At 42.3% G+C, this 65,679-nt stretch overlaps 6 protein-coding genes across 6 annotated transcripts; 5 read left to right on the forward strand and 1 right to left on the reverse strand.

Moving 5' to 3' along the window:
• Window positions 1–27,049: 27,049 nt before the first annotated feature.
• On the forward strand, window positions 27,050–28,679 carry LOC122042751 (NAC transcription factor NAM-B2-like). Its single transcript, XM_042603051.1, has 3 exons — window positions 27,050–27,414; window positions 27,511–27,833; window positions 27,911–28,679. Exons 1-3 carry the CDS (start codon window positions 27,186–27,188, stop codon window positions 28,469–28,471), a joined length of 1,113 nt encoding a protein of 370 aa, XP_042458985.1. The 5' UTR covers window positions 27,050–27,185; the 3' UTR covers window positions 28,472–28,679.
• Window positions 28,680–31,944: 3,265 nt separating this feature from the next.
• On the forward strand, window positions 31,945–37,335 carry LOC122042752 (4-hydroxy-3-methylbut-2-en-1-yl diphosphate synthase (ferredoxin), chloroplastic-like). Its single transcript, XM_042603052.1, has 20 exons — window positions 31,945–32,146; window positions 32,343–32,605; window positions 32,937–33,094; window positions 33,533–33,639; window positions 33,744–33,844; window positions 33,934–34,010; window positions 34,258–34,377; window positions 34,462–34,692; window positions 34,805–34,921; window positions 35,020–35,094; window positions 35,175–35,252; window positions 35,394–35,453; window positions 35,537–35,599; window positions 35,758–35,902; window positions 35,983–36,124; window positions 36,215–36,292; window positions 36,377–36,536; window positions 36,633–36,731; window positions 36,811–36,915; window positions 37,084–37,335. The coding sequence occupies exons 2-20, from the start codon at window positions 32,377–32,379 to the stop codon at window positions 37,183–37,185; spliced, it is 2,247 nt and encodes a 748-aa protein (XP_042458986.1). The 5' UTR covers window positions 31,945–32,146; window positions 32,343–32,376; the 3' UTR covers window positions 37,186–37,335.
• A 2,254-nt stretch (window positions 37,336–39,589) lies between these two features.
• LOC122042753 (protein TRIGALACTOSYLDIACYLGLYCEROL 3, chloroplastic-like) lies at window positions 39,590–44,253 on the forward strand. The gene is made up of 10 exons (XM_042603053.1): window positions 39,590–39,922; window positions 40,814–40,942; window positions 41,323–41,418; window positions 41,575–41,652; window positions 42,647–42,708; window positions 42,791–42,866; window positions 43,162–43,269; window positions 43,504–43,679; window positions 43,758–43,842; window positions 44,037–44,253. The coding sequence occupies exons 1-10, from the start codon at window positions 39,743–39,745 to the stop codon at window positions 44,073–44,075; spliced, it is 1,029 nt and encodes a 342-aa protein (XP_042458987.1). The 5' UTR covers window positions 39,590–39,742; the 3' UTR covers window positions 44,076–44,253.
• A 786-nt stretch (window positions 44,254–45,039) lies between these two features.
• Window positions 45,040–48,447, forward strand: LOC122042754. Its single transcript, XM_042603054.1, has 3 exons — window positions 45,040–45,269; window positions 46,864–47,251; window positions 47,844–48,447. The coding sequence occupies exons 1-3, from the start codon at window positions 45,146–45,148 to the stop codon at window positions 48,130–48,132; spliced, it is 801 nt and encodes a 266-aa protein (XP_042458988.1). The 5' UTR covers window positions 45,040–45,145; the 3' UTR covers window positions 48,133–48,447.
• A 3,646-nt stretch (window positions 48,448–52,093) lies between these two features.
• On the forward strand, window positions 52,094–53,339 carry LOC122040161 (GATA transcription factor 1-like). The gene is made up of 2 exons (XM_042599505.1): window positions 52,094–52,396; window positions 52,466–53,339. The coding sequence occupies exons 1-2, from the start codon at window positions 52,199–52,201 to the stop codon at window positions 53,180–53,182; spliced, it is 915 nt and encodes a 304-aa protein (XP_042455439.1). The 5' UTR covers window positions 52,094–52,198; the 3' UTR covers window positions 53,183–53,339.
• Window positions 53,340–53,648: 309 nt separating this feature from the next.
• LOC122042755 (dolichyl-diphosphooligosaccharide--protein glycosyltransferase subunit 1B-like) lies at window positions 53,649–59,339 on the reverse strand. The gene is made up of 8 exons (XM_042603055.1): window positions 59,173–59,339; window positions 58,966–59,010; window positions 58,186–58,817; window positions 57,172–57,313; window positions 56,514–56,693; window positions 55,142–55,210; window positions 54,146–54,235; window positions 53,649–54,013 (listed from the first exon to the last, which is right to left on the reverse strand). The coding sequence occupies exons 1-8, from the start codon at window positions 59,296–59,298 to the stop codon at window positions 53,873–53,875; spliced, it is 1,425 nt and encodes a 474-aa protein (XP_042458989.1). The 5' UTR covers window positions 59,299–59,339; the 3' UTR covers window positions 53,649–53,872.
• Window positions 59,340–65,679: the final 6,340 nt, after the last annotated feature.

Raw genomic sequence — 65,679 nt, forward strand, 5'->3', positions numbered from 1 at the left:
CTTTGGCCAAGCGTGCAGTCCGCTCGGCCCTGCGATCTTGCTCGCTGAGCACCGGAACCCTGACTTTCGACAGGGCGCCTTTAACCATCAACTGGACACCGGCCGGCCGCCCGGCCGGTCGAACCCACCCCTCTCTGGCCGGTCACCTGCCACTTTGACTTCCACGTGGCGTTGACTCCACCGGACGGGGGTCCCCTGTTCTTATAACCGGATCACTTGCCTCCCCATCAAGTCTAGTCGAAGGAGGATATTAGTCCGACTGACTGGACTGTTAGCCAAGCCGGGCGGCGCCTTCAGGCACACCTAATCCGCTCGGCTTTTCACAGGGATGGCCTTTAAGGTTAGTCAACAGCAACCTTCCTCGGATCTCCTCGTAACCCGTGCCAATCTTCGACATTAAGGCTGAGCATGCGCTCATTAAATGCATCGAATAACCTAACGCCACGTGGCGAACTGTCGTCATCGTACAATGGCGACGGTGTGGTGCTTTGATGGGATCGAGGCGGTTCGAAATGGACGGCGCGATGTGCACTTTGATTCCTGTGACCTGGATCCAACGGCGGAGGCCGCCCGACCCCCACTATATAAAATCTTCGCTCTCTCCTATTCCCCTCACTTGCTTTCGCGATTTCTACCTCTGTCTCTGGTGTTTCAGTGCTTCGGCGATTCCATTCCTACTTTCCGACGCTCTCCGGCGCCTCTTCCTTGATCCTTTTTCCTCGCAGTAAGGCTCTATACCTTTTCTTTCTTGCTTCCGGTGTTTACTCCGTATTTCTCTCCCCAGTTTCAATCCTTGAAACCTCTTTTCACTTGCTGTTGTTTTTCTCCTGCGTTTTTGCCTTTTTGATTCCTTCCGATCGGCCCATGGCTAGCTCTTCCCATCCCGAAGACCAGTCCCTTGGCCCTTGGTACACTACCATGCAGTCACGATTCGATCAGCGTGACATTGACACTCTAACCGATAATTTTGAAATCCCCGAAGATTTTGAACTTCTTTTAGCCGGTCCTTCCGCCCGGCCGCACAGGCCGCCGAGCGGAGCTTTCTGTATCTTCCGCGATCAGTTTACCGCCGGTCTGCGTTCCCCTGTACATCCCTTCATCATAAATGTTTGTAATTTTTTTGGTGTTCCGCTCGGCAGTCTGGTACCCAACACCTTTCGTCTCCTCTGTGGTGTTGTTGTTTTGTTCAAGATTCACAACATCCCCCTCCGACCGGAAGTCTTTTTTTTTATTTCTATTATCCCAAGCAAGCCGAGCTGGGCACCTTCATGTTCCAAGCTAGGCTCGGCTTAGTCTTCTTCAACAAACTACCTTCTTCCAATAAACATTGGAAGGATTATTTTTTCTACATCCGTATGCCCGATCAGGCCAACTTCCCGACCAAGTGGCAGGTCAACCTACCCCCTACTCCCGAGCTGAAGAAATTCAAGACCCGACCGGACTACCTCTATGCTACAAATATGCTAGCCGGTCTACGACTTGACATCAATAAGCTTCTTCACGAAGGAGTGATGTACATCTTCGGCCTGAGTCCCATACGGACCCCTCTTCCGACCGGCTTCGGTAAGAATTTTACTTGGGCATTTGCTTTGATTGCTAACTGATTTCTTTTCTTTCCTTTTCAGCGGACATCGTCATGGATTCGGTGATGGCCGGCGTTTTGAAGAGAAAGGCGGCAGCGCTAGAAGCCGCGGCGACCAAAGAAATGGAAGCGCTGGGTATCCAGCCGGTCGGATCCCATGAAGGAGAGAGCGGGACTCAAGCTGAGTCAACCGCTCAGGCTTCTCAACAGAACGTGGCCAGCGGAGCCACCCCCACCGGAGAACCAACTGCCCCCGAGGAAGGTTCCGCTCGGGAAGAGGAGCAACCTCTACAAAAGAGGCGCCGAGTGGAGACTCCCTTGCGGTCAGCTACCTCCGCGGTCCAACCATCCGAGCGGGTTATTGCGACTGCTCGGGGCAAGGCGCCAGAGGTCGAAACCGTTTCGTCCAGTCGGACTCCCTCGGAATGGGACGAGCCAGCGGCCCCTATTGAGGCTACTCCAGTCAGCACCCTTCCGCCCGCTCGTCACTCAGTCCAGCGCTCAACCATTCATTCTCAGTTTTCTGCGCTGGCTTCTGATCCCCTTCCGACCGCCGGTCAGACGACCCCCGGTCATGGCCGCACGATTCGGGTCACTCTTCATCTCCCGACTGAAGAGCTGCTGCCGGAGGCCGACCAACCGACTGCGCTCGAGCATACTATCACCCTGAAGGGGCCTCTCGCCGAGATGTGGGCCGACGCTCGGGCACGCGTCGCCATGATCCCCATCCGAAATTTGGCTAATAGCCATATGCAGCAGGCCACGGGGGTAAGTTTGTAATCTACCAAGTTTTGTATTCATTCCTTCCGATCGGCCACTAACAGCTTCTAATTTCTCTTATCAGAGATGGGTGAAAGAAATTGCAGTTTCCAACCGCTTGGCCTTGTTGGATGAAGAGCAGCGACAACTGAAGGCAGCAGTTGGTCTGTCCGGCCCTCAGGGCCCTTCATATTCCGAGCTGCAAAAGGAGCCGAAGAAAGCTCAAAATCTGCTGGCGGCCGAGCAGAAGAAGACGGTCGATCAGGCCCACGCCCTGGCCGAGTCCGAGCGACAAGTCAAGTCGCTCGACACAAAATTAACCCTGGCCACCACTCGAAAAAATACGGCCATCTCCGATCTGGAGAAAACGAACGTGGAGGCTCGGGGCCTGGAGCTGAAGGTAAAAGAGCTGATGGAGCAGCTCGACAGAGAGAAGGCGGGCCGCTCAGCCGACGCGGAAAAGCTTCAGAATCTGAATGAGGCCCTTACTGGCTCCCAGGCGGCTTTCAAAGAATATCAAGATGCCGAGCCGAGTCGAGTCACTGCCTTGAGACAGGGCTACATCCGCTCGCCCGAATTCTCGGAGAAAATTTACGAGCGGATGTACACAGCCTTCAACTTGGCTATAACCGCCACCATGACATATCTGAAGTCTAAGGGTCTTTTTCCAGAGTCCACTACTATTCCGGCCGGCGATCAAGTGGCGCTTCTGGATAACATCCCCAAGACCCTTTATGATTACATTGAGTAGACGTCGATAGATGTAGTTGGGCCGCTAGGCCAAAAAATGATCTTTTCTGTACTTAGGCCGCTCGGCCTAAAGTTTTAATTTTAATGCAATATTTTTCTTTTATGTACTCTGTCCTTTCGCTGGTGAATATGTGTGTTGCCCGCTCGCCTATTATCACCCCTCTGGTTACTAAGTATTTGGCATTGCCCTTCCGCTCGGCTTAATATGTAATATTTCGACTACTTAATATTCCGCTTGGATAACAGAGATCGTTCGCTAAATACCGATGTACTTTTGGGTGCTGGGCTGAGCGGAACGTAGAGACGATCTAACGATATTGAAGGCGAGTTTCTGGGGCAATTGCATCCTTTTTATTGGCCTCTTCCGCTCGGACGTTTATAGACGCCAGCTCGTCTCTCAATTTTTAACGTCGGAGCTCGACGGTCTTCCGCTCGGATGATTTATAGACGTCGACTCGTCTCTCGATATTTAACGTCGGAGCTCGACGGTCTTCCGCTCGGATGATTTATAGACGCCGGCTCGTCTCTCGATATTTAACGTCGGAGCTCGACGGTCTTCCGCTCGGACGTTTATAGACGCCGGCTCGTCTCTCGATATTAACGCCGAGCTCGACGGTCTTCCGCCGGATGATTTATAGACGCCGGCTCGTCTCGATATTTAACGCCGGAGCTCGACGGTCTTCCGCTCGGACGCTTATAGACGCCCGCTCGCCTCTCGATATTTAACGCCGGAGCTCGACACTCTTCCACTGGATGATTTATAGACGCCGCTCGCTCTCGATATTTAACGTCGAGCTCGACGGTCTTCCACTCGGACGCTTATAGACGCCGGCTCGCCTCGATATTTAACGCCGGAGCTCGGCGGTCTTCCGCCGGATGATTTATAGATGCCGCTCATCTCGATATTTAACGCCGAGTCGACGGTCTTCCGCCGGACGTTTATAGACGCCGCCTCGGCTCTCGATATTTAACGCCGGAGCTCGACGGTCTTCCGCTCGGATGATTTATAGACGCCCGCCCTCGATATTTAACGCCGGAGCTCGACGGTCTTCCGCCGACGCTTACGCCGGCTCGTCTCGATATTTAACGTCGGAGCTCGACGCCTTCCGCCGGATGATTTATAGACGCCGCTCCTCTCGATATTTAACGCCGAGCTTGACGGTCTTCCGCCGGACGTTTATAGACGCCCGCTCGCCTCGATATTTAACGCCGAGCTCGACGGTCTTCCGCCGGACGCTTATAGACGCCTGCCTCGATATTTAACGTCGGAGCTCGACGGCCTTCCGCTCGGATGATTTATAGACGCCGGCTCGTCTCTCGATATTTAACGTCGGAGCTCGACGACCTTAAAGGCTAATCTTTAATACCGCCGCTCGGCGGGCACACTAGTCATCCTTTTAATTCATTTCTGCTTCCTGCATTACAAGGACATGGGCGACTAGAATATACACAAAAATGAGTTACACCAGTGCACCTTTCACCCAGCTCGATAAGGCTGGAGATGATTTGCGCTCCAAGGTCGGTCCAGCTGCCGCCCGTCTTATCCTCCAAATAATAAGCGCCCGAGCGGAGCTTTTGGATGATTTTGAAGGGGCCCGCCCAAGGAGCTTCTAGCTTGCCGACGTCGCCGACCGGCTTCACTTTCTTCCAGACAAGATCGCCAACCTGGAATGATCTAGGAATTACGCGCCGGTTGTAGTTCTGCCTCATTCTTTGACGATACGCCATCAGCCGGACGGACGCCTTGGCTCTTTCTTCTTCAACCAAATCCAGCTCCATGTTCCTCCGCTCGGCGTTGTCCTCATCATAATTTTGGATCCAAGCGGACTCAACTCCAACTTCGACAGGGATAACCGCTTCGCCGCCATACACCAAATGGAAGGGCGTGACACCAATTCCTTCCTTAGGGGTCGTTCGGATGGCCCATAAGACGCCGGGCACCTCATCCACCCAGCTTCCTCCCATATGGTCGAGCCGAGCACGCAAAATACGAAGAATTCCCCGATTGGCTACTTCGGCTTGACCATTGCTTTGGGGATATGCCACAAACGTGAAATGTTGCTCGATGCCATAGCTTTTGCACCAATCTTCGAGCAACTTCCCTGTGAATTGCCGCCCATTATCGGAGATAAGTTGACGGGGAATGCCGAACCGACAGATGATGTTCTGCCAGATAAATTTCTTGACCATCTGCTCGGTGATCATGGCTAGCGGCTCGGCCTCCACCCACTTAGAAAAATAATCAACCGCCACCAGTAAAAATTTTCGCTGTCTGGTCGCCATAGGAAACGGACCCACAATATCCATTCCCCATTGGTCAAACGGACAAGACACAGTAGCGGCCTTCATTTCTTCTGCCGGTCGGTGGGAGAAATTATGATACCTTTGACAAGAAAGGCATGTCGCAACGGTCTGAGCGGCGTCTGCTTGTAAAGTTGGCCAGAAGTATCCGGCCAGCAGTATCTTTTTAGCTAGTGATTGCCCGCCCGGATGTCCCCCGCACGACCCCTGATGCACTTCTTGGAGGATGTATACTGCATCTTCTGAACTCATGCATTTCAGAAGCGGGCGGGAGAAAGCCTTCTTGTATAGTTGATCTCCAATAAGCGCGAACCGATCGGCTCTCCTTCTTAGTAGCTGGGCTTCATCCCGATCGGACGGTGTAGCACCCGAGCGGAGAAACTCCATGATGGGTGTCCTCCAGTCGCTCGGAAACGTGAGACCCTCCATACGGTCGACGTGCGCCACCAACAATACTTGTTCAATCGGCTGCTGAATGGCGACCGACGTTATTGAGCTCGCGAGTTTGGCTAACTCATCGACCGCTTGATTTTCCGCTCTGGGTATCTTCTGGACAATGACTTCTCTAAAATTGGCTTTAAGCTTCTCAAAGGCTTCATCGTAGAGCTTGAGCGGAGCGCTGTTGATTTCAAAGGTGCCAGAGAGCTGCTGAGCGGCCAACTGCGAATCCGAATGAAGCGTTACCCGACCGGCTCCCACATGCCGTGCTACCTGCAAGCCGGCTATGAGGGCCTCATACTCTGCTTCATTGTTTGTAGCTTTATAATCCAGCTGGACGGATAAGTGCATCTTTTCTTCTTGAGGGGAGAGCAACAGTATTCCAATCCCGCTTCCGAGCCGAGTGGATGACCCGTCCACAAATATTTTCCACATAGCTTCTGGCTCTGAATTCTGCACCTCAGTCACGAAATCTGCCAAGGATTGTGCTTTGATTGCCGAGCGGGGCTGGTATTGGATGTCGAATTCACTTAACTCCGTCGTCCATTTGATGAGTCGTCCGGATGCTTCTGGATTCAATAATACTCGTCCAAGCGGGCTATTTGTCTTGACAATGATGGTATGCGCCAGGAAGTAGGGACGAAGGCGCCGAGCGGCGAGGACCAGAGCGAAAGCCAGCTTCTCGAGCCCAGTGTAGCGAGATTTAGCATCTTTTAAAATATGACTAAGAAAATACACAGGCTCTTATCCGCTCGCCCTCACTAGTGCCGAGCCGATTGCTTGCTTGGTTGAAGACAAGTAGATACACAGTGACTCACCCGCAGCCGTGTTGGCTAATACCTGGAGAGAGTTCAGATATGCCTTCAAATCTTCGAACGCCCGATCGCATTCTTCGTCCCAGTGAAACTTAGTGGCCTTGCGCAAGATTTTGAAAAAAGGAAGGCTCCGGTCGGCGGTTTTGGAGATGAATCTGGACAGAGCAGTTATCCGACCGGTCAAACGCTGCACTTCCCTTGTATTTCTTGGAGGCGGCATGTCTTGTAGAGCTTTCACCTTGCTGGGATTTGCTTCGATGCCCCGCTCGGTCACTATGTATCCTAGGAAATGCCCTCCTTTTGCTCCGAATAGGCATTTCTGAGGATTTAGCTTGACTCCATATTTCTGTAACGTTCGGAAGGTTTCCTCTATGTCTTTGAAGAGATCGGCAGCTCGGACGGACTTGATAAGAATGTCGTCCACATAAACTTCCAGATTCCGCCCGATCTGCTCCTTGAACACTTTGTTCATCAAGCGTTGATAAGTGGCTCCCGCGTTCTTCAATCCGAACGGCATCACATTATAGCAGTAGGTGCCGTCGGCCGTCACGAAGCTAACTTTTTCTTGATCTTCCCGGGCGAGCGACACTTGATGATATCCCTGATAGACGTTGAGCATGCATATTAACTCGCAGCCGACCGTAGAATCCACCAGTTGATCGATTCGGGGCAAGGGGTAAAAATCCTTTGGGCACGCCTTGTTAAGATCCCTGAAATCGATGCACACTCTCCACTTGTTGCCGGGCTTGGAAACTAGCACCACATTCGCCAGCCAGCTCGGGAACTGGACCTCACGTATATGGCCGACCTCCAAGAGTTTCTCCACCTCCGCTCGGATTATGGCATTCTGCTCGGCGCTAAAGTCCCTTTTTCTTTGCTTTACTGGCCGAGCGTCCGGTCGGACGTGGAGCTCATGCTGCGCTATACTTGGTGAAATTCCGGGCAGCTCATGTGTCGACCAGACGAAGACATCATGGTTTCTCCGGAGGCATTGGATCACCTCCTCTTTCTGATTCGCCTCCAGATCGGACGCGATGAATGTCGTGGCCTCCGATTGGGTCGGGTATAACTGCACCACCTCTTTTTCTTCATAAACTAAAGAGGGAGGCTTTTCAGTTATAGCATTCACCTCGATCCGTGGCGACTTCCGAGCGGAATTTGCTTCTGCTCGGATCATTTCGACGTAACATCGCCGAGCTGCCAGTTGGTCTCCCCGTACTTCTCCCACTTTGTCGTCGACGGAGAACTTGATCTTCTGGTGGAAAGTGGAGACAGCCGCCCGGAACTCGCTGAGCGCCGGTCATCCCAATATGACGTTGTATGATGAGGGAGAGTCCACCACCACGAAGTTTGCTGTCCGTGTCCTCCTGAACGGCTCTTCTCCCAGTGAGATAGCCAGCCGTATTTGTCCGACCGGCAGGACTTCATTGCCCATGAACCCGTAGAGGGGGTTGTCATGGGCAGCAGCTCGGTTCGGTCAATTTGTAGTTGATCGAACGCCTTTTTAAATATGATGTTGACCGAGCTTCCTGTGTCAATAAAAACGCGGTGAATAGTGTAGTTGGCTATTACCGCTTTGATGAGCAGAACGTCGTCATGGGGCACTTCAACTCCTTCCAAGTCCCCGGGCCCGAAACTGATTTCAGGTCCACTCACCCGTTCTTGGTTGCAGCCGACTGCATGGATCTGGAGCTGCCGGACGCTCGCCTTTCTCGCTCGGTTGGAGTCTCCTCCGGTCGGCCCACCAGCTATGATGTTGATCTCGCCTCGGGAAGTATTGCTTCTATTTTCTTCTTCCCGAGTGGACGGTCGGGGATGTTCCCTAGACATCCGGAGATTCTCCCGCCTCGGAGAGCGATGCGCCGGAGTCTCTGTTGTCGTCACGTCGGCTATCATCCGACGGCCTCACGAGGCCTCGCCTATCGGCTGATGGTGACCGACGCCTCTGGGACGGGTGGGCGATTAGAGGGAGACTGCGGCAATCCCTGGTGTTATGTGTGTCCGTCCGGTGGAAGGAGTAGAATATTGGGGTCCATCTCTTCTTTGTCCTGGGCCGCTCGGCTGCTACTTCTTGGACATGAGGCCTTGGATGAGCTCGAATTGCTTCGGCTCGTGGTCCTTTGGGTGGCTGGTGAGCAGCGTGCGGCCTGCTCGTAAGGTGGAGCCCGCCGCTAGAGTTTTTTTCCGGCCGCTGCGCCTCCACGCTGATGTATTCGCTGGCCCGTGCGGATGTGGTCGTAGTCTCGGCGGCCCGAATGAGTGACCGGAAGAAATCCCCATCCATGAGGCCTTGTGTGAAGGCATTCATCATGGTCTCCGAGGTGGCCGTTGGAATGTCCATGGCCACTGCTGAACCACTGGATGTAAGCTCGAGCGATTCGGGCTTCGCTTGATGACAAAGACTAACACCGGTTTTTATAGCTACCGATCGCCATGAAGTGGTGGAGGAAGGCCGTTCGGAAGTCTTTGAAGCTGGTGATAGATCCGTCCGGCAACCTCCGAAACCACCGTTGAGCCGATCCGGAGAGGGTGGTGAGGAAAACTCGACACTTCACCCCATCTGTGTACTGATGCAGGGTTGCAGTGTTATCAAACTTACCCAAATGATCATCCAGGTCGGTGGTCCCATTATATTCGCTGATCGTCGGAGGCACATAGTGCTTGGGTAGAGGGTCTCTTAGAATAGCCTCCGAAAATTGGCGATTGATCCGCTCGGGCGATGCGTCCACTCGGGGAGCTTTCCCTTTCCTGCTATGTCGTCTTGGCATTTCATCCGAAGATGATCCCCGATCTCGATTAGCTGCCGCGGCTTCAGGAGTGCAGAATAGAGCTCGATGGAATGGAACCGTGGTCGGTGGTGCTTCCGCTCGGCCACCTGATGCCGATGTGGCTTGCTGCTCAGGCCGCTCAGCTGTTGCTTTCTGTTTTTGCTCCACTAGCTTGGCGGCCCTCAACTCGATCAGAGCATCGAGTTCCTCCGTGGAAAGCGTCACCGTGTGTTATCGTCCAGCCTCGTCTATTGTTTCCGTTTGGATGCAGGACCATTCCCACAGACGGCGCCAAATTGATCATGTCCGAACGCTGAATCAACGGACGCTGGGCACGTGGCGCTCTCCGATTGCCGACGTGGGTCTTCAACTGGTTGCACGAACCTCCGGCGAACCTGCACAGAAGTCAGGCTGGGAAGGGGTTCTCGGCGGCGACCCTCCGACGCTGAAGTCAGGCAAGCTAGCAGTGAAAAAGGTGGCTCCAAAAATAGCAGAATGCGTACCTCCGGCAAAGGATGAGGGCCTTTATATAGGGCAGCGGAGAAACGAGTGTACACATACTGAGGTGTACACGTGTCCGTGGCCCATACCCCAGTAAGGGCTTGTCAGTGAGCTTACCTGACCCATACTGCTACAGTCCAAGCATGTCCTCGATGGGACAGCGGAACCCTGTCATAAGATTTGGAGTATGGCCTACATGTGGAACATACACGCTGTCAGAAAAAGATGTCACTTGTCCTTTTGCCCTTACTCCCTGGAGGGCGTCCGGCCGGCCAGCTCTCCGTGATATCCGGCCGGACGTATACGGTGGTTTACTTAGGGAGATTCTCAACCACGTGTTTTGCGGAGACTATTAGCAGTATGCTACCTTATGGCTTTGGCCAAGCATGCAGTCCGCTCGGCCCTGCGATCTTGCCCGCTGAGCGCCGGAACCCTGACTTTCAACATGGCGCCTTTAACCATCAACTGGACACCGGCCGGTCGAACCCACCCCTCTCCGACCGGCCACCTACCACTTTGAATTCCACGTGGCGTTGACTCCACCGGACGGGGGTCCCCTGTTCTTATAACCGGATCACTCTCTATTAAAACATGTGGCCTAATTCAAATAAGGAAAGTTTTTAAAATTAAAATCTCTCTTTTAAAACTTATAGTTTTCTACAAAGAGAAGATTTTAAAAATTCAAAAACAACCCTCCTTTTTTGGATATTGTGGCCGGCCTCTTCATGCTTGGTCACCAAGCAAAGGGTCGTCCCCTATAGAAGAGGATGTGGTCGACCCTTGCTTGGTCACCAAGCATTGGACCGGCCCACTTCTTGGACATCAAGAAGAGTCTTTCTTTTGGATGAACTTGAAGCTATAATGAGGCTATGACAGGGACCTAGAGGAGAAATTGGTTTTGGCCTTCCGATGAGCTTGAGTATCTCGTGTTCGCCCCGAACACACAACTCAAGATCATCGATAATAACTCATTCCACTAGAGAGTTATTACCGCACTACCGCACCAATCCCAAATTACATTATGAACTCCTTCTTATCATGAGTGTGTTAGTCTCCCTGTGTTTAAGATTACGAATGTCCACTAACTAAGTAAGTTACTGACAACTTACTTAATTAATATCTAGCTCCAAGAGTAGTACCACTCAACTTCATTGTCATGTCGGACTAAGCCCACCTGCAGGGTATAACATGACAATCCTTATGAGCTCCTCTTGGGGGCATTCTTAACCTAGATAACTAGGACACAGATTCCTTCTATAATCAACAACACCCACTATAAGTAATATCATTTCCCAACTTATCAGGCATATTGATTTATCGAGCTAAATCTCACCCTTTGATAAGTCAAAGAAATAAACATTAAATATATGTGCTTGTTATTATATTAGGATTAAGAGCACACACTTCCATAATAACTAAGGTGTAGTTCTTTTATTAAGTCAGTACAAAAAGAACTTACCTAAAATGGTCTTACTCAATACACTTAGAGTGTACTAGTGTAATTTATTAGTCAAGATAAACTAATACTTAATTACACTACAACTATACTAATGGTTTGTTCCTTTCCATCTTAGTCGTGAGCAACTGTTTATAATTTATAAAGAATCAACAACATGATCTTCTGTGTGTGACACCACACACCATGTTGTCTACAATATAAATTAATTGAATAATTACATTTAACAACTAAATATAGATATTGACCAATGTGATTATTTTATTTCAAAATAAATGTTTACAAAAGCTAGATTTTTAGTATACACTCCAACAGACACCATATAAGATATGGACTGAGAGAGATGCCCAGGTGTCTTTTATGAGGATTTGGGATTGTGAGGCTTACGTTCGACATCAAGTCTCGGACAAACTGGGACTCAAATCCGATAAGTGCTATTTTATTGGATATCCCAAGGAAACTAAGGGATATTACTTCTACATTTCCAGTCAACACAAGGTAGTTGTGTCAAAAATTGGGGTATTTCTAGAAAGGGACTTTGTTTCTAGAAAAACTAGTGGGAGTACATTCGATCTTGAAGAAGTTCAAGATATGAACCATAGCACTGAAGCCTCGATGGAAGTTGAACTGGAACTACAAAGTGTTGTGGATGATGTTGTTGCACAAGGAGTTGAGGAACAACAACCAGTTCAAGTAGACCTACCTCTTCGCATGTCTGATAGGATACGTCGTCAGCCTGAGAGATATTCATTTCTCTTGTCTGACCATGATGGCGTTATGCTCATTGAGGATGAGCCTACCTCCTATCAGGAAATTGTGATGAGACCAGATTCTGAGTCATGGCTAGAAGCCATGAGATCCGAAATATAATCTATGTACACCAACCAAGTATGGACTTTGGTTGATCCACCTGAAGGCGTTAAACCCATTGGGTGTAAGTGGGTCTTTAAGAGAAAGACTGATGATCCGGCGGTAAAAATCCGGAACCCCATAAGGAGTCAACGCTGAGGGGAGGTCAAAGGGTCCAGTGGCTCGCCGGAAAAGGGTGAGCCGACCGGACTCAGAAGAAAGGGAAATCTGATAGTAAAAGGCACCCTGGTAGGGACCAGGGGTCCGACGCTCAAATAAAGCAGTGCGTAATGACCGAGCGGAAGGAGGTGCCGCCCGGACGGCGCAAAGAATCAAGGCCGTCCGGACGACGATCATCGCCCGCCCGGCGGGCCGGGCACCCCAGTCAAAAGACGGGACATCTTCTGACAGTCGTCAAGTCGTATGGCTGTGCCATACTTCTAGTCTGACAACGGGTGGTCCTGCCGTCCCATCAAAGAACATGCTCTGACTGTGGCAGCATGGCGTCGTAAGCTCTCGACAAGTGCATACTGTGGTATGGGTTGCTGACACGTACGCACCTCGGTGGGCGGCTATTACTTCGCCAAAGGTACGCATAATACAAATTGGCAGCCACTCTCACCACTTTCTCCACCACTTACCTGACTTGAGCGTAGGACCGTCGCCGGGACACCCTCCCGCTCGGTTTTGTTGCAGGTGTTCGCCGAGCACTCGAGGATCCAAGCAGAGCACCACGTGCCAGTCCCACCGACTCTTGGTTCGACAGATCAAATTACGCCGCTCGTGGGAACGCCTCCCGCATTCGAACAAGAACAATGGACGAGGCTGGACGACAACACACGGTGGCGCTTTCGACAGAAGCGACGCTCTCGTCGAGATGAGGGCCGCCAAACTCATGGAGCAAAACAAAAAGCATCCGCCGAAGCAAGTGAGCAACAAGCAACATTCTGCTCGTGGCCGAGCGAAGCACCTCCGCCCACCGTCGCTCCACCGGCCTTATTTCGCACTCGGCCATACCAGCCCAAGAGATAGAGGATCTTCTTCGGATGAAATGGAAGACAGAAGGGGAAAGCTCCCCGAGCGGACTCCTCCCGAGCGGATCAATCGCCAATTTTCGAGGCTATTCTACAAGACCCTCTGCCCAAGCACTACGTGGCTTCGACGATCGACGAGTACAATGGAACAACGGACCCGATGATCATCGGGTAAGTTCGATAACATAGCCACGCTCCATCAAGATACGGATGGAGTAAAGTGCCGAGTCTTTCTTACGACCCTCCTGATCGGCTCAACTGGTTTCTGAGGTTGCGACGGATCCATCACTAGCTTCAGGACTTCCGAACGGCCTTCCTCCACCACTCCGCCAGCAGTCGGAAGACTAGTGTCGACTTGTTTGCCATCAAACAAGAACCGAGAGAATCGCTTCGATCTTACATCCAATGATTCAACCAAGTGGCGATGGATATCCCAACGCCACATCGGAGACGATGATGAATGCCTTCACACAAGGCCTTGTAGATGGGGACTTCTTCCGGTCGCTCATCCGAAAGCCGCCCGAGATTATGATCACATGTCGCATCGGGCCAATGAATACATAAACGTGAAGAAGCGCAAGCCGCCTGGAAAGGAAACTCCACTGAGGCCGACTGCTCATGCCGAGCGAACAAGACGCCGCCAGCCCACCCAGAGGACCGAGGGTCAAGCATTGATCCTCACACTAGATCGCACGACAAGAAGTACCGCCCAAGCCAAAGAAGAGGTGGACCCCTATGTTCTGCACCTTCCACCAGACGGATACGAACAACACGAGGGATTGCCGAAGCCTTCCCTTGGTGTCCAATCCTGTTCCCAGGAAAGCCGGACGACGGTCGCCTCCCATCGACATGAGACGTAGGACTCATGAAGCTGACCGGACCTGCACCGAGGGGCGACATCAGCAGACACCCGATCGGCACCGATCTCCGAGGCATGAGAATCGCCGGGCGTCCAGAGAACGGTCACGACCGTCCGCTCGGGAGGAGGAAAATAGGAGCAATACTTCCCGGGGCGAGATCAACGTTATTGCTGGTGGGCCGACCGGAGGAGACTCCAACCGAGCCAGAAAGGCGGGTGTCCGGCAGCTGCAGATCCACGCGGTCGGCTGCAGCCAAGAGCGGGCAAGTGGACCGGAAATCACTTTCGGACCCGGGGACTTAGAAGGAGTAGAAGTGCCCCACGATGACGCGCTGCTCATTAAAGCGGTAATAGCAAATTACACCATTCACCGCATATTTGTTGACACAGGGAGCTCGGTCAACATCATATTCAAGAAGGCGTTCGATCAGCTGCAAATTGATCGAGCCGAGCTGCTGCCCATGACGACCCCACTCTACGGGTTTACGGGCAACGAAGTTCAGCCGGTCGGACAAATCCGGCTGGCTGCCTCGCTGGGAGAAGAGCCGCTCAGGAGGACCAGGACAATAAACTTCGTGGTGGTCGACTCTCCCTCATCCTACAACGTCATTTTGGGACGACCGGCGCTCGGCGAGTTCCGAGCGGTTGTCTCAACCTTCCACCAGAAGATAAAGTTCCCCGTGGAGGACAAAGTAGGAGAAGTGCGGGGAGATCAGCTAGCAGCTCGGCGGTGCTATATAGAGATGATCCGAGCGGAAGCTTGTTCCGCTCGGAAGGCGCCCCGAATTGAGGTACACGCCATAACCGAGAAGCCTCCTACTTTAATTTACGATGAAAAGGAGGAAGTCCAGATCCATCCGACCCAATCGGAGGCCACGACTTTTATCGCCTCTGATCTGGGGGAAGAACAGAAGGAGAAGCTGATTTAATGCCTCCAACGAAATCATGATGTCTTCGTCTGGTCGACACATGAGTTACCTGGAATTTCGCCGAGCCTAGCGCAGCATAAATTGCATGTCCGACCGGACGCTCGGCCAGTGAAGCAGAGAAAAAGGGACTTCAGCGCCGAGTAGAATGCCATTATCCGGGCGGAGGTGGAAAAACTTCTGAAGGCCGGCCACATACGCGAGGTGCAGCCCCAGTCGGCTGGCCAACGAGTCTTGGTCTCCAAGCCCGGCAAGTGGAGGGTCCATCGACTTGGAGATTTAAACAAGGCATGCCCCAAGGATTTTTATCCTCTGCCGGATAGATCAACTGGTGGACTCTACGGCCTACTGTGAATTAATTTGCATGCTTGACGCCTACCAAGGATATCATCAAGTGCCGCTCGCCCGGAAGATCAAGAAAAGTAACGACCGACGACACATATTGTTACAATGTGATGCCGTTCGGATTGAAGAATGTCGGGCCACCTATCAACGCTTGATGAACAAGGTGTTCAAGGAGCAGATCAGGATCTGAAGTTTATGTGGATGACATTCTTATCAAATCCGTCCGAGCGGCCGATCTTTTCAAGGATATGGAAGAAACCTTCCGAACGCCGCGCAAATATGGAGTCAAGCTAAATCCCCAAAAGTGCCTGTTCGAGCCAAGGAGTTTCTTGGGATACATAGTGACCGAGCGGGAATCAAGCAAATCCCAGCAAGGTTAAAGCACGCAAGACATGCCGCCCCAAGAAATACAAAAGAAGTGCAAAGGTTGACCGGTCGGATAACCGCTTTATCCAGATTCATCTCCGGAACCGCCGACCGGAGCCTGCCATTCTTCGGGATCTTGCGCAAGGCCACTAAGTTCCATGGGATGAAGAATGTGACCGAGCATTTGAAGAATTGAAGACATATCTTAATTCTCTGTTAGCCGATCTGGGGTGAGTCACTTTATATGTATCTGTCGTCAATCGAACCTAGTTAGGTTGAACGGCGAGGAGCAGCCAATGTATTTTCTAAGCCACATTTTAAAAGATGCTGAATCTCGTTACACCGGCTCGAGAAGTTGGCCTTTGCTTTGGTTCTAGCCGCGGCACCTGCGACCGTATTTCTTGGCTCACACCATTATTGTCCGGACGAACAACCCAAGTGCTGTTGAATCCAGAAGCGTCCGGACGGCTTATCAAGTGGACGACAGAATTAAGTGAATTTGACATCCAATATCAGCCCCGCTCGGCGATTAAAGCCCAATCCTTGGCTGATTTTGTGACCGAAGTGCAAAGGCCAGAGCCGGAAGCTATGTGGAGAATATATGTGGATGGATCCTCCACTCGGCTTGGAAGTGGGATCGGAATATTACTACTCTCACCTCAGGAAGAAAAGATGCACCTATCCGTCCGGCTAGATTACAAAGCTACTAACAATGAAGCGGAGTATGAGGCCCTCATAGCCGGATTGCAGGCAGCACGGCATGTGGGAGCAGGTCGGGTGACACTCTATTCCGATTCACAGTTGGCCGCTCAGCAACTTTCCGGCACCTTTGAAATCAACTGTGTTCAGCTCAAACTCTACGCTGAGGCCTTTGAAAAACTCAAAGCTACTTTCCGGGAGGTGCTTATTCAGAAGATCCCCCGAACAGAGAACCAGGCTGCCGATGAGTTAGCCAAACTCGCGAGCTCAATAACGCCGGTCGCCATTCAGCAACCAATTGAAAAAACGCTGCTGGTGGTGCATGTCGACCGGATGCAAGGCCTCGCGTTTCCAAGTGACTGGAGGATACCTATTATAGAATTCCTCCGTTCGGGCACCACACCATCCGATGAATATGCAGCCCGGCCTCGTAAGAAGAGCCTCGGTTTACACTCATCGGAGATCGACTTTACAAGAAAGCCGCCTTTTGAAAAGTGTAAGCTCTGAGGACTCACCACATCCTCCGTGAAGTACATCAAGGATCATGCGGGGTCATCCGGCGACGCCATCGCCAAGAAGATCCTCTGGCCGGATACTTTGGCCAACTTTACAACAGATGCCGCTTCGGACAAGATTCTACATGCCTTCATGCTAGAAGTATCACAACTTCTCCCACCGACCTGCAGAGGAGATGAAGGCATCAACCATCTCATGTCCGCTCGATCAATGGGGAATGGATATTGTGGGTCCATTTCCGATGCGGGCAGAGGAAATTTTACTAGTGGCGGTAGACTATTTCTCCAAGTGGGTGGAGGCCGAGTGCTGGCAAAGATCATGAACAAATGGTTAAAAAATTCATCGGCAACACATCATTTGTCGGTTCGGCATCCCTCGCCGACTAGTGTCCGACAACGGCGACAGTTCACGGGGAAGATGTTAGAGGATTGGTGCAAAAGCTACGACATTGAGCAACATTTCACGTCCGTGGCCTATCCTCGAGCAACGGTCGCTGAAGTCGCCAACCGGGAAATTCTTCGTATTCTGCGCGCTCGGCTCGACCATTTGGGAGGGAGTTAAGTGCCGAGCGCCTTGTGGGCCATCCGAACGACGCTAAAAGAAGGGACGGAGTCACACCGTTCCATTTGGTATATGGCGGTGAGGTTGTCATACCGGTCGATGTCGGCGTTGAGTCGGCCGGATCCAGAGCTATGATGATGACAACGCCGAACGAAGAAACATGGAGCTGGACTTGGTAGAAGAGGAGAGGGCAAAGGCGTCCGTTCGCTGATGGCATACCGTCACGGATGAAGCAAAACTACAACGGCGCCCAGATCGTTCCAAGTCGGCGATCTTGTTTGGAAGAAAGTCAAGCTGCCGGCGACGTCGGCAAGCTTGAAGCTTCATGGGCGTGCCCTTTCAAAATCATCAAAGCTCGGGCACGTATTATCTGGAGGAAGAGGGCGGACGGCAGCTAGATAGGCCGTGGAACCACCTCCAGCCTTACCGGGCGGGGTGAAAGGTGTATCACTGTAAATCACCCTGTGTATTTCATTTTTCGACTAAATACTTGAAATGCAGAGATGAAAAGTCAAAAGAGCGAATATAAGGCATTATCATCGTGACCCGAAGGCCCCCGAGCCGATCGGCCGGGAGGTTTATATCCGAGCCGGGAGCTCGAACCCGAAGGCCCCCGAGCCGATCGGCCGGGAGGTTTATATCCGAGCCGGGAGCTCGAACCCGAAGGCCCCCGAGCCGATCGGCCGGGAGGTTTATATCCGAGCCGGGAGCTCGAACCCGAAGACCCCAGGCCGTTCGGCCGGGCTGCGTATAGAATATAAGCAGCGTTCGAAATCGAAGACCCCGAGCTGTTCGGCCGGGCTGCATACTAGTGTGGCAGGAAGGAAACCAAAGCCCTGCGCTGTTCAGGATGATAGAGGGAGGTTATTGCCTGAAACGAAGGCCCCGAGCCGCTCGGCCGGAGGTATACGGATCAAATTGGCGCCAAGCGCTCTAAAAATGGAAGCCCCGCGCCGTCTAGCCAAGACGTTAAACCGTAGAGCCGTGCCGACCGGCTACAAAAAAACCGAGCGGAAAACCGACGAGCCCCGTCGTTAAAAATCGAGAGCCGCGCCGACCGGCTATAAATATCCGCGCCGTCGAGCTCCGACGATAAATATAGAGAGACGAGCCGGCGTCTATAAATAATCCGAGCGGACGAACCGACGAGCCCCGTCGTTAAAAATCGAGAGCCGCGCCGATCGGCTATAAATATCCGCGCCGTCGAGCTCCGACGATAAATATCGAGAGACGAGCCGGTGTCTATAAATAATCCGAGCGGACGATCCGACGAGCCCCGTCGTTAAAAATCGAGAGTCGCGCCGACCGGCTATAAATATCCGCGCCGTCGAGCTCCGACGATAAATATCGAGAGACGAGCGCCTATAAATAATCCGAAGGACGATCCGACGAGCCCGTCAAAATTGAGAGCCGACCGGCTATAAATATCCGCTGGCCGAGCTCCGACGATAAATATCGAGAGACGAGCCTGCCTATAAATAATCCGAAGGGACGAACCGACGAGCCCGGCCGTTAAAATCGAGCACCGACGGCTATAAATATCCGCGCAATGAGCTCCGACGATAAATATCGAGAGACGAGCCGCCTATAAATAATCCGAGCGACGAACCGACGAGCTCCTTAAAATCGAGAGCCGCGCCGACCGCTATAAATATCCGATCCGTCGAGCTCCGATGATAAATATCGAGAGACACTTAAAGTTGGGACGAGGGAAAAATTTCTTGCTAAAATAGAAAGGAGCGAAGATTATCTAATATGCAAGCCAAAAAGTTTACGTAAACGCCTCACATCGAAATCAAAAGAGCTTCGGGAACGCTCATCACGCCTCGAGGGGGATAGTCACTCGGCAGACAGGTGACCTTTGGTCTTCAGATAGCCCACGCCGCCTTGATGGCCTCCTCGAACGTAAGGGATATCTTGTCGGTAAACTTCTCTCCGAAGTCTTCCGAGCGGAGGAACGCCTTCCTCACTTCGTCCGAGCGGGCCGACTCCCCCTCTTGATACTCCTTGAGCGCGGCATGGGCAGCGTCGCTAGCAGCTTGGAGAGCCTTCAAGTCTCCATCGAATCTTTGGAGATCAGCCGAGCGGCTCTCTTTTTCGGTGGCCAGCAGAGCATCCAGGTCCTTGATGCGTTGCTCCAGCCCCCGGATCTCCACCTTCATGTGGTCCATATCGTTGATGGCCTCCAGATCAGAGGCTCGTTTCCGTTCGGCTTCTAGCGATTTCTTGGCCTTCTCCAGAGCGGCCGTCGACTGCCTGGCGTCCCCCGCTGTTTTTTGTTTCTTCAGTTCCTCCTCCAGCTCGGCCAACCGATCGCTAATGGCGATCTGCTCCACCCAGTTCTGCTAGCAAACACGAACAGGGTAAAAACTTCAAATAAGAGAGAGAAGAGGGGGAAGGGCTATACCCCGGTGGCTGATTGAAGGTTGCTGTCGCCGAGCTGCCCGGGAGTCAACTTAGCTATCCGACTCCGAGCATCTATCCAAGCTTGGCCGATCGGCGGCAGCCATGTACGCCTCTGAAGGGAGGCGCAGAACGGTTTTAAGTAAATTCTGGCCGCTCGGCCCGCTCTGAGATGGCCCGCCAGCAGAAGAGGTGGGTAGCTCGCCTAAACGCCTGAGACGTCGTCGAGTCCTCGAAGGGCTGGACGGCGGCACTTCCAAGCTGGCCCTCGGAGAATCCTGAGGGGTCGGGGTACTCTCGAGAGAAACTGTTCCGGACAGCACCGGCGCATCTGCACCCCGCTCAGGTTGTGGCTCATCAAGTGTAGAGGCAGGTGCGGATTCCGGTCGCCGGCGTTTCCGAGCGCGCAGCGGCACATCATCGGCCGAACGGCCCTCCACTTCAGCTTCACTCGCAGGTTCTATATTGCCCGTGGCCTCATCAGGAGGGGCAGGGGCGTCCGGGGCTTCTGGGACCGTTGGCGTCCCCTCACCTTCTTCGCCGGCCGGATCAGCCGGCCGAGCGGCCGGCGGTTTGGGCTTCTCGGTGGCTCTGGCCCGCCACATGACCTCAGCTGCAGAAGCAGAGAATAAATCAGTTAGAACAAAATAAAGGGGAAGATAGGGAAGCTTACTCATGCTACAAGGCAGATCGGCTGGTGTAGAAGACAAGCCGAATATATGCATTACTCCCGGAGAAGCATCTTGTCAATGTGGTAGCGCTGACTAGCCGTTCGGATGCATGGAGATAGTCTGCGTCACCTCTAAACTTGCCGAGCTCCGGCTGAGCATAGCCGCTTGCCACTTGGTGCGGAAAGTGGGCCGCGGAAAGCGTATATAGAAAAATGCTCCTTCCAAAGGTTTGTTGAGCTCGGCATTATCGAAAAGGACGAAGCCTATCCTAGATTGGAAAACAAAGGTGCCCCACTCGGCTTGCTTGGGATAGTAGAAGTAGTGGAAGATTTTTGGGGTTAAGGGAATGCCGTTCAGTTTGAACAAAACTACCACTCCGCTCAAGCAACCTAATAGAATTAGGAACTACTTGGCCGAGCGGAATGCGGAAATAGTTGCAAACTTCTAAGAAAAACTTGTGAGGAGGAAAACGTAGTCCGGCCAGGAATTGATCACGGAAGAAGACAACAGTGCCGGACGGAGGATCGTTAGGCCGATCGGAAGGCGTGGCTAACACTATTTCGTGGTCGGTCGGTAGGTCATATGCTCGAGTGAGGCGCCTGGCGTCTTCCTCGTCGAACCGACTTTCCATGTTCGAGTACCAAAGACCCGGAGCACCGCCGGTTGACTGCGAGGTACTGGTCATGATCGAAAGGCCAGAATGCGGGATAGAAGAGGATGGTTCAAGCAATGGAAGAAAACCGGCTGAAAAGGATGATTAACAGAAAGAAGAATACGTCTGAAGCGAGAAAAAGGCTCTTACAGGCGAGGAAGATGACCGGAAGAAGCCGTGTGATCGTCGGAAAGTCTGAGAGCAAAGTCGCCGGCGAGAGGGGGAATGACAGGAGTTTGGAAACGAAGAAGACGAAATGCGGCGGAAAAGAAGTCAAGGGTCTTATATCGCCGCCCGGAAACGATCTCCACCGTCCGATCCAGGTCGTCGATATCGAGGTTGTCATCTGATCGTCCGTTTCAAACGGCGGCTGTCTCATCGGAAGTGACGTAACCGCCATACTCTGACAAATGCACGGTCGCCACGTGTCAGCCGGTTACTAGCCGCATTTAATGAGCTCCCCTTACCGTGCGCAGAGCACGTGAGGGGTAGTGTGGGAGAACAACGGACATCGATTCCCAGAAAATACAAGGCATGGACAAAGTATCGCCGGACAGATAGATATCGCCGCACGAATGAGCATCTTTATGCCTGGCCGAGCGGCCTAAGGCAATGATCATTGTTCGACAGATCGGCAGTCCAGTCAGTCGGACTTTGCCTCCTTCGACTAGACTCGAGAGGAAGGCAAGTGATCCGGCGGTAAAAATCCGGAACCCCATAAGGAGTCAACGCTGAGGGGAGGTCAAAGGGTCCAGTGGCTCGCCGGAAAAGGGCGAGCCGACCGGACTCAGAAGAAAGGGAAATCTGATAGTAAAAGGTAGGGACCAGGGGTCCGACGCTCAAAGAAAGCAGGGCGTAATGCCCGAGTGGAAGGAGGTGCCGCACGGACGGCACAAAGAATCAAGACCGCCCGGACGACGTTCATCGCCCGCTCGGCGGGCCGGGCACCCTAGTCAGACAGTGGGTAAAAGACGGGGACATCAGCCGTTAAGTCGTATGGCGTGCCATACTTCTAGTCTGACAACGGGTGGTCCTGCCGTCCCATCAAAGAACATGCTCGGACTGTGGCAGCATGGTGTCAGGTAAGCTCTCTGACAAGTGCATACCGTGGTATGGGTTGCTGACACGTACGCACCTCGGTGGGCGTGCATCAGTCCTTCTCCGTCCTATATAAAGAGGCTATTACTTCGCCAAAGGTACGCATAATACAAATTGGGCAGCCACTTTCTCCACCACTTACCTGACTTGAGCGTCGGAGGACCGTCGCCGGGACACCCCTCCCGACTCGGTTTTGTTGCAGGTTCGCCGGAGCACTCGAGGATCCAGCAGAGAGCGCCACGTGCCCAGCGTCCGCTGACTCTTGGTTCGGACAGGATCAACTGACATGGATGGACTTATATATAAGGGTCGTCTGGTAGCAAAAGGTTTCAAGCAAATTCATGGTATTGACTATGATGAAACTTTTTCTCCAGTAGTGATGTTTAAGTCCATTCGGATCATGCTTGCTATTGCAGCATACCACGATTATGAGATCTGGCAGATGGATGTCAAAACCGCATTTCTGAATGGAAACCTGCTCGAGGATGTGTACATGACACAACCTGAGGATTTTGTAGATTCACAGCATACTGGCAGAGTATGCAAGCTGCATAAGTCTATTTATGGACTAAAGCAAGCTTCTCGGAGCTGGAATCTTCGATTCGATGATGCGATCAAACAGTTTGGTTTTATCAAGAATGAAGATAAACCTTGTGTCTACAGAATACAATGGTAAACCTAAACCTAGATTTACTGAGATCCGCTGGTCCGGTCGACCGCGCGCGGTCGACCGGAAACCATCCGATGAACCTTGCTTGGAGTTTACTCCTCCAAGACTTCTCGTTACCTAAGGTTACCACCCCCTAGGATTTTCTCCTCTTGGCTTCACTCACCAAGACTCAGTATTCGGCTACCCAGGGATCAAATCCTCCAGACCTATCCACCTGGCTTCCACGATATACTGAGATTTCCCTTACCTAACCTACAACTAGCACTCAATATTCGGCTACCCAGGGATCAAGTCCTCCAGACCTATCCACCTAGATTCCACGATATACCGAGATTTTTCTCCTTGCCTAGCCTCCAACTAGGACTTCCCTAGATCAAGCTCCATACTTAAACATACTTAAACATATTTGTCTGACATTAAAACCTTGGAGGTTGATTGCACCAACAACAGTTAGATTCAACTCTCACCTAGTAGGCCCCTTAGTTATTTATCTCCCTTCTACAAAATCTTGTGGTGGGCAGTGGGGCGTGGATGAACAATATCATTTGTGTTTCTGTATCTCATAGTTCCACGACTGTTGTAATATAGTTGATAAGGTGAATAAGGTGGTGTTGGATCGAGACACACATAAGAGGGGGTGAATTATGTGATTTTCAAAAACTCATCTTTTTCGTTTTAAAAACCAGAGTATGCAGCGAAACAGAATAGACACAAATAGAAAAAAGAACACAAACATAATGATTTACTTGGTTCGGAGCCTTCAGCGACTGTTACTCCGAAACTCAGGTCTCACGGACCTATCGATGGACAATCTACTAAATGTCTCTTCTGGAACCACCAGAAGAGGTGATCGAATACAAGAGACAGGGATAGTGTAACAGACTACACTTCCCCTTTTTAAAACAGTAATAAAAAGTGCAACATTTAATAAAATATTGCCAGCAATTAAGAGCGCTCATGTGTTGCTATCGGGTTCCTGGAGATGATTGGATGACTTAAAAGAGCAACTTGGTGGCAGACATACTTTTATGAAGCAACAGTAGGAAGCCGGAGTAGTTGGAAAGTTGATCGGATGTATAGAAGCTCGTGTAGTAGTTGTTTTTGATAGCTTGGGTGAAACACCCTTATAAAGGGTGTGGAAGGCGTCTTCCATAGCCTTGAAGATGCCTCCAATATGATAAATCTGATCCTGAATAACTCGATCTTTATCTGTGATGAAGTCTAAATTTTATCCTACGAAAGGCGTCTTCCATAGCCTTGAAGGCGCCTTCCATGAACAGTGTGAAGGCGCCTTCCCTACCATGGAAGGCGCATCGGGCATTGTTCACTCGAGGCCTTTTATGCTCCTTTTGCCCTGTAAAACATGTTAGCCCAATAATACAAAGTATACCCTGTAAGATAAAGTTTAGGACAATTATAGTAAAAAGTAGTAATTAGATTCTGTCTCCCCTAGATCAGGATCTAGTTAAGGTCTCAATTTAAGTTTTCAAATGGACCTAAATTGGACCGACACCTACTATTCCTTCGAACGGGGGCGTGTCCTCACTTAGTTACTCTTCTTCAGTGACTTACTTTTACTTACCAGGTGTAGAGTTACCATCCAAAATCACACATCTAGACTTCAGGAATCAAACATCCCGACCTATCGGAATCGCACATCCGGTCTTCTCCAATCGAGAATCGCACATCCTGACCTACCAGAAATGCACATCCAATTTTCTCCAATCGGGAATCACACATCCAGACCCTTGCCAGAATCCCACATTTGAACTTCAACCTGTCAAGAATCGAACATCCTAACTTTCTGGAATCACGCATCCGATCTTCAACTAATCAGGAATTGAACATTCTGACTGGGTGCCGGAATCACACATCCAATCTTCAACCAATCAGAAATCGAACATCCTAACTGAGGTTAGTCAGCCCTGCACACTTGGTAACAAGGTTAAATTGTAACACGTCTAACTTTAACCTATTTGTCATTCATCAAAACTCAAATTTAACTATTGGTGTCAACTACACCAACAGGTGGGACTCTTGATATTGGATCGAAATTAAGAAGGCTAGCTAATAATATGATGGTTAAAGTTAAAGAGATGTCAACAATTAGGACTGACATGGCCGCAGAGTTCGACAAAGTACTTCAGCCAATCAGATCTTTTATGTGAGCGGCTCTGGAGTCCATCTGGCTTGATTGGAACCCGAGTTCTCATGGTCTGATCGAATCTTCCAAACATACTACTCGACTAGGCTCTTTGTCCGACTGGATGCCAAGTCCTCAAGGTACTTGATCTTCGGTAGCCGATTTAACCCGTTACAAGAGCGATGTCTAATCAGACAGCAGATAAGACTCATCCATATCACCGTTAAAGTGTTACAATTAATAACCCCTCAGCCTAATGACCTAATATTTCTTTTTTAGCATTTTACATAATTGCTCTTAGAGAATCGAGGGAATATTTCTTGTGCTATCCATACGTTGGAAGTTTCCACCTTGCAAGTTCAGAGATGGTGGGTTCAATTTAGAAAAGACTGTAGAGTGTCAGAATGGTTGATCTTATTTTAGTAATGCATTGATATTTGTGTAGAAATGAAAAACAATACTATATAAGAGGTCTTCTCCTAAGGCATAAGGATATTACGCTCTTAGAATCAACTGTTCAATATCACTATCCTTCACTCTTTTCTCCAGTTCCTTATCTAACTTTAGAGTCGGAGTGTCTGTACCGGGACCCCTCCTTAGCTTGGTCACTGACGTTCTTTTCCTCCTTGTTTCTTTTGCGCGAGTCTTCTCATGATCAACCTACTATGTCATCTATACTGGATCAACTGTATTAGCTCTAGTGGTCTATTTAATCAATAGTTTAATTTTTATTCATTTGGATTAGCTGTGTAATGAGCAGTATATTCAGGTAATAAAAAGATATAGATATTATGTTGATGATTAGTATAAAAAAAAAACTCTTTTCTTGATTTTAATAAAAAAACAACTTTTATTATGTAAATTATTCCTGTATTTTCCTGTATCTTATGCTATAATATTAGATGGTTTAGAATGAATGATATATCACACATATACATTGTATATGTAATATAATATATAAATATATATAAATTAATATTTCAGATCTATAAATTACATTTGATAAGAATGTGTTAGACTAATATAGTAGTACAACGTAAGGACAGTGCTTGAGAACCCCAGTAATAAGCTATTGTAGCATATTATTCCTCGTAAAAAAATAATTTAATTTTTTATATTAAATATTAAACTAATAAAAATAAATAGTACACTTGATCTTAACTAATGGGTTGAGAAAAATATACTTTTAAATATCGTCAGTCCAAAATATTTATAGAAGATTTTTTGCTTATAGTGTTATCAATCTTAAGATATGAAATTAAAAAGAACCATTATTATAGATATTTTTTAATATAAAAATAATTAGAAAAAACTATTAATAAGTTTTAAAATTATTTTACATAGGAAAAGAAAAAAAATATTAATACAATTTAATTTAGAGTTCATTAAAAGTAATTATTAAAGAATATGTATTATTAATTAAATAGTAATTAAAAAAAGTCACTTTAAGTATTTTTACCTCATATATTTTCATATATTGTATGCATAAATTCGAGAGACAAGTTTGATAAGGGTGGAACATGGAGGTTTCTATAATATTTTAAAATGAAATAATTAAAATATTTTAATATGACACAAAGGTTGTAGTCTAAATAATTATATCTAATAGAATTAAATGAAGATTTTATTTTGAATTATAGGACGACAACTAAATGAAAAAATCTATAAAAAATAGTAATCTAAATGAAGGTTGTATCTATTCGAACTAAATAGAATGACACGTAGAATTTGAAGTGAAAATTATATGTATAATTGGTGGTGAATATAACTTCTATAAATTGAGGGAGTTGAAAGGAATTGAAGAAACTACAAAGGGGCAACGTGAAGTTTCCCCTTATCACATTTGTTGGGCAGACGAGCCTGTCGCATGACGTCATCCGTCCCAACCGGGTCACACCGTCCTCGCCCGCCCGCTCGGATCGCCGTGGTCCCCACGCCCTCAACCGCAGTCGGCGTTAACACCAGTCGCGCCGCTCGCCCTCCTCCCGATCCCTTTATAACCATTCACCGCCATCGCCTCGACATGGAGATGGAGAGCACTGACTCCTCCTCCGGCGCCGCCATGAAACCGCCGCTGCCGTTGCCGTCACCTCCGCCGCTTCATCCTAACCTCCCCCCCGGCTTCCGCTTCCACCCTACCGACGAGGAGCTCGTCGTCCACTACCTCAAGAAAAAGGCCGCCTCCGCCCCCCTCCCCGTCGCCATCATCACCGAGGTCGATCTCTACAAGTTCGACCCCTGGGAACTTCCAGGTGACTCCGCCCCCTTCGTCGTCTCCTTCCTACTGTCCGCAATTTCTACTGCTATTCACCTTATTTGCTCGATTAACACTGCGATTGTTGTCACAGGCAAGGCCAGTTTTGGGGAGCAAGAGTGGTACTTCTTTAGCCCTAGGGACCGGAAGTACCCCAACGGAGCGCGGCCCAACCGGGCGGCCACGTCCGGGTACTGGAAGGCCACCGGCACCGACAAGCCGATACTGACGTCGGGCGGGAGCCAGGTCAAGGTCGGCGTCAAGAAGGCGCTCGTCTTCTACCGCGGCAAGCCGCCTAAGGGCATCAAGACTAACTGGATCATGCACGAGTACCGCCTCGTCGACGACGACCGCCATCACCACCACAGCAGCAGACTGCCTCATGTTGCCAGCAAGAAGAGGGGCGGATCGCTCCGGGTAAAACCCTAAAAATTTAACCGCGCTTCATTGCTCCGAGAACGTTCGATCGATGGATTTATTGTACTGTGTTGTAGCTGGATGATTGGGTGTTGTGCCGCATCTACAAGAAGAGCAACACCACCAGCGGCGTCGGCGATAGGCCGTCCACTGAAGACGGGAGCGCCGATGACGCTCTCGGTGCTTCGTCGGGCGGGCAGACCGAAGGACTTCGACCGCCGTTGACCAACTACAACGCCTTGATGGAGAACGACGGGACCTTCTTCGAGGGGCTACTCGCCGCCGAGGTCGACCTGGCGGCCAACCCAATCGCCCACCTCGCCGCCGCGCCGAGAACCAATCTCAACCTCACCTTCCCCTTGCGCCACTCTCTTTCCTCCCCTTACTGGAACACCGATTCGGCCAACATCCCCGCCGCGCCGCCAACAACTAGGCTTCTTGATTCCGCCGACGACAACAACGGCAGCAGCTGCAGCAACAGCAGCGCTGCTGCTTCACACGAAGACCCCATGCACAAAAACCGGATGCTTCTCAATCAGACTCACCATGGCACTGCGTACCATGACCAGATGATTCACGGTGCCTCCATCTTCCACCAGCATCCCTTCCAGCTCCCCGGAGTAAACTGGAGCTCCTAATCATCATCATCATCGATCAGTTTCAGGTAACTCAAACCAGTGTACATAATCAAAGCCCAATTGTTCCAGCGCGTGAACAGAGGGATCATCGGTATCGTAATACACAAAGTTGGATTCTTTAACAAGCATAAGAGATCTCGAGATGATCGAAAGCAGACTGGTACTGTAATTCCAGATGATACTAATAATATAATTGATAGTCTTTCAATATGGATTGCTTGATTGCAGAGAGATATGAGCCAGTCATTTAGTTTGTCTCTGGACAGTTAACCATAGGAATCATAAGTGATACAGCCAAACTTTCACTGATCTCACTGTGACATGAAGGCCACCAGTCACCAGCCAACTTCTGTTACAGATTCTGCTAACTATCTCCATCTGCACACTGAGAGTGACAAGGAAAGGTTGGAGTTTTCTTCGTACTTAGATGGACAATGAACACGACAAGAGGAAGTTAGGTTCAACCAGAAGAAGTAAGGCAGGAGGATGAGGTTTTTGTGGGGTTGACTCGGGTTTCCAGTTTTATGCTTGATTCTTTTTGATTAGATAGAGATAGATTGATATTTGTTGGAGTGATGATGCTTCACCCATGCTTCTCTTGTGAGGAGAGTGAAATGGAGCTGTAGATGTAGTAGACAAGCATATTCATATTTTGAAAACCATGCAATGCATGATGCATTATGAAGGAGAAGGGGGGAAGATGAGCATGTGAAATAAGTGTAGTCGGGTTGAAGCTTACTGATTTGAGAATAGGGAGTAAAGGTGGTCAGTAGGGGGAGATATCCATCAATTTTGAGAATAAAGGTGGTGAGGAATCTCTTTCGAAATGAATGTTCTAAGGTTGAAGATTTGATATCTAGGTCAAAAGTATGGCTTACTGGAGGTAATTTGAAGTCTGTTTATAATTTTTAAGCTAAGATAGTACTGAATTTCATAATAACTGTATTAGGTTGGCTTTTGTAGAGCCCTGACCCCGGCTTAGACTCGGGCTTGACTTGGAATTTGACTAAATACTTTTGATTAAATTAATGTATTTGAAGGCTACGCAGTTTGTCTGATGCAGTGATGCCAAGATGCATATTCATGATTCTGTCTAGATCTGACTCCTTGGCATACTTGTAGTCGTCGGGTTCTGTTGGGTGGGTAGTCGTCGGGTCAGCTTTTGCCAGATTGGTAGTTGTCAAATTGGATAGTTGTCGGATCGGTTTTCATCGGGTCGCTAGTTGTCGATCCGAACGACACAAGGACTCCAGTGAAGATCTCAGGAGATGGCGATTTGGTAAGAAAAATGGACAGAAATAGAAAAGGGTTAAAGGGGTTCAAGATAAACCGCCAATCTCTTCTATGCTCAAATTAACTTTTGAATGAGAGTTTATAGGAGAAAACAGTAAAGAAGGAATTGCGATGAGTGGTCAGGATTTTCAAATGACGTACCTCTTCCTTTTCCACTAAATGGTGCACTGTTATGTAACTAGCATCATTACAATCATCGTGTCACAGTGTGGAACAATTCGAATTTAGCCTATCCTTGGTCTAATTGGTTGGACTTGATTCGGACATGACTCAAACCGACTCAAGTTAAGTTTGACCATGAGCCAGCTAGAGTTGTCAGACTGGCTAGCCACTTGGTAGGGCGGGCTGGGCTGGGCCGGGCCTATCCATGATTTTGACGTATTGGAAAATTCTCAATCCAAAATGGATTTGCAGGTTAGACATGCCTACCACGAGTCCAAACAAATTTAAAAAATAAAATAAAAAAGATTTCATATGTTAAAGGTTTACTTATGAAAGATAGTATTAATTTTCATCCGGGAAAATTTCAACCTACGGCAGTGCCCTCACCTCTTACATTGAGATCATTGAGATGATGGGGTCGACTGACCCTGTGTGATCTCCATCATCTTAGAGCATCCATATCAAATATTCTATTTAAAAATTTTATCTTAAATTTTAGATAAGATAGTTAAAAAATCTTTACATCAGCTACGCTATTAATTTTCTAAATTATGCATTATGAACAGAACTTCTCTAAATTTAAGGAATGTATTCCATTCCCTAAATATTATAGAGGGGAGAGAAGAAATAGAAAAGTTGATATATGATGTATTGAAAAGTGAATATCCAAATTTAATAAAGTAATTTTTTTATCCTATATTATATATTTTGGATAGAAAAATTAATGTGGATGATCTTAAGTAGAAATTGTATGATTGAGCTAACCCAAATTCAGTTATAAATTGATTGACGGATCGGGGTGATTGCCTACCGAGTGGCCTTTGCTGCTGCCGCCACATCTATCTACTTGTGCAATATCCAGAATCACGATTTAATCACATATTTGTTCGATCACGTGCCTTCAGTCATCAGTTGTTTTTTTAATGAAAAATGAATAAAATATGTAAATTATAGTAGAAACGTTGAACAAGTCAATTTTGTACAAGGCATAACCCTCACCAATCAATTTCTACTTTGAACAATGAGATATCATAGGGAGAAGAATATGAAGACACTGGCAAATCTAAGGGGGAGTGAGGATGTGCTTGAGTATCTTCTTGTTTTTAGAAAATTTCATTGTAGTCCGGACCTCCGGGGCAACGAGAAGGATGACAAGCTCCAACTTTTTTCTTTGAATATCATTTTTTTTTTTTTTTATTATCTGAATCCGTCACCGGATGAAGAGTCCGTTTGTTTGTTTCACGAATAATATTGTATATTTATGTTACCTCGGTTAATGGCATAGAGTATCCTCTAGTTTCTTAATTATTTAACAATCGAGTCACAATTTCGATTCGATAAATTAATTTGCTTTTCGATCTATGAAAAACTTACGGAGAACTGAATGGATACAGTGGCGTTCGATGCCAATTAAAAAAAAAAACATGCGGATTATTATATTTGAAAAAGAATTTTGAAAGAAAATATTTGGAAAATGGAGTATTTTTGACAAAAAAAAAAATAAATAAGGATAACTGATGCTTTTTAGTTCACCTTTTTGCTCCAACGATCGATGGGAACATGGGAAAATTCATACGATCGTTTTGTAAACAAATGATATCTTTATAATTTGCTTATTCGTCAATTATGATCTCCGCCGCCGACGGTCGGTGGCGGCGACATAACCTCTGGCTCTGCACCTCGTATGCCACCCAGAGCAGCTCCAGCGCCGTCTCGGCCCGGCGGCGGCGCCACCGTTAGCCGGAGGGAGTGTCGATGAAGAAGAACGTTGGGTCACATCAGACTCCGGGTCGTCTTTTTTCTCCACGTCACGATTCAATTTCTTTGTTTTTATTGCCGGAAGAGCTACGCTGCTGCTTCGTCCGAGTCAAACTTCGGGTGCTGAGTTGATTGAACGTGAGTCGTCAGATCTAGTCCCGTAACCAGGCGGCCGCTGTGAAGACAACGTTGACGGCTTGACATTGACCTTGAGGCGTTGGGAAGCAAATCAATTTTATATCTTCGTGCCGGAATCCCTACGGCGTTCGATTCGTGCTGGTGGACCAGTTTGGGGGTATAAGAACGCGGCTGTCGTAACAACCGGCCGAACTGCAACTCAAGCGCGTCTGCAGCTGCAGCAGCAAGAAGAGGAAGAGGAAGAGGAGGAAGGAAGGCGACCGCAAGGAGGAAGCTCTCGTACTCGGTCCGCCTCCTCTGCGTGATCCTTCTCCCTTCGAATTGGTGAGAAACACCTTGAGTTCTTCTCCTCTTCTTCCTTCCTCGGAACTGCTTTTGCTCTTCAGACATTCTCTATGTTCGCCTAGGTTTTCTTAGCTTATTGATGGTCGCTCAGATCAAAAAGGAACTTTCCCCCCTGGAATTTGGGCTAGACAAAAATCAACAAAATCTTTGTTTGCTAATAAAATTCTCGTCGCAGGTTTGAGAAGGTGGGGAGAGAGGTGTCTGGGATCATGGCCACCGGAACTGTTCCTTCATCAATGGCTGCCATGACTGGTCTGCGCACTGTGGACCGCAGCCTTGGCTTCGTGAAGAGCGTAGACTTCACAAGGATTGCTTATGCTCCTGAACAACAAAGAATGAAGCCTCGGAAAAGAATCGCTTCTGTGGTTAGAAATTCTTCAAAATCTGGCTCTGACATTGTAGAACTGGAGCCTGCCTCAGAAGGAAGTCCTCTTCTAGGTACAAATTTGTCCCTCTAATACATGTATAAAAGACTTCTGTTGGTCCGGTAGCGTCTGCCACCATCCCAACACAATCGATACATGGAGCATCAAATTTTCATTTCATGTTAATGTAGCCTAGGATTTGGTCCCCTTTTTGTTTTCGTGGTGGGTTCATTCTTTATTCTGTTGGTGGAATAGCTGATTTTTTATCTACAAAATGAACTAATATTTACCCATTATCAATCTGAGATATGTAAATATGGTACTTAAATGCTAGATGGAAGTATAAAATGCAATTACACCACTAGTGAAAGACTTAATTTGTGTTTGTTTTTTCATCTCTCTAGTTCCCCGGCGAAAGTATTGTGAATCTGTACACAAGACTGTCAGGAGAAAGACTCGAACTGTGATGGTTGGGAACGTGGCCCTTGGTAGTGAGCATCCCATACGAGTTCAGACTATGACCACTTCAGACACCAAAGATGTTGACAAGACTGTTGAGGAGGTTCGCATACATAATTTTGTGTTTTTGAACAATATTTTAGCAATTTTGTAGTTTACTGATCATTTCTTTTCTATGCATTAATTATGAATCTGCAGTATTAAATTTTCAAGGATAGGCTTATCTGTAGATTGTTCAAACTAACAATTGATTGAGTGATGATAGTTTTTAGATTCTTTTATCTCTTGACTTTCAATTAAATTTAAGCAATCATGAAGCATTCTTATGCGCTTTGGCTTTTAAATGACCTAAAAGGAGGTAGTTGAAGTCTAAAAAATTAGTACCTCCCTATGCAAATGTGAAACAGTGTCAATGTGGTTAAGATCAAAGCGAAAATTGTCATAGTGGTCCTGTTACTTTCTTTCTAAGTTCTCTTAAGGCTTTCTACTAGATGCTTTTCTCGGTATAGTGTTTTTGAAACTAATTATGTTCTCTTGCCAGGTTATGAGAATTGCAGATAGAGGAGCTGATTTGGTTCGAATTACAGTTCAAGGGAGAAAAGAAGCGGATTCGTGTTTTGAAATTAAGAACAAACTTGTCCAAAACAAGTAGGTCTTGTAGTTTTAACTTTGCTGCATTGTGTGACAAATGCACAATGTTTGGAAAATCTTCTCATATTAGTATATTCATTTTGGTATATGATGAAACCCAGTTACAATATTCCTCTTGTGGCGGACATTCATTTTGCGCCTGCAATTGCGTTGAGGGTAGCTGAATGTTTTGATAAGATCCGAGTCAACCCTGGAAATTTTGGTCAGTCATTCTACAGTTTTTTTTTTTTTTACTTTGAAGAATAAAATTACTGTTAATTTTGAAACAATACTGAAACTCTTTCTTTGCAGCTGATAGGCGAGCCCAGTTTGAGCAGTTAGAGTATACTGATGATGAATATCAAAAAGAGATTGAGCATATTGAAAAGGTTCAAAAAATTGCCACTTATAGTCTATTTTGAATCCGATTCAAAGTCGAAACATGATTTTTTTCTCTTTAATAACATTTTCTAGTTGAAATCCTTTTGATACTACTGAATCCTACTATACAGAGAAATTATTTCTTATATGTATCTGTAGGATCTTATCATAGTATTGGTGCTATTTTATAATTGACATATTCTTTATGCAATAGTTTCACTAGTCAGTTCATCATACATTCGTCTTACTGGTCAGGTCTTCACTCCATTGGTTGAGAAGTGTAAGCAATATGGACGAGCAATCCGAATTGGGACAAACCATGGAAGTCTTTCTGATCGTATTATGAGCTACTATGGAGATTCTCCAAGAGGAATGGTTAGCATTCTTGTTTGCGAGAGCTAAACATTAAATATTGTTCTCCAGAAAAATTTATGCTGAAAATATCTGTTTCTGCGATAGGTTGAATCTGCCTTTGAATTTGCAAGGATATGCCGGAAGCTAGATTTCCATAATTTTGTCTTCTCAATGAAAGCGAGTAACCCGGTTATCATGGTTCAAGCCTATCGGTTGCTTGTTGCGGAGATGTATGCTCAAGGTTGGGATTATCCTCTCCACTTAGGAGTTACTGAAGCTGGAGAGGGAGAAGATGGAAGGATGAAATCTGCAATCGGTATTGGCACGCTTCTTCAGGTCTGTACTTTTCGAGCACCTTTTTTCCAGAATGCACTTGTGTTTTGTCAAGAAGATTGTTATTTGATCGGTGAAACTGATATGCTCTAACATCTGTAACATTATTCAACAGGATGGTTTGGGTGACACAATCAGGGTGTCCCTGACAGAACCACCAGAGAAAGAAATTGATCCTTGTAAACGGTTGGCTAACCTCGGCATGCAAGCTTCAAATCTTCAGAAAGGAACTGTATGTCTTGTTTCGTCTACCATTTTCTACGAGTTTTTGTATGCCCACTTTTTTTTTTGCACTAAAAACCTAACTTGTACTTCTCAAAAAAACTTTAGGCACCTTTTGAGGAGAAACATAGAAGGTGTTTCGACTTCCAGCGTAGAACTGGTCAACTTCCAGTGCAGAAAGAGGTTGGTTAGTTTTTTTTTTTCTGGTTCATTCCATAAACATCGATAGGAAGACTTCTAACCTTTGCCAACCCTTTTTATAGGGTGAAGAAGTGGACTACCGTGGTGTTCTTCATCGTGATGGTTCAGTTCTTATGCCAGTGTCCTTGGACATGCTTAAGGTAGGCATTTTAATGTCATGCAAATTCAATTCTTAATTTGATTTATCTTCTTGATCTCTTAATACGTTAATCTTGAAATTCCAATTGTTTTATTGGCATCCATATCACCCCTTCATCACATGTTGCTGTTTCTTTTGCCAGACTCCAGAACTTCTTTACAAGTCCCTTGCAGCAAAACTTGTGGTTGGAATGCCTTTCAAGGTTTGTAGTTCTGTATCACAAATACTACGCTCGAAACCAGTATAACAGCAACTGCAAGTACCTTGACCTTTCGATATTTTCAGGACCTGGCAACTGTGGACTCTATTCTTCTACGAGAACTTCCTCCTTTAGAAGACGCTGAAGCTGTAAGCACACCTAATTATTCTCTTAAACATGAAAGCTAGAAGATTTAAGTTATATATTTTTCAGAATTGAATCACCAAAGACTTGTTTTCGACGAATGTAAATACAAAAAATGAATAAGATCAATGGGGACTGACTCATGTTTGTTATCTTTGCCCAGAGGTTGGCTCTCAAAAGGTTGATTGACATAAGCATGGGTGTTATAGTTCCACTATCTGAACAACTTGAGAAACCACTTCCTAATGCAATTGTCCTTGTTAATCTCGATGAACTTTCCACTGGCGCTAACAAGCTTTTGCCGAGAGGTGACATAGATTGTCATTCAACTCTCTTTTGATCCTTTGTTACAAATATGTACTAATTCAATGATCGTGCTTGTTTTTAGGTGCTCGACTGGCTGTAACTGTTCGTGGGGATGAACCATATGAAGTACTAGACATCATCAAGAATGTCGATAATATCACAATGTTGCTACATGATGCTCCATTGAGCGAAGAAAAGCTCAGCCGAGTTCATGCCGCTAGGAGGTAAATGATCATAGCGACTATCATTGTTATTACTCTCAAGCAGATTGGTACATCCTTCGGCACTTATATGAATTTCTTTACTGCTTTCAGGTTGTTTGAGTATCTAGAAGAAAATTCACTTAACTTCCCTGTTATCCACCATATCCAATATCCCAAAGGGATTCACAGGTAAGATTGTGATCTCGATAAGACTCATTGAATGTTCGAAGTGAAAATGGTTGTTCATTCGCACTCTTGTCCTGCAATTGGCAGAGACGATTTGGTGATTACGGCTGGGAGCAATGCTGGTTCCCTCTTAGTTGATGGGCTCGGAGATGGTATCCTACTCGAGGCCCCTGAGCAGGATTTTGAGTTCCTAAGGAATACTTCCTTTAACTTACTTCAAGGTTGCAGAATGCGCAACACGAAAACTGTAAGCAACCCATACATATCTTCTATTACTTTGAATCGAAATGAAACTAGTTCCACATTTTGTTATTTCTCATCTAATCTTGCAACTACATTGCAGGAGTACGTGTCTTGCCCATCTTGTGGACGGACACTCTTCGATCTTCAAGATATAAGCGCTGAGATCAGGTCAAAGACTTCACATCTCCCTGGTGTTTCGGTAAACTCTCTTCCCGCCACTGGCATTCCAGTCCAATTAGGCATCTTCAGAACTGACACTTCACTCAACTCCTTTGCAGATTGCAATCATGGGTTGCATTGTGAATGGGCCAGGCGAGATGGCCGATGCAGATTTCGGTTATGTTGGTGGTACTCCGGGGAAGATCGACCTTTACGTCGGCAAGGTAATATCTGTCTTCTTGCCATTTTCATGCTTTTAGGATCCATATAATGGATCTCACATTGTATTTTGTAGACTAATATGCGATTTTTAGAATTAGCATTGGAAAACTTTAGGAATTTCTTCGAATAAATTCAGTATCATGATTCTTGTTTCCCTTTTTGTTTATCAGACTGTGCTGAAGAGAGGTATCGCGATGGAGGAAGCTACTGATGCTCTGATTCAGCTCATAAAGGACCACGGCCGATGGGTCGACCCACCAGCTGAAGAGTAGATAAATAATCGCAAGATTAAGCTCTCTTCTTGTTTTTTTTTGTATTTGTCTAAAACTAAAATATTAATAACATAATTTACTTGTTGGGAGATGAATTCATTGTATTATGAGTGAATCAGAGAGAATATTAATAAGGCAATATTTTGCTCATATATTAGAATTATTCTCTTTATATATAATAATACCTCAACACATGGAAAACGTGATCATGTTCGTTCTCCATCATAAAACACGTGCTTGCTCCCTCATCCTCATCCACATGGACTCCATAAGAGTTTTATCGAACGGTCAATCTCGAATTCTAAGCGAATTGGTTGGCTGAAAAGAGATCCGTTGTGGAATTTACATCTCTACTTCGTCCTATTATAGAATTATTGAATGAGTTCCATTTTGAAGTCCTACTATATAATATTATAATATATAAAAATAACTTGTACCAGAAGATGGAGGAGTGGATATTGTTTGCATATGGTTTTTTTTAATTGGCACGTTTATGTCGATTAATTTTAAGATGATCAATTGATCTCATAAAAATATTTTTTTATCATCAGAATAAATTAAAAAAAAATCATAATCTATCAATTCATTATTTTTAAATCAGCCGTCCACTAAAATAAATTAAATTCATCCTTTAATTTCCACATATGACTCTTTGTGCTTTGCAAATATTAATGTCGTGTGAACAAAGAAAAATGACAGGTAATCCATGGGTTGAAGATGGATAATATCGTCATTTCAATTTGTACTATTCATTTCTCCCTCCCTTTCTCCTATTTCCTTTGCTTTTGTCCTCTGAGGTAAACACACTACGACTCTGCTCATTATACAGAGGTGGATTGTCCTATGGGAAGATAAATTTAGGGTTGATTCCCAATGAATGTGGAAGCCTGTAGATTATCTCATCCCCTATATATTCTAATGTTGTTGAGTGAAATCTCTCGTAATTAATTCATCTCTATTTAATCAGGTTATCACCCTTTTGCACTAAATTATACCCAAATGGAAGGTTGAGATTATGGAATTAGATAATTTCCTAGAAGGCCTACTTAACTTTTTAGATTTCTAAAAAGGCACATCGTATTTGGATTTTTATTAAAAGACTCACTTAATTCTCTGAATTTTTGGAATATACTTTCCATTTATTTGAGTCTTCAATTAAAATAAAAAAATAGCTTTTCTTATTTAAATCAAATCAAGATAAATATTTCATCAAAAAGTTTTATATAAAAATCATTGATGACATTAAAAACTTTGTGATTAAATTCATAATGATCTCTTAAATTTATCCATAATTTTAGTTTTTATTTTGTTTTTTTGAAAATACGGTTAATAAAAAATGAAATAATAAAATTGATCTCTTAATTTTATTTATTTTCTTATGGTTAGGTATTAAATAAAAATATTTTTATAATTTATTATTAATCACCTTTTTAATTTTTATTGAAATTCTAAAATTAAAATATGGATAAACGAAAAAATTATTATGAATTTAATCACATAATTTTTTTTTTAAAAAAAGAGTTTTAATGTTATTGATAATTTTTATATGAAACTCTTTGATAAAATAGTTAAAATTTTACTTTTCTTATTTTTAGTTTGATTCGATTTAGAGGGTGTTTGGCTAAGCTTATAAGCTCTCTAAAATAGCTTATAAGCTGTTTTGGAGCTTATAAGCTCTTCAAATTTGTTTGGTAAATTTTTTTCAAACAGCTTATAAGCTGTCAAAATAAGCTGTTTTGGAGCTTATAAGCTATTTTTAAAAAAGTATGGAAGAGCCTACTTTTTTAAAAAATATCTTATTTTAATAATTTGTTTCTCTAAAATATCCTTATATAATTTCATAAATCCCCATCTTATCCTCGATAAATTTTTATAAGCTTAATATCTTTTTATCTCCATCAACTTTTCTTCCAACGTTGTATCATCTTCTCCACCAACGTCTCTTTCTAATTTTCTCTCCCCCGATGCAGAAATTCGCCCAAAACCCTCTATTAATAAAAATATCAAAACTCTCTATTAATAGTATTATACCCTTTTTGGTAATTTTATTAATAAAAAGATCTTATAATACCAAACACATCAATATCTTTAAGTTGATTGTAATAAGTTCATCCAAACACTTTAACAACTTATTTTTAAAATAAGACCTAACAACTTATAAGCTCCTAAAGCAACTTATAAGTTGTACGAGCTTATAAGCTGTTTTTAATAAATTTAGCCAAACACCCTCTTAATTAATAAAAATTAATTTTTTATTTTAATTTGGGATTGAAATAGACGGTAAATTATTTTGGGAATTAGAGATACTTAAACATCTCTCTTTCCATCTAACATCAACCCGACACGGCTCTTAAAGCAACGGGTCTTCAATCTGACCGTCCACCTTCCTTCGCTTCGTCGTAGATCTTCCCTTTCGTCTTTCCATCTGCGGCCGTAGGCGAACCGGCGAAACCGTTGGCCTCAAAACCCCAATCCACCCACCCCGCCTGCCCCCGCCCGGCAATGGCTTTACTGTAAGGATCTCATCTCCTCCTCGATTCCCAGATCGGATTCGGCCATGTCGAGCTCCACCGCGGCTAACTCATGGACTCCTCTTTTGTCGGTGGGGCGGCAGAGATCTGTTTGCGCCAGGGCGAAGTTATCCGGATCTCTGTGGAAGGTTCGTAGGCGGATCGCCTGCGGTTGCAGCGCTCCTCCATGGAATTCGAGGAACGGCCATCCGACCGCTGAAAGCTCCGTGAGTTCGTCAATCTAAATCAGCGGCATCCATTAGTTGTTTTTTTTTTCTTTTGCTATTTGTTGTTTTGGGATGAATAACGAGTTTCTAGATCGAATTCTTCTCTTTGGAAATTGGGTATCGAGCAATAAAGGACATGTGTTTGCCCTTCTGCAATAAAGGAGACATCTTGCCAACAAGAGAATACAGAGTTTTACATGAAACTTACCCTTGGCTTATGATTAAAAATTCTGTTAAAAAAATCTTTTAGCTAGTTTGGCAAAAATGATGAACCAATAAAAAAAATTTGTATGATAGACATGTCTATTTGTGTCTTCATTATTGTATAATAGCATTTTCATGCTAGTCTATGTTATTGAAACATCATCCTGGGTCTAATATTACCGGCTTGAAGTAGTAAATACTAATTAAGGATGCCATGCCTGCTTGTTAAACTTGAAATTGTCATAGCTCATAACACTAGGGATAATAGTACAGAGAAATTTATATAGTAAGGGGGATGCACAATAGATTGAGCAATAAGATGAGTTAAGAAAATAGGATTTGTGGGCTTTCTTCTTAAAAATTAAAATATCTGAAGTATATAATGTTTGAAATGCCAGTTTAAAGCTTTTCCGTTTATTCTTTCTGATTCTAGCTACTTTTTTTTTTGGAACAAAGGTAGAATTTGTCAACTTTTGGACTCTGAAACTGGAATCTTCATATTTAATAGCAATATTTGTGTCAATAAACTAGATTTCTGAGTCTGAATATTTTGTTGCATGTCTAGTTGTTGTACTAAAATGTAAAATCTGAAACTTGTGATGGAAATATTCTATAGTGCTTATGCTGTTAAATAGATGCTAGTCTCAACTTCTATTATTCTGATCAGTTGCATGATTTTCATGTCAGACTTCATCATTATCAGAGAAGTTAGGAATGGATAAACAAGGAATTGAAGAATCCAATGTCCTCATTGAGTGTAGAGATGTTCATAAATCTTTTGGCGATAAACGAATACTAGAAGGAGTTAACTTCAAGGTAAAATTACGTTCTTAATGTGCTGCATTCATCTCTGAGTATACCTTAGTGTTCAATCCAAATGGTTTTTACCAATATAAACTTGTATTATAAATTAAAATATTGTTTATAAGTTTCCAGAAGTTCTTATGATCACCTAGTATTTTGCTTTACTTGTTTTATCAAAATTGTATCTCATTTGATAATATACTGAAAATGGATCTTATACACACTTTACCTGTAGCTTCCACGGAGTTCAGTCTGTGACTATAAATTATTATTATTTTACGAATGTCACATATATTATTATTTTATGAACAGTTTTGAATCTTCAATTGGAGTCTTGTTTATGCCAGGTGCACACTTCTCGAACCTTAGTTGTTGTTTTTTTACTTGTTCAGATTAGACATGGAGAAGCTGTTGGGATAATTGGGCCATCAGGAACTGGCAAATCAACAATTCTGAAGATCATGGCTGGTCTTTTATCACCTGACAAGGTATCAGCTATTTATTTTCTTTTATCTATTTTTTTAGTTTCTCAACTTAGATTGGTCAAACAAGTTGTTTTGTTGGTTGTTTTGGATGCTCCACCTGTTAAAATGTAAGCTAGTTGTATTTGTTATTTTACGGATTAGTTCTGTAATGATGTGCAGGGAGAAGTCCTTATATGTGGGAAACAGAGACATGGATTGGTCAGTGACGAAGAGATATCAGGTCTTCGGATTGGCCTGGTAACTCCCTTTTCTGTGATTTGTTGTCTACTCGTAGTGATTAACTTCTCAAAGGATTCGGAAGGCATTATGTATTTGATCAAGCCTGGGCGAGATATAAATTAAGCAACAATTGCTTTCTAAATATCCAAGTCTTTACTGATTGATAATTTAATTTGCAAAGAAGATACAAAGGATTAGTTAATCAGCTAATGAGCAACATCATAGGAGTTCTTATTCCATCAATCAGGGATGTGAAATGGTTCTGAAGGAGGGATTGCATGTGATTTGTTTCTGCTGAACTTTATTATTTCACAAAATTTATTCAGATTTATGCCATTCACATTGCAACCAAAACAAATAAAAAAATTTGACAAGACAATCAAAAATGGTTTTAGTTTGACAGTGACACACCTTTTAACATTGATTATTTTTGAAGTAAAAAACTTTTCTTTTTGAGGCTATGCAGATTCAAATTAGTTAACTAATGGAATCTGAAACCTCGTAGGGTCTCAGATCCTTGGATCATTAATTCCATAGTCTATGCTAAATAAAATTTAATTCAGTTTCTTTTTCCAATTTTTGGCATATCTAGTTCTTGGCATTTTATAACACAAAGGCTAATGGTTTAGCCAGTAAAGATCACCAGCAAATGATCTCATAACGTATTACTTAACAAAGCTATTGTGCCTAGTTGTACCATTTTGAGTTACTTAACCAAACTTGATCTGATATAGAATTTTAGAAACTGTCCATATATCTGAAATTTTAACCATAACTTGAGTGGAAATTTATCCTTATTTCGTTGTTCCATTTGGCTGATGAACGATACAATACTTAATTCATTGTAGACGAGTAATTATATAAATCATCAAAGAATTACTTTTCTTTTACTGCATTTGTACCTCTGGAAGATATTTGAGAAAACTTAAGTTCATCATTGTGTATTCGTTATTGGTTTCTAGCTTTATGCAATTGATTGGATAAACTAATTTTCTTAACTTTACTGGTGCAGGTTTTCCAGAGTGCAGCGCTTTTTGATTCCCTCACAGTACGTGAAAACGTCGGTTTTCTACTGTAAGGAGTTTCCATTTCTTAAACATTCTACACATAATATTGGATCCACATTGGCCCTTTCTTATACGCATTAATATGTTAGGTATGAGAACTCACGCATGCCAGTGGATCATATATCAAACCTTGTGACAAAGACTTTGGCAGCAGTTGGTCTGAAGGTAACTTTGCATTTGGGATATTACCAATAGTCCCCGAAGCTTCTCCAACAAGAGTTTCTTTCCCTCCATGTATATTATTGTTTTTGTAGATAATTGAAACTACAAGATTACTTTATTGAACTATTCATGTACATCTTCTGCAGCTATATAATGCCAAAATGTCTGTTAGATCTGTATTTTCTTTTTTAATCAACTAATTGTTGTGTAGTGGTTGATTTTTCTGTAGATGCAAAGATTAGAACAATTAGATTATTGTGCTCAAATTATGTTGGTATACTTAAGTGAATTTCTGCAGGGTGTAGAAGACCGTATGCCTTCTGAACTCTCTGGAGGCATGAAAAAGCGTGTAGCCCTGGCTCGATCAATAATTTTTGATGAAACAAAGGAGATAATAGAACCAGAGGTAAGCAAGATGCTTATTGTTTATCTTTATCAATTTATGGACGTTAATAGATGCCACTCTGAGCGACGTCCTCCTAGATTTAATTTATAGCTAAAACATATCAAACATGTCTGTCAAGCATCCAATCCATTTCTTTAGATATTTAATGCAACCCTTGTAGTCTTCTTCCTAGTTTTGATTAAAGACAACCTATTGAGCGATTCTCTCTTATGTTCTTTGCCCCTGTCTTTTTAGGTGCTTTTGTATGATGAACCTACTGCAGGACTCGATCCAATTGCATCGACTGTTGTGGAAGACCTAATTCGTTCAGTGCACAGCACGGGGCAAGATTCCCTGGGACATACGGGAAAGGTAGCATCGTATGTGGTTGTAACGCATCAACACAGTACAATAAGAAGGGCCGTCGATAGGTACTTTGCTCCCTTGTGCCCTTTCTTGCATTTCATTTCATGACCATGTCGAATAATTTGTACATATACATTTGGCAGATTGCTATTTCTTTACCAAGGAAAGGTTGTCTGGGAAGGAATGACTCATGAATTCAACACCACATTGAATCCTATTGTGAGACAGGTCCGGCTTCAAATGCTATTGCTTTCTTCAGTATTTTGAACAGGATGTTGGCCCAGTTTAATGAGACAATGGAAACCGGGAGTGCCACCGGTTCCACTGCCAGTCTGGTTTTCGATAACACTAGTTTTTTTTACATTTTCTCATGTTTCTTCCTATGCAAATTGTTTAAGTTTTGTGTTTCTTTGAAATTGCAGTTTGCATCAGGTAGCTTGGATGGCCCCATCAGATACTGAAGCCTTTCCGAGCCTATTTTCACAGGGAATGAGGTCTAATATTTTGTCTTTTGCTGTTAAAGTTCGATAAGCATGTTCTTAAGCCGGGCTTAGCCTTGAATATTAAATGATAGCAACGTCTATTTGTTTCGCAAAAAATAATTTACAATGATTTTTCAGGTAAATTTTCATAGGAAAATCAATTAGTTTCCCTCTTTTAGTTGTGAGATACGAAAAATATTTCCCCCTTTATTTCTTCCCTCCCCCTCTTGATCACAGTTAACCTAATTGCTCTGCTATAGCTGCAACAGTATAGAAGAAGGTTACTTGAGAAGGATCATAGCTGAGGTTCATCTGTAAAAGGTATCGACACTCGTATGCTTCAGATAAGAATGCGGTATCGTTACAATCTTCGAAGCATCAACACGTCGGGAAGAAAGTCCTTGAAGTCTTGTTAAAATGTCCTGTGTTTTCTCTAGCAAAAGAATAGAAGTTTCAGAGATATAAACACTAACCTAACTCGGTACTAATAGCAGCGTTAGTACTAATGCATCACTGATGATTTGGTGCAAATTGTAACTTAATGGGTGCCAAAATAGTTATGGTTGGCCTTTCAGCTTTGACAAAGCTCATGAAACCGAAGAATAAACGCTAACTCAAGCATATGCAAATCGCTAACTCGCCAAGCATAACCTGACCATGGATAATCAGGTTCTTTTCCTATCCCCCAGCATGTCAGGAGTGTATTAATAAAAGTATTTAAAAAAATGTAAAAAAATATTTTCCTTTTGAAAAAGTATTTAAAAATAAAATAAGTTATTTTTTTATTAAAAAAATTGGGCAGAAGTGCTGGGCCAGCCACACCCGACCCGATAAGATGGCCTTGTTCGGCTTAATCCGGCCTGATTAAAATTGGGCCTTCGTTGGCACATGACCCGGCCCAATCCAATTCACACCTCTACTGAGATATTTTTTTCCCCATACGACAAATTGATAGCCGTTTGATCGTTCCTCTCTTATCCATTTACGCCAGTAGAGCGACGGCGGAGGCCGCCGGAGAAGGGATTGATATCGGCAGTGCGAGGCAGGCAATGACGGCCTCCCTAGGGTTGCCCTCCTTCTCCTCGTCTCCCATTATTTCCTCCTCGTTTCCTCCGCCGAGCCACAAAGCGCTCGCTTTCTTCACTCCCAGAGCTGATCGCACCACCGCAACAGGTATCATTTTAGCATGGAAACCTGCCTTCTTGCTCAAATCCTCGGTTATATTTCCTGTCTTAACGGAATCGTTGTTCGCGATCGATTTGTGATGTGTTCTAGTTAGCTTAATAAAAATTGTTCATTTCACCACTTTAGTTGATTTTCTTGCTTAATTTGTGCTTGTGATTTAATCTCTCGTTTGTTCAAATTTGTTGACATTGCTCATTTGCCTTTATTGCGAAAAATATGATTGGCTTGTATCTGAAGCTTATGTTCTTGCGTCAGTGTGCAATTCTAGATACACAAGGCTTTCGAATTCTTCTTTGGTATGTGGGAGAAGTGACAAATTGTAAACAGTCGCTTTGAGTTAGTAGTATTGATATTGCTCCCTTTGCATTAAGTTGTTGTTTCTTTGGAACTAGATTCTCCACTTTCTTGTGGTGGTGGAACAATATGGCGCCTATGAATGATTTTGCTTTTCCTTTACTTGCTTGTGATATAGGCAACACCATACAAGTCCTTGTATTCTTCCTTGGCATTTTGGAGGGTGCCTTAAGATGTGGACTTTTGCTTTTTTGAGAGGATAGTCGCAGATATCCTTATTGCTCAATCTTTTTTTTCTAGTGATAGACTGTGAAAGTTGGTTTGATATTGTTCACAATTAATTCAAGATACAGTAATTCACTGAAATTCGCCTAATGTCTGCATTGCCTAGTTAACTCTTGGATGAGAACTTAAAAAATTACTCACAGGCTGGATGCTCTTGACCAACAAGTAATTATAGCCCTAAAAGATTGCATTGTAGTAGACCTTTATCTTCTCATTCATTTGGGAAAGCTTTTATTATTTGACTCTTTATGAAAACTAAGTTCTTGAAACTAACTTTTTGATTTCCCCTTCCCCCTAAAATATTGCCTCATTTTCATAAGATTTAATAATTTTTGTGATCTGACCTACTTTCTAGTTTCCTAGCTAAATGAAATATTTATTTATTTTTTAGCGTTGTACTTATTCCACAATGAACCACCAAATATTTGGAAAAAAAAAACATCTATGTCAATATGAAGATCTGTCTTTGTTTCCCAAACTCACTTGCTCATCAATCATTGCTATCTTCACCGGCTTCCATTTCAAGTTGCTTTGGACTAATGCTTCTGAAAAGTTGTATGTTATTTGAAGCTTAGCAATAGATTAGGCAACTAGTTACATAACCATGGATTGCAATAATTTATTTTTAAAACAACTTGAGCTTTGGGCGCATTCATATTTCAATCAATCTGAGTTCAACTTGTTTAATTAGCTGAATGTGATGGGTTTGAGAAGGTGTTATTTATCTAAATGAGCTCGAGCATAGTTGTTACCAAGTAGGAACTTGATTTAAGTTGGTACTTGACTAAAACTCAAACTTGAATTCAGAAGCTCTCCCAGGCATGAACTCTTTTCGAGCTTGATTTTAGTTCAGCCTGTTGTCGGGCTTAAGTCTGATTACCTTGTGAGTGATTTGGCTTGTCTGTTGCTCTCTAGTTCAGCATTATACAGATTGTTTTTCCTTTATCACTTTTTTTAATATTTATAAACGTTTCAATATACTCATATATTCACACGGGTCTAGGAACTTGCAGGGCTAGTCAAGCAGTTGACTTGTTTCCAACTATCTGGCCCGACATCATGGTTCGAGATGCGGTGCCAGAGGATTATTGGGGAGTGGCAGATACTCATTGTAGTTGTTTCTTTCCAAATTGTAGGTTCCCAATCAATCTTCTTCTCAGGATCAACCGCTGTGTAAGGTTGCTTTCTGGGTTCCCAGTTCCTCTAGGCAGTATGTGGGCGTGTCTTGTTGCTGTTACTGGTAGTCCAGTGAACAATAGCTCATTTATTCAGAGGGATGATCTTGAACCAGAAGACATTGACAGCATTAAGAAAGGATGTGTAGCTGGAATTCTTACAGTTGATACAATGGCTGACTTCCTTCCTAGGAAAGGTCCACTTCTACAAAGAAGGTAATTTTGGTTTCTAATCATCAATTATCTGCATATACCTTCATTGCACTATCCAATCAGATTCACTACAGTTTTACTCGTCTTGCATTATAAATGGATTTGTGCGCCATAAACCTCCCAACAAGTCAGTCAAACCACAATGTAAAATGTATAAGTTCATTAGCAACATATTAATCTGAATAAATTCAGGATATTTTTATGATATAGTAGTCTTGCTTTACAGACAGACCTGTGCTTTAGTGGGTCATGACACAGTTCGATAAGATGTTCAAACCAAGATAACATGGTGTGAACTGCTTAAGTTATAAATAGTCTTGCATCACGTATGGATTTGTGTTTGACCGTTGCATAAGATAATTGAACCATAACCATATAATTTAGAATGCTCAAGTTCATTAACTATGCATTGATTCTAATAGCCCTGAACATCAACGCAAGACCATAATTGTATCAAGTAGTATTTGCCTGAAATGATGTTAACTGTTGAGAGTGTGTTTGTATTGAATTTGAAGCTAATATCGCATTACTCTTAATCCATATTCATACCCTCCCTGTTGGAGGATACTGAGCATGCTTCCTTGGTTCTTTGTAGAACAAGAATAGCATACATATCAAATGTTGCGGTTAGGAAGGCGCACAGACGAAAGGGGATTGCCAAGATGCTCATGGCCAATGCAGAGGCCCGAGCCTGGATTTGGGGATGTCGTTCTGTGGCATTGCATTGCGACGTAAACAACTTAGCTGCTATGAGATTATACAAGGAGCAGGGCTACAAGTGCATACAGGTGCCAGCAAATGCAAAATGGCCCAAACCAAGGAGCAAACCAGGTACCCAGTTTAACTTTATGATGAAAATTATAAACCCTAATGCAACCCCTTGATTAGGTTTTACATCTACTACTCCAACTTAATCATATCTATGATATATATACCATCAAACTGCTAAAGGGCTCAACGCAATTGTTGCTTTAGTTCATAATAAAACCAATCATAATGTTGTACAATTGTCTCCTAATCTTCACCTAATTAATTTTAGTATACTTAAAATTGAATTCCCATTGTATAAATTTCATGACACACTTGTGAGGATAATTCTTATACAACAAAGTATAGTTGTAATTCATTAAATCCAGTCAAAATTCGTTGTTTGTGCTTTTGGATTTCCTGGTGAATATTTGATGTCCATTTATAATTTACAAATGCAGATTGATTCAATTCATCATCCAACCATTGACATATCTATTCAGGTTAACTATATGCTTCTTATCCCTCGTTCAGCAAATTCTTTAATTTAGTTTGTTGTCATTAAAATATATAGTTGAATCTATTATTGGCCTTTTTCTGTTAGATGATAGCATTATTGTTAGGAGAGTTAGAATTGTTCATCACTAGCTTAAGTTCATAAAATTATGTGTTATATGAATATCTTTATAGCCTGTGGATGGGTTCACTTGGGTCTGGATCATTTTATTCGTTGCCAGAATACCTTGGACTTTGGTCGCCCCCACCTCATAATCACTTGTCGATTGTCCCTAATCCTTAGACATCAACATTATTGCATCAAAGATGATTTTTTTTTCTTTCATTATTGTATTTTATATATTCTATCAATGGTACAAGTGGTCATGTAGATAGTTGAAACAAAATGACAAGGAGGACACCACCCTCTTCTCAGTGATGTTGAAGTAAGGGGAAAGGAAAGATGGTTGATGGCCCATTCCATTTATTAGAAGCAAGCCCCTAGTTCAAACATGCTTTTCGAAAATTTAACTTACTTTACCCAATGCGCGAAAAGCTCTCATCCAACAACTAAATTGTTACGTCGTATGCTTAGGTTAAAGTTGTGCCAAAATTGACCTAAATAACACTGACTAGTATGTGAGGGTTGCGCCGAAGATATTTGAATAAGAGGCTTAGTTATGTTCTTATTCTAAATTACCTATATAGACTACAAATCTACAATCAAATAAAGTTTAAAATACCTTTAAATCCAACACTTTTATGAAGTGAATCGATTTGTAGAATGTTTAAATATATTTTTAACTTTGGCGTAATTTATATCAGGAACATGAACATTAAAAACCAACACCTCCAATATTAATTCCTCCTCCTTCCCATTGTGATATTGTGTCGGTCACCGACGGGTCTCACTTTATAGAACTCAATTCTTTAATTGTATAAATAAAAGCTTTTTTTTAAAAAAAAAAAAAATCAGATTGGATCTTAGATTCTCTTTAGGTAATTATTTATTTATTTAATGTTTTCAGATACCCCCTTGGAGTTTTTAAATTAGCTAACTAGCCTTCATAGTTTCAAAATCATTAACGCTGTGTTGGCATTTTATAAGATGAAGTAAACTTTGAGAAGCCAAATGAAAATGTTTTTTTTTTTGAAATTTTATTTTATTTTGTTGTGATATTAAATTTAAAGTCAGAATTTTGAATGTGGTGCACAACAAAATGGTTGGTGGATCGATCAAGAAATGATTGAAGACAGCTCTCCATGTTTGATGTGTGGAATGCCACCCCATTTCAACTTACAGACGGTAGCAAGGAGACCTTTTGTTCGAGAAGAAAAGGAAAAATCTTACGACTCGTTTTTTGTCTCCGAGTTGAATCAATAAACTTAAGGGGTAAAATTTTAGTAAAAAGAAGCGCAAATGACCTTTATCAATGAGTCAAATTCGTCGGCATAATGCTAATAGTGAATTGAAGTCACCGGCGAGGTTGTAGTTTCTTTGCAATAAGAGGTCTTAGTAAGGTCAAGATAAACTTTTGAAATGAGTATTCAAATTTAGTTTGGTTTATTTTTTATGAGTTTGAGCTTGGTTCGTTTAGATGTTATCAAGCTCTCAATACAAACTTGGTTTGAGTTTGGTTCGAGCTTAGCTTGAGCTTGGTTCGTTTAGATGTTATCAAGCTCTCAATTCAAATTTATTTGAAACTTTTAGTTATTTGACTGATTATTTGGTTTGATAATTTAAATTTATTTTATTTTATTTTATTTTATTATTTATTTAATATATTGAAAAGAGTTTTATTAATGAATATTGTTCGTGAATATTGTTCACGAGCATTGTTCACGAACGTTAATGAGTTGAACACAATGTGTTCAAGTTTATTTATTTAGGTTAACGAGCTATTCAAAATTGTTTGTTTAATTAATCTTATGTATATTGAACGAATATAAATAAATTCTTACTAAGTTGAATGTTAAATTTATTTACGAATATTTGGTTCATTTACAACCCTAATGGAAATGAGTTGTTTGATTTGGTAGAATGAAAAGATTAAAGGAATTAATGTGGCAAAAGGCGATTCGCTCGCCCCCAGCGCCTTCGTCAATCCGTCCCTAGGTCAACACGGATGAGATAAATCACGGGTGACTATTAGTCATTAGTGCAAATGACCAAGATTAAAGATTAAAGGAATTAATGATCCACCAAACAAAGTGATTAAGGCTTGATGCATAAGCATTGTCATGTCATGTGGTCACGTGAGCCAAGTCGCATTATTCATTGTGCCCTGTCCACCCTCCCTCATCACATGGCAGACATCATCATCCATGTGGACTCGCACATGACCTGCTCATCCATCTAAACCCCATCAGTAAATATTAATTAATTAATTAATTAATTAATAATTGTCTAGGGCCAGCTAACAATACGTAAACGAGATGAACGTTCGATTCGATTAGGAAATCTGATCGAATTGACTTTTAGTTCACAAGTCAAATCGTTGCCTACAACTCCTCTCCAACTAATTAAATTTTACTGGAATTTCTCAAAATGAAGCACAATTTCCACCGTACAAATTTAATCGATTAAAGCAAATATTATTATCATTATTATAAAAAAATTGCAATGATGCTATTGCACGTCTCAACTATTTGTTAGCTGGATTACACTTGAAATTTTCATCGTACAATTTTTTTTACAAATATAAAATTATTTTATTTTTTAGCCATCTGTGAACGCTGTTATAAAAAAAAAAATTAAATATAAAAAATAAACATGAATAAATAGACAGTAGAATTCATAAATAATGAATATGAATATTAAAATGAATATATATTAATAAAAAATTATTAATATAATAAATACGTGGCATATTTTTTTTAAACGGAGACGTTCAAATTAAGTGACGGGATCTCCTAGATCATTTTTTGTGGTCCAGAGGATGTGTCATTTATATTTGCGATCGGATCGCGATCCGGCCGTAAATGATTATGATCTCTTCTTGGATTCACTGTCCCTATCATATTATAATTTTTATTCAGAACGGACGGTTGAAAGCCGTCCGAAGGACATTCTCGCTCAGCGTCCAGTAATCTGACCACTTATCCACCATCGGAGATCTCCGGGCGGCCTCCGGTCGTCCATTTCGAACAAAAATTATAATATGATGGGGGCAATAAATCTAGAAAGAGATCGTAATAATTTACGATCGAATCATGATTACGATCCGATCATAAATATGAATAGTACATCTCCTAAATCATTAAAAAATGGATCAACATATCTGTGCTCTCAAATTAAATACGAATACACAGATGCATTTAAATAAAAGGATAAAAAGTTTCTCACGGATAGTTTTTAATTTGAATCAATTTAAAATTTAGATTATCTAATATTCAGTCGACGTAAAATTAAAACATGTGATATTATTTTTGATAAAATAGCAATACGAGTGGATGGATAGAGATAAAATAATAATAGTTTGATTTTTTTTTAAAAAAAATATTATTTTAAAATGATATTTACTTTTTGGAGGTGAAATGTGTTTCTCAGTAATTGAATGCATACGTGTCCAGAGTAAGGGAACGCCGCCACGTCAGCGGGGCCGAATCTTTCAATCTCGGTCGTCGTCCCCGACACCCCGAGCAGCTATTAATTCCCTCCCCTGTTTCACCTCTGCTCAGCTTTGACGACGAATCCTGAGGAACAAGATGAGCGATTTCTACTACGAGATCGACGACCTGCTCGATTTCCTCAACGAGGAGGACGAGGAGAATGCGTTAGTAATGGTGAAGAAGCCCTGCAATGAAACAGGGGCTTTCCTTCTCCCTCCCCTAACTCCTCCTCCGGCCGCCTCTCCAGGCGGCGGCGGAGACCACTACCTTGAGTGCTCTAGTAACCAAAAACAAGTACGCTTCTTAGTTCTTCCATTCTATGTGACATTTGAGGTGTACTAATTGTGGATTTACCTTTAATAGTTTGATGAGAAATTGGATTACTCGACGCCGGCGTTCCTCGAAGAGTGCGATTCCTTTCTGGTCGACGTTCCACCCCCGAGCGCCGCCAGCGGCGCCGCCAATATCGATGCTTTCGTGCGAGACTCGAGTCCGATCTCCGTTCTCGAACCGGCCGCCAATTCCAGTGGGGACTCGTCTTCTTCTTCGTCGTCGTCGTCTCAATCTTCGACTTCGGCTTCCCAGTCCTGCGGCAGGGCGTTCCCCGCCCGCGCGCGCAGCAAGCGCCGCCGCCGCATCCCCGCCGCCTTCTACCTCCCTTCTCCCCCCTCGCATCCCATAAACGAGAGCTTCGGCGCGTCCGAGTCCTTACCTGTTCCGAAGAAGAAGCTAAAGATCATAATAAAGAGCTCGGCGGCCAACGCGGCGACCGGGACAGAGGAGGAATCGGGTTCGCCGGGGTTGAGGAAATGCACGCACTGCGGGATACAGAAGACGCCGCAGTGGCGAGCCGGGCCGACGGGGCCGAAGACGCTCTGCAACGCCTGCGGCGTCCGCTACAAGACCGGGCGGCTGTTCCCGGAATACCGACCGGCGGCCAGCCCCACCTTCGTGCCCGACCTCCACTCCAACTCACACAAGAAAGTGGTGGAGATGCGGATGAAGGCTTCCTCCACGGTCGTCGGCGCCGGCCACGACGACGGCTGCGACCTCCTCCAGCATATTCGCCGCCCGCATTGACGCTATAATTACTATTAAGTACCTTTGTTTTTGGAGGGTGTCCGAAAGGGAAATATTTTTAAGCAATTTATGCGTTATCAATTATCACTTTATTATCATTATTATTTTCATTAAGTTTATATGTAGGGAGTTAGGACATAGCGATTATTTAATTAAGTAGGCAATGTTTTTTTTTTACCTAATTATGAAGATAAACTTCATTTGATTCGAATAAATTTTGAAACTATATATATAATAAATATCCTTATGGAGATGATCTACCAGATAAAAAATCTTGAAATGAAACAAAAAACTACCATCCTAAGATTTGTTGTTGGCTTTAACTAAACACCTTGTTAGAAACACAAGTAATGGTTTCACCTAATGACCATCATACTTTAACTAGTGATTTTCTTAATCCAAGTTAAACAAAAAAAGAGTCATTCATCGCGATATTTTAAGAACTTAATCTTGAATAGCTGAAGGATAAAATAAAAAAGACACGAAATTAAATTATTGCTACGATAATGCAGCAGAATCCAAAATTGTCAGAGCACCCAAAAAAGTACTACAAAGGGGTTTAGATAAAGTGATAGTGAATTCTAGAACACTCGCTGAACTAGTAAAAGGGGTTGGGACTCTTTTCTTCTACCTTGAAGCGTTTGGATTATAAATGACAACCTCACATCTAACAATTCGTAACAGTTTATTTTATGAGTTGGTCTTCAATGGCCTCCTGATGGATAGATCGATATGAACGTACGCGATATACGCAACAAAGAATAAGAAAACAGAAGATACCAACATCAAGGGCTCCGCAAGCATGAAGATTGGGTTGAAATCATAATAGACCTGTTGCGCAAAGATAGTTCAAATAAGTATCATATTTTTCAGTTTCAGCACGTTGAATAGTTGCTTTCTTAAATTTAAATGTAACCCAATGCGAATGCAATCTAGCACTATGGTGAAAATGAGGAGAATTACCTGGAATGGGTAGTTATGCTCTGGTACAACATTTCTCTTCTGGAGCACCAATGTTGTCCTCCCAACAACATCGAGATATGAATAAGTCGTCTGCACAGTGACAAAACAATTAGACATTACTCTGATCTGGCATAACAGGCAAGAAACATTTAGCTAAGAACTTTTTTCGATCTTCACTCTAAATAACTAGAGAGATTTGTGCACCATGCTCTGTCATGTGGAAATGGTGTGGCCAAAACGAACTATGCCATGGTAGAGGTCTAGTATGATTTTTCTTTTGATTTATGAAAGCCAGTTCGGATACCATGCAGTAGAGATTAATGTTTTGCTATCATAGGTATACCAAGATTATAGCATTCTGTTTCATCTTTGCTCAATATCATTTAACAGAGTTGGCAAAATAGGGTTGATATGCAAATTGAGTTACCATACCAGTCATTGTAGGCAAAGGTCAAAGATTCATGCAGCCCATACGCATAGTTGAGACAAAGTTTGTTCATTGTTGTGGTAACCATGATAGTCACTTCAACAAAATTGACTGACTCTTTTAAGATGGGCGTGAATTTAAAAGAACATTTCAGTCAGAAATAACTGATCACAACTACAATGATTGGAAATTTGTTAGAAGAAATAAGTTTACCTCATAAAAATAATGATAATGTAATAGTAGTTCAAGAAGTTGCAGATTTGGCAAAATTACGAATTACAAGAATGTTTTTACAAGTAGATATTGAATCTATAATCATGTTAACTAAAAAAAGAATGTTTCACCTATTCACAAGTTATGTCATGTTAATATCTAATTTCATTCCATCCTGAATACCTAGAACTTAAACTGAGCATATTAGGTGCATTATATCGCATCAGAATCAAGTGGGCAGGAATCTCCATGCATAAAGAAAAGGAAAAAAATATACTTATCACATGAAAAAGACTTAGTAAATGTTGCATTACTATTTATCAAGTAAATCACTAATTTTGAGTATAAACATTTACCTCAAGATGTTGATTCACTGGAAAGGGAACTGCAGCTGTAGGATTTCTTGATCCCTCAGGAAGAATAACCTGAAGCAGAAGACAAGTTTCTTTAACAAAAATTCACCAAATCAAGCCATCTTCTTTATAAGTTTCATAATTGCAAAAGTACAATGCTCAAATAAGATGTAACATTTATACTGTTCCTGTAAACAAATATGATATAACAGTAAGAAACCTGATCAAGTACTTCAGCTACAAAATAATCAAGTACCTTGAGTCTTAAACATTAGACACTATGTATTTTGCTTCTCAAACATGCATAAAACACCTGTATCCATACCAAATATGACTATAACATACTGGTTTTCCTCATAAGCATATATTATATAGGTGAAAGTCGTATCTGAATTAGGAAGTAATAAAAATGATATGCATTTCTAAGTTGCATTTTAGATAAGTATTCAAATTTAAAATCATTTTTTTCTACTGTTGTAATTACTTAGTTCTTAAGTTGTCTAAGTCCAACAATTTTATAAATTCACAAACTCATCAGATTCATGCCAAGTATTAAGCAATGACACATGCATAGGTAATTGTACAGGAGAATATAATACGCCTATATGAACCACTAGTATTAGGTTTTGCTTTATGAGGGTTTAAGTTGTGTCCCTGTATCTTAGGTTAGTGAGTGGTGATCACTGGCAGAGTAGTGAAAATTAGTTGGGTAGTAATAGTCATTTTTTGAATTATAGTAACAGTGAAAAGAAATCATGGGAGTATTGGAATACAGTTTGTGCAGGAACAGCAATCTGTGTAATGTGAAGACGGGACATCCTGTTAGAGGTGGCAATTATTTTGCTTATTCATCCTTTTCCACTTTTAAGCATGATCATTATATGCTAGGTTGACATATAGGAGTGTCACAAGAGAACGTTAAGTTGATGAACAAATGTCAAACAAAGGGATCAATTTTTCATCAGACGTCTGCTACTGAAATCCATGGGTCTTCTTTTAAGAAAATTCCATTATTCTAACGCATCTATTATTATTTTTTTTATAAGTTCTATTCCATTACAAACTAATGACAAGGTAACTTAAATAACCTATAAAAATTCAGGGAACAAACGATAACACCATGAAACAGATTCTACAATTGCAGACAGACCTAGCAAAAGAAAATTGGTGTTTTTTCAAATGACTCCATCATAAAAGTTTTTGAGCCACAAGTATGAGGAGAAAAACAGTCTCAAAAAGAAAATTAAACATGGATGAGGAATCAACATAACAAGATAATTCATGTTGTGTACTTATACCTTAGTATCCAAGGACAAATTCCAGAATTCTACAGAGTATAGAACTTGCCAAAGCAAAAGAGGACAAGAAGACTTACTTTAACTGTTAGGTCATCAACCACCGTTTCAATCAGAGGGCATCCAAAACTGAAGTTAAGATAACGCCGGCCATCAGATGATTCAAACAGGAAATCTTGCAATGGTAGCCCATAGCCAATAGTGAAAGTGGCCTTCCACCCTCCAAATAATGGGTACCTAGGTTCAATTTCTAGTTCCGACTGAAATCCATAGCAAAATAAGTTAGCTTGAAGATCAAAACATACCATCTCTAACAAGAAAAATTATATCAATTTGAAAATTTTAGAGGCTCAAAGGAGACCGCACTCATCGAGGCAACTGAGTAGCAGATTAATTTATCTTAAAAAAAAACATGGCATTCCATCTTTCAAACATGTCGAGTTAAAAAGGAAAGTTTAGTAACTAGTCAAATGCCAGATATCATGAGTTGGCTATCTGGAGCATAGCACTCAGTAACATCCCAAGACAGTTGATATTTAAACACTAGCAAAGTCAAGTGGTAGTGTCGGCAGCACCTATATTGGATATTTATTGTCATCTGATAGGCACTGACACTGAACCAGATATTTCAAGGAATGGAAATCATGCATGAATGGTGTTCATCACTGTGCAAAGTCAATCTTTAGAGCAAGAGATATTTGCATCAGATTATAGAGAATGCATAATAATTATCAGTACCTTTTGAGAATTAATTCGCAAATGAGATGATGAGATGTTCCCAATATCATCACGGTAGTAGACTGAGTGAACTCTAGGTGGCAACATTGCAAGCAGAGTTTTGAAGGAAGCACTGAGTGATTGCCTAAACTGATAATCAAGCCTACATGGATGTTTAGCATAAGTATCATATACCCAATAGAAATAACCCCAAGCAGCCATTGTTCTCAAAAAAACAATGCAATTTCAAAAGCACTGTTTGATAATTCAACTGGAGCATTCATTAGTTCCTTACTGAGAAATAAAGTAGAGAGACACAAAACAATAATACACGTATACAACCATATCTAACTCGACAAATGGTGAAGAAATGATTCCAAAAGAAAGCAACATGTTAATAAAAAAACTCCTTACATCTTAACATTGCTAAGCCCCTAATATCCTATACAAGAATTAAGTTGATAAGTCATAATATGAAACTTTGGACTAAAGTCACTAAAAGATAGAATTTTTTTTTTTTGAAATTCAATTTAATTACTTATATACCAGGAAGAACAAAAAAAATATTATTTATTTAATAAGACGACAATGGAGGGACATAATAGAAAAGAAGAAAATATGCATATAATTTTAATGACATAGAAAATGCTTATAATAGAATCACCAAACAATTATTCTCATGGGTTTTAGAGAAATAATATTTAGTAATCACATGAATGTGAAACAGGACATGTATTATAATATAGTAACTAGTGTTAGTACTACTAGAGATATTTTAAAACAAAAAAATCATGATTAACATAATAGCTATGGACACAACTTTGAGGACTATGATGGACAGGTGTAACTAGAAACAAAGGTTGGACAACATATTCAGATCAGATGTAAAATAATATTGGGGAGGAATTCAAGCTTAAATGATATCTGAAAAATACTCGTTAATCTGTCAAGAACATACAGGAAGTTTAGACAATTTCACATTCATTACTAGAGTCAAGCACAGAGAAATACAATCTTTAAATTTCCTAAACTAACCTTGAAAAAACTCCTTTATGTCGTGCACCAGCATGTTTCAATCTGTAGTGGTCCCTAATCTGAAGGTTTCCCCAGTGTGAAATTTCTATCTCACGCACAAGTTCTTCAACAACAGCAAATGGATTGTTATTCTCAAAGTGTACAATTACTGGAGAGAATGAATATGGCAAACGATCATGGTAAGGTCCATATCTTGTCTCAGAACCAGAACGAGCAGTTGGTTCTACTTTTGTATATGATTCAACCTTACTGCTAGGAGTTTTTATATATACAGTTTGCTCCACAATCGTGTAAGGTGACAGAATAGTTGCACTATCACGGTAGTAAACAAGCTGTGGTTCTGATTGGCTAATCTCAGTTGGAAAGGGCTCGAGGGAATGAGTTAGCACATAAAGTGTTTCCACTGTGGTCATCTCACCGGACTGCAATGGACTGCGTAACGTAACAGAGTAGAGCTGAGCACCATTAGGTGCATCAGGAGAGGAAACAGGACTCACGGAAAGAGGCACGTAAGTCTTCTTCTTGCGTTTCCCTTCTACGGTGGATGCTTTAAGAATTGCCAAATGTTCAGACTCAGTCGGTGAGAAAGCAATAAGAATTTCAGGAACTTCAGGTGCACCATAGTTTTCCACCTACAGGAGTTCATGGAGACCAATAAAATTTTAATTTTTGGAGGAACACTATCAAGTGCAGCACCATCAGCTCCAGTTAATTAACATTTTGAAGGAATTCCAACATTAGGAGGGAAAAACAAACAGTTCAAATTTACATCTGAAGTACCTTCAAAGTCAAGAAAACCCTTGCGATTGGCGAAGTCAAGTCGATCTGCAATCACCGACCAATGCAAACAATAAAGATTTAGAACGTTATTGAACATAGGTTTCGCTGCAAAACATGCAGATTAAGAAGAAGAAAGGCAAACAAGGATGAGATAGTCGATCGATCTGTAATCTGATTGAGCTCCCCCGTCGAGAGAAGAGATCTCACCCTTTTCTCCGCGCTGAGGACTCGAATCTCCTGCGTAGAAGAGACAAATTGGAGTAAATGAAAGAAGGAGAGGAGGAGGAGCGGAACGATCGCCATGGCGGCCGCGGATCTCGTTCTCCTTCCCATCCCTTCGACGACGACTCGCCTCGCTCGTCTTTGCTTTCCAGTATTTGACACCGGACCGGCTGATCTCGGGCCACGTTCGAAATCGAACCGGGTCTAGAAGCTAAACCCGATTTGTTTTTTTTTCTTTCCATTTTGATTTGATTTAATTTTAATTTTATTTATTTATTATTATTTTTATTATTATTTAAGTGGAGATCCTATAGAGTAGGGATGAAAATTTATTTCGAATTCAGTAGAGAATCCAATATTAGATCCCAATGGAGTAGGATATTGAAAAAAATTTTAGACCAATTAAATAATTAAAAATTTAGATATGAATATTTTTTAATATAGATATGAAAGGAATGTGATAAAATTCTATTTAATGTGATAAAATTCTATCTGTATAAATTTATTAAAATAATTTATTTATTTTAAAGGAAACTATAAATATTTAGGATGATGAATAAGATATAAATACCTGATCTTCGATAAATGTAGGGATCCGATTAATATAGAAATGAGTAGGGAGACCAATATAATAGATAGCAATGAATATGAAAAATATAAAATTTGATTCAAATTCGACACATTCTCCTCCCTAGTTTGAAAATTTTTGAATAACTCTACATTAAAATCAAAATATAATATAAAAGAAAAAAAAAAAAGGAGACATTTCGAGAATACAGTTTCGATTTGTGTATTATGAAAATTTAGGTAATGAGAAATTCTAAAACTTACTTGAGCATCTAAGCTGAAAAATCGACAACATTGTTGGAAATATGTCCATAAACGGATATTTATTATTAATTATTGAATTAAATAAAAGAAGTATTTATTTTATTATTTGATTGTTTTATACTTACTTATATAAAATGAATATCTATATAAAATCTATAATATATTGTTGTAACTATGATTTTAACATATAAGATTGTTATATACAAGAGGATTAGAATCATAAATAATATATTTAAAATGTCCATGATTGATTAAAGTATAAATTTTTAATTGGTAATCATAAATGTAGTTTGTTGACATTATGAATATGATAATCTTATCCGAATAGCCAATGTAATGACATTAAGTAGAAGCATTTTATATAATATGATTATATAGAACAAGGACTAGATATGATTTAAGTGTCTATGTTTAAGTACCGTTACAAAAACTCAAATCAACATCACTAAAGTAATCATATGTAGATCAATATAAATCCTGAGTAGTCATAGACTCCTTGTTTGTATTAACATGTCTCTTGATTTGTTTGTTGAAATCTATTTTAAATAATAGGCGTAACACTTACATTTTGGAGACTCAGTTATATATTCAATTGAGAATATGATTTATAAATACAGAATCTGTAACTTCCGAAAGGATGCTAAAATGATTCACTTGAGTGTAGATTCTAGCACTGAATAGTTTGAGTGCTCTAATTCATAATTAGATTATGAATTAACTGTTCACTAATGAATCAATGGTACTTAAGGTTTTAGATACAAACAGAGAGGTAAAATGATAATTTCACCCAACTCTATTTGTTGTGACAAAAAAAGGCGAATACACTCGCCCCAGCGCCCCCGCCAACCCGTCCCAGGACCAATACGGAGGAGGTAAATCATGGGCGGCTACTAGCCTTTGGAATAGTGACTAGCACATAAGGGAGACATTTACCAAACTGTATGGGTAAACTTTTTATAGTGACCGACACCACCGCCGAAACGGCTCCTTATTAGAAACCCCCGAAGGGATTTTTGGGTGAACAGTACCGCTTAATTGATAAGAGCCTGCGCAGGGGGGTGCTTGAACCTGACACCTCATTCAAAGGGTACCACGTCATAACCAGAGCACCCCTGGTTCGATTGTTCACCCAGCTCTATTTGTGGCAAAAGGCGATTCGCTCGCCCCCAGCGCCCCCGTCAACCCGTCCCTAGGCCAACACGGAGGAGGTAAATCACCCAGCTCTATTTATGAACCATGAATGGAGAGTTGATCGACATGTAATTATTATATCAATGTATTGTTCAAATGTTTTGAGTAAATATGTTCCATAATTCTCAAGAGTTAATAAATATCTTGGAGTTAATAAATTAGATAATTAATTAAAGAGCTTTAATTAATTTTATCTAAATTTATTGAAGCTTGAAATTACGGGTCCATGATTCCCAAACCATTTCGTATAATACTCTTAAATAATTAATTTGATTAATTATTTATTCTCACAAAATTTATTAACTAATAAAATTGTTTACTATTTTAACTAAAGGGAATATTCTATTTGTAATTTGATTATAAATAAAATATAAAAGAAAGAAATCAAATATATGGATATTCTATTTGTAATTTGATTACAAATAAAATATAAAAGAGAGAAATTAAATGTTTAGATATTCTATTTGTAATTTGATTACAAATGAAACAAATAAAATATGAAATAGAGAAATCAAATATTTGGTAATATTATGAATATTCTTACAAAATTTATAACACACGTTTTTTCTCTCCCACTTTTTTATAATAAACATTCCCCTTTTTCTCTCCAACGTTACTTTCTTCCTATGCCATATAATACATGTCTCCCTCTAAAGATAAGAGAATTTATGGTGAAAAATTCTATAGTTGATTTTTGTGAGAAAAATTAGGAGAGTTAGTCCATACTTATATCCATCAGTTGATTCAAAGAATTGATAAGGAAGATCGTGATGTTGAAAGAACTCAGACGATTTGTCAATTTTAGATACTAACTAAAGATAATGATTCTAATTTTTTTTTAATTTATAAAAAATTTTATAATTAAACAAGAGCATTTGTTCGATTAAATAAAATTAATTTTTGTGAAAAAATTTTAAAAGTCGTTTAATCTATTTATCACAACTTTCGCGCATCGAACAATTAAAAACCAACAAACATACCAAAGGAATCCCACTGTGCGACGAAGTCAAAAATGTACAAGACCACTTTAATGTTTGAAAAAACAAGTATCATTCCTTTCGTATCTCCTTGATCGAAGTAACCCAAATACGACGCGGGAATTGGATAGATCCGGTATACATACTCATATTTGACAATTAGTCCTCTGTTAAACTTTAGGCTCTATTTACTTGAATTTTTTTTTCTATGCTTATTGTGTAAAAAAGGATGGATTATATTATTTTTTCTTATTTAATTTTAAAAAGTAAAAATAATATTTTTGTTCACCTAATGGATAATAGATTTATAAATTCATCAATAAATAGTTTTTTTTGATCATTTTTATTTCGGTTGACATTGGAAAGAAAATAATTTTCTCCTTCAAAGTTGCAATGTGCACAACTATTTTTCGTAGTCGCAACTGACCTAACTGAACCGGGATTGACGGTCTGCGCGACGTCCTCTTCCTTCCGGCGAACCGACGCGCATCAAGGAGGAGGCAGCCCAATGAGTGCGGGTGACCTTGGAGATCGCTCGCAGGGCTAGTGATGGGGCCGATGACCTCGAAGGTTGTCACAGGGCCTTGTGAGGACGAGTGCTTGCAACCTCGGACAGGAGGCATTCTGTCGGAGAACGAGTGGCTATGGAAGATGACCAGCTAGGAGGCGTTCCTTCACCGATGCTTCATGAAGATGAGCGACCAACTCCGCTGCCAGCCAACCATGAACTTGAGACCTCGGAGGTCACTCGCAATAGGAGAAAAGCTCACAATTCTCTTTTATTTTTTTTTTTTAAAATTTTATTTTCTTTCCATCTCTCTTTCTTCCTTCTTCCATGCAATTTTTTCTTCTCTTTCTTTTTTTTTTCTTACCATTATATATTCTTTTATGTTCTCTTTCCTTTCTCCTACCATTCTCTATATTATTTTTTTTCCACCGTCAATTCCTTGCCTTCCCTTATCCACTTTCTAAGTAAACATACACTACAAAAAAAAAAAAAAAAAAATACACCTAATAGTAACAGAATTAGCGACGAAAACAACATTCCGTTGCTAAAATTTTTGTATTCACCTGACATAAAGTGCTAAATCCTAATATCCATCATTTTTGTGAAGGATTAATGACTGAATAATTAATTAGTCTCTAAAATTGAGGTAGTAGGGTTCTCATGTGCTAGATTTCGTCTCTACGCATGATCTCTTCCCTGTTCTGAAGATTTGATTGTTCCAGTGATCTCTCCTCTCTCCTCTCTCCTCTCTCCTCTGGCTTCTCCTCTTGCCATAGCTTTGAGAAGTGTTGTAGCTGACACTGCTTGACCGCAGTTAACAAAATAGGGTCGGGTTTGGCAGCCACGACCGACATTGCTTGGCTGCGACCGATAGAGCAATGCCAGTGTATTTAAGTGTCATTACCTCCCGTGATTCATTTGTTAGTTAATTTTTCATATTTAGATTATTGATAGTATTTATACATGCCAATGCTCAATATTTATCCATATTGATATTATATTATTGATGACTCGTATATCTGCTAATAACTTGGGATGATATCATATTTGCATAATTCGATAACTTGATAGATAACTTCGATAATCTCCCCAAGTTAATTATTGTTTTGTCTGTTCGACTTGCCTTCATCAATTTACAAGATATTATGATTTTTGACATTTACGTTAGAAGAGCATGCTTTGTTTTATAAAACCTAAATGATTTAAATATAATCATGCTTAGTTTGACATGATTAACCATGTTGGAAAATTTATCCTCATTAGGATAAAATATATGTTGGTAATTTTGAGAGCATGAAACAACAATTAAATAAAGCAAAATAATACGGTAATTATAATCACTTATAGTGATCTCCCGAAATCGCAACTGAAGACCCGCCAGAGACGTTGCTATTTCTGTCGCCGAGAAGATCACCACACGGAACCTTCTTGAACTCTTCCATGAACCAAATCCCAGCCTCTGGGTGTTCCCTCTGCTCGCCGATCTCCTCGCAAAGCTCTTTGATCACTTCCACAGCTCTCGCTCGCTCTCCACCCCCGATCACGATTGCTCTTGGACGCCATCTTATATAGCTAGCAAAACATCGGTTACCAACCGATGTTTTGATGGCTAGCTTTCAATGGAAGAAGATGAAGGATCGACACCCCTTCATCTTCCCGACGTTGCAACTGATGCAATGTCTAACATCTCCCACTCGTCCAAGTCAATCCATATGGCCACATAGACCATGTCAGTCACATAGACTACAAGGTGATCATGTCACAAAGACTAGAGCGAAATTAGTCACAAAGACTAAATAAGTCACGTAGACTTTATGAGGATCAAGTCACGAAGACCAGAGCAAAATTTAGTCACAAAGACCAAATAAGCCACGAAGACTTTATGAGGATCAAGTCACGAAGACCAAAGCAAAATTTAGTCACAAAGACCAAATAAGTCATGTAGATTTTATGAGGATCCAATCACGAAGACCAGAGCAGAATTTAGTCACAAAGACTAAATAAGAACATCCATTCCATATATTAGGGAAAATGGTTCGTGCGACAGCAAGCACAGTGAACATTCAATTGCTAAGAAGATTGTCACACCTTACTTAGTTGCTTCATAGAACAAATCAGAAACATAAATGTCCATAGAACGAATCAAAGACATAAATGACTTGCTTTTACCCCAGCTTAAATTATTTATATCATCATGAGCATCTCTAATCCCTCATATTGACTATATGTCAAGAGCATGTTCAATATCTCCAATCAAACAAATTATTCACAATTACATTTTATGTACTGAACTAAAAATATAACCGGTAGCAGTGAATAAATGTCACAGATGTAAATCAATCTTAACATTCCTTTTTAGCTAGAATTCATTCATTCTAATCAGTCGCTTTCCTAGTTATGCTCCATAGACCGAATCATCCATAGTCAATAGGAAACATGCTAAAGTAGCAGACACTGATCAAAACTTCAAGTAGACAGTTAAATAGTCACTTAGGGTAAAATCGAGAATAACTTATAATATCTAGGGTCTCATATAGTAGAGAAGCAGGGATACATTCTCCTACTACCCTTCTTGTCACTATAGCACATGTGATATGAATCACATGCTACGATGTTATTCTCTTTTCCAAAAAAAGAGCGCATGTTTTTCCCAAAATTTAACATCGTACAGATTTCGATCTAGACATTCCCAATGTCTAATCCTGAATTCAACATATGAATTCTAATCTGGCCTCAAGCAGATTCAGTAAATGGTGGGTGCATTTACTTCAATCATTACACAAATGATCTCATCTTGACATAAATATCAAGGCGACCTTAACTTATGGGTATGTCTCTATTCACAGCTACATAAGTTGTCCCATAAGCAACGATCTTACCCCTATTTGTACTTAACAAATAGAGATGATTGTCCATGTGAGTGGACCAATCTCAATCTGCCAACATGCTTATCGAGACTTTTATTCAAATGTAACCAAGACATAT

This window comes from Zingiber officinale, chromosome 2A (assembly GCF_018446385.1).
Source record: "Zingiber officinale cultivar Zhangliang chromosome 2A, Zo_v1.1, whole genome shotgun sequence".
NCBI lineage: Eukaryota > Viridiplantae > Streptophyta > Magnoliopsida > Zingiberales > Zingiberaceae > Zingiber > Zingiber officinale.

Bases quoted from the DNA above. Each gene is read 5' to 3' on its own strand.
- LOC122042755 (XM_042603055.1), bottom strand. From the start codon at position 59,298: ATGGGAAGGAGAACGAGATCCGCGGCCGCCATGGCGATCGTTCCGCTC. The intron at 57,314-58,185 runs GTTAGTTTAGGA...ACATCCATGTAG, and splicing joins CATAAAGGAGTTTTTTCAAG to GCTTGATTATCAGTTTAGGC. The intron at 56,694-57,171 runs GTACTGATAATT...TATGGATTTCAG, and splicing joins TGCGAATTAATTCTCAAAAG to TCGGAACTAGAAATTGAACC.
- LOC122040161 (XM_042599505.1), top strand. From the start codon at position 52,199: ATGAGCGATTTCTACTACGAGATCGACGACCTGCTCGATTTCCTCAAC. The intron at 52,397-52,465 runs GTACGCTTCTTA...TACCTTTAATAG, and splicing joins GCTCTAGTAACCAAAAACAA to TTTGATGAGAAATTGGATTA.
- LOC122042751 (XM_042603051.1), top strand. From the start codon at position 27,186: ATGGAGATGGAGAGCACTGACTCCTCCTCCGGCGCCGCCATGAAACCG. The intron at 27,415-27,510 runs GTGACTCCGCCC...TTGTTGTCACAG, and splicing joins CGACCCCTGGGAACTTCCAG to GCAAGGCCAGTTTTGGGGAG. The intron at 27,834-27,910 runs GTAAAACCCTAA...ACTGTGTTGTAG, and splicing joins AGAGGGGCGGATCGCTCCGG to CTGGATGATTGGGTGTTGTG.
- LOC122042754 (XM_042603054.1), top strand. From the start codon at position 45,146: ATGACGGCCTCCCTAGGGTTGCCCTCCTTCTCCTCGTCTCCCATTATT. The intron at 45,270-46,863 runs GTATCATTTTAG...ACACGGGTCTAG, and splicing joins TGATCGCACCACCGCAACAG to GAACTTGCAGGGCTAGTCAA. The intron at 47,252-47,843 runs GTAATTTTGGTT...GGTTCTTTGTAG, and splicing joins GGTCCACTTCTACAAAGAAG to AACAAGAATAGCATACATAT.
- LOC122042753 (XM_042603053.1), top strand. From the start codon at position 39,743: ATGTCGAGCTCCACCGCGGCTAACTCATGGACTCCTCTTTTGTCGGTG. The intron at 39,923-40,813 runs GTGAGTTCGTCA...TTTTCATGTCAG, and splicing joins ATCCGACCGCTGAAAGCTCC to ACTTCATCATTATCAGAGAA. The intron at 41,653-42,646 runs GTAACTCCCTTT...TTACTGGTGCAG, and splicing joins CAGGTCTTCGGATTGGCCTG to GTTTTCCAGAGTGCAGCGCT.
- LOC122042752 (XM_042603052.1), top strand. From the start codon at position 32,377: ATGGCCACCGGAACTGTTCCTTCATCAATGGCTGCCATGACTGGTCTG. The intron at 33,845-33,933 runs GTCAGTCATTCT...CTTTCTTTGCAG, and splicing joins AGTCAACCCTGGAAATTTTG to CTGATAGGCGAGCCCAGTTT. The intron at 34,922-35,019 runs GTATGTCTTGTT...AAAAAACTTTAG, and splicing joins CAAATCTTCAGAAAGGAACT to GCACCTTTTGAGGAGAAACA.